The 72089-nt window shown below is 33.8% G+C and overlaps 1 protein-coding gene, 1 long non-coding RNA gene and 2 other non-coding genes across 5 annotated transcripts; 2 read left to right on the top strand and 2 right to left on the bottom strand.

Annotated features, from left to right (window-relative positions):
• Positions 1–8137: 8137 nt before the first annotated feature.
• Positions 8138–8244, bottom strand: LOC148574966 (small nucleolar RNA R71). The gene has a single exon (XR_015906470.1). It is a non-coding gene; the product is annotated as a small nucleolar RNA R71 (small nucleolar RNA).
• An 8283-nt stretch (positions 8245–16527) lies between these two features.
• LOC107625544 (putative ion channel POLLUX-like 2) lies at positions 16528–34327 on the top strand. Of its 2 annotated transcripts, XM_088503589.1 has the most exons (25): positions 16634–16774; positions 16924–16978; positions 17096–17172; positions 17244–17302; positions 17400–17662; positions 17748–17819; positions 17930–18005; positions 18131–18229; positions 18316–18470; positions 18556–18660; positions 18760–18846; positions 19368–19452; positions 19535–19682; positions 19773–19849; positions 20493–20573; positions 20733–20879; positions 20989–21102; positions 21400–21477; positions 21583–21706; positions 21798–21874; positions 31822–31869; positions 31984–32053; positions 32138–32211; positions 33809–33919; positions 33991–34327. In XM_088503589.1, exons 5-25 carry the CDS (start codon positions 17418–17420, stop codon positions 34114–34116), a joined length of 2199 nt encoding a protein of 732 aa, XP_088359715.1. In that variant the 5' UTR covers positions 16634–16774; positions 16924–16978; positions 17096–17172; positions 17244–17302; positions 17400–17417; the 3' UTR covers positions 34117–34327. The 2 variants fall into 2 exon arrangements, with proteins under 2 accessions (XP_016183692.2, XP_088359715.1); XM_016328206.3 differs by lacking the exon at positions 16924–16978 and having other exon boundaries at positions 16528–16774.
• A 502-nt stretch (positions 34328–34829) lies between these two features.
• Positions 34830–38111, bottom strand: LOC148574965 (uncharacterized). The gene is made up of 3 exons (XR_015905058.1): positions 37948–38111; positions 37796–37849; positions 34830–35021 (listed from the first exon to the last, which is right to left on the bottom strand). It is a non-coding gene; the product is annotated as an uncharacterized LOC148574965 (long non-coding RNA).
• Positions 38112–48362: 10251 nt separating this feature from the next.
• LOC148574964 (small nucleolar RNA R71) lies at positions 48363–48470 on the top strand. Its single transcript, XR_015906642.1, has one exon. It is a non-coding gene; the product is annotated as a small nucleolar RNA R71 (small nucleolar RNA).
• The last annotated feature ends 23619 nt before the right edge of the window (positions 48471–72089 follow it).

Here is a 72089-nt window from a genome sequence, read left to right as displayed (position 1 = left end):
TGATTGATTGAAAAATCTGTTAAGGAGGCGTGTGGACTAGACGTGCCATAAAAGGTGCGTTTTAAGGGTAAGTGAGTATATAGACTTGTAAAACTTGTATAACAAAAATGCTTATATGTGGAGATTAATTCTTAATTTTTTCATCCAGGTTTTAAATTTTAAAGTTTTTGCAATTTAAATTACATCTTATCTAAATTTTAAATTTTAAAATTATTGTAATTTAAAATTTGTAATTTATCAAGTTTTCCAAATCAAAATAAATTGATCCAATCCAAATAATAATTACTAGAATCAGAATGGATAAAAAAAATTTAATTAATATAACATAAATTCTTATAATTTGAATTTAATTTTATTAGATTTTTTAATTCAAATGATAAGAATTTATGTTATATTAATTGAATTTTTTTATCCATTCTATTCTAGTAAATACTATTTGGATTGGATCAATTTATTTTGGTTTGAAAAACTTGATAAATTAAAATTTTTAAATTACAATAATTTTAAAATTTGAGGATAAAAGAAATTAATTTGTCCTCTTATATTATTTGAACTGATTTATCTAATTAACTATTATGTTAATATTTATTTTTTAAGTACTAATTTATTTGAAACAAAATTATTAAAAATTAATTTGGAGTATTATTATTACTGTATGTTCATTCGTTAGTCAAAATAAAATAAATTCAGTTATTATTAAATTAATGTTTTTTTTTCAATTATTTTTTTAAGTTCAAACTAATTTAACAATGCTTTAATTATTTTTTAAAAAGATATATTAAATTTATGAGTGCAATTCCTTTATTCTAAAAATACAATAAATAATATTCTAATAATGAATCTTATTTTTTAAATACAATAAAAAAAGAATTTTAACATTAAAAGAGTTAAAAAAACATACGAAGGATAAAGTGTATTTAATATTTGGAGAGGGTGTCTCACACTTCCCCTTCTATATATCCATACTCATCTTTAAGAATGAATTTCATGTTGTTTCATATTTCTTTTTCTCTTTTCTTGATAAAAACAACATTTTGTAATTAAACTATTAGTGTATTAACTCTTCTAACTATAATTCTACTTTCTCTTTCTTAAGTCATCTTGCAGATTTGTAAACACTCAGATTACATGTGTGCTGTTTTGTTTGTGAATTAAAAAAAAATATCTGTACAAATAAATCTGTACCATAGTGTGACCCTAATTTTGGATATTATGATGTATTATTTTTTCTGCCGTTAGAATTGAGGTGTTTTAGATACCATAATTAATGAATTTTAGATGTTTTGATGTGGTAATGAACAATTTTGGAAGTTTGATGTAAGAATCGTAATTAATTAACTGTTTAATTAAAATAATTTAATTATTTAAAATAGATTTTAAAAATTTAGAATATTAATTAGAAAATTTAAATATGATATTTGGATTTAGTAGATTTTTTTGAGTTGAAAAATGTAATTTTCTATGAAAAAATGACGTAAAAATGCGTACCGGTAAATTAGCCGGTTGTACCGGCTTAAATCTGTCCGATACTGTGTGAGAGCAGTAAAAACGGTAGAAAAATATAGGAAAATAATTAAAGTTAAAAATCGAACACTAATTCTAAAAGTTTGGCCTAAAATTGGGTCAAATGTGCCAAAAATACTAACGGGTTGGACCGGACCAAGCCCAACATATAAATACTCTCATTAAAGGTCATTTCAGCCACTTCAGACTTCATAACTCAACCTACTCAGCAGGTGGTAGGATTAGAGAAGAGAAGAAGAATACTATTCACTTCCTCACTCTTTTGCTTGTAAGTTGAGCTATAGTGCTTCGATTTGCGAACGGTTTGCGCCTACGTGAAACTCTCACTCAGCCCATTAGTTTTATCTAACCAAAGTGGTAATATTTTTGAAAATCCTTGCCCAGATTTCAGCCCTAACAAATTCGAAATTTTACGTTTGAGTATTAAGTAGATTTTGTATTTTTGATTGATTAGGTGGTATCTAAGGTTGAACTATTGATGGTTTGTGTCCCAAATACCATAAAAAAAAGGTAAGAAAATTCTTTACCTTTGTGGATTTGTGAATTTGATAAACTCTAGGTTGATTTATGGTGATTTATATGATTTTAGCTTGAATGGAGTAATTTGTGGAGTTGTCTTAACTATTTGGGAGCATTTGGTCTTGAATTGGTGGCTTGGTTTTAGTTGAAAGCTTGATTGGAATCAAATTTGATATTTTGTGTATATTGAGAATCGGCCACGGGATGATTTCGATTTTCTCTATGTAATATGTAATATTTTTGGACACTTAGGCCAGTGAATCTTAGGATAGGATTGAAATTGGTTGTTGACAATTGTTAAATTGATGATGTGTGGTGATGTTAAATGATGGTGATGATCATTTTGATGACATGTGATGAAAATTGTTGATATTGAGGTTAGATTATTGTAATTTTGAGACTTTATGATAATAGTAGAATCTTGATGTAGAGTGTGTTAAAGTTGCTAATAGTAGAATCTTGATGTAGAAATCGTGGATTTTTGTTGAATTATGTTGGAGAAGTTGAATGAAATAGGTTTAAAATGATGGAAGAAGTCAATTGGTAAGTGAAGAGACATAGGGATGTGATTGTGGGCATGAATGGTAATATTTGGTGTACATTAGAATGTTTATGAAATGGTTTTGGTCGTGGAGTTTTGAAATTTAGAGAACCTTGTTGATTTTGTGAAACTTGATTTTTGATGAACTTTGACAGATCATAACTTGAGAATCAAATCTTAAAATTTGATTATCTTTGTTTTAAATTAAAGGTTATGTCAATAGCTTTAAAATGATATAAAATTTGAGGAAAATAGAATTTTACAGAGGAAGTTATGAACGTTTAAAGTTTGGTGTTTAAAATTGAAATTCTGCAGCTTAAGATTTTTCCAAGTCTGGTACAGCATGCGTACACAACACAGTGCATGCAACGTGAGCATTCTATTCGGGTTGGGCATGTCGCGTATGCGAGCACTGCTTGCATATGCAAACTATCAAAATTTTGACCCTTGCGTATGTGAGAACTTAACACGCCACATAAGCAGGGGGTTGCGTACGCGACCACCCAATTTTTTCTGCATGCGTATGCGGGACAGGGTCTTGTGTACGCGAGACCCTTGTTTTGCTGAATAATAATTTTTTTTTCGTTTTCAAGGGTTCTCTAACTTTCTAAACTTCTTTAAATTACTGTTTAAGAGTATTATCTAGTAATTAGGTCCTAAGATTAATAGAGAAAAATTAGTGACTTAAATAAGTGAATTTCTATATTAATTTAGAAGACGGAGACTTCGTTTTTTAGAGTACTGAGGATGGAATAGTTATGTGGATTGGGAGAGTACTATATTGATGTGAGTATGGCGAGCTGTGGGAATAAGAATTGAAAATGTTTGTGATGAGTCTGGGACTCGAAGATAAATGAGAAAATATTGAATACTGAAAGTGATCACTCATGGAATATGGAGGAATATTGTTTTGTATTGGTATTGTTGAGACGTTATGTGCCTGGCAAGGATGGTGGTTAATCCCGCTTGTCGAGGTTGCAACGGTGGCATAAGGACGGTGGTTTATCTTGCTTATGTTGAGATGTGAGGTCTGTGGCTGAGTATTCCGCTCGCATCCTTTCGGAATCACAAGAGTTTGCCGGGCACTATATCCCTAGACAGTGTGCCGGACACGATATCCCTGGGGGTTCCCATTTATATTCGTGACCGAAAGGCAAAATTCCCATGGGAATGTGTCGGGTTGGCAGTTGAACCGATAATGTGATATCACAGCCAGTAGGACATGCATTCATCATATGCATTACTATGTGTTTGCTTGCTTTGTTTACTTGCATAATATGCCTAATTGTATAACCTGCTTAAGTGTTTCTTGATTTACTTGCTATACTTGATAATTACTTGTACTTTACTTGTATGAATTACTTGTGTTTTCTACTGAGATTGAGGAGGTTTGGTAGGCGGTGACGATGAGATCGCATGGCGGTTAGTGTAACGATCCAATTTTCAGTATGTCATGATCACACTGAAAATCGAGCACTACTAACTTGCCTTCCTAAACTTAACTATTACTGATTATTAAGCCTGTAGTCGTGTTAGAACGAGATAGATTTTTCTTGTAAAACTTTTTCTCTTATACGTGAAAATCTTTGTACGAACGACGGATTTTGAAAAACTTAAACATTCACATATAGAATTACAAAAAACCAATGAATAAAGCAGCAAGTAAGATAAATATAATAATTTACATCACAAACATTATAAGCAAGAGTCTTACAGAAGTCAAGTCGGTGTACCAACTTATACCGCTTATTACTATATATATATATACATACATACATACAGATATATGACGCTCCGGGTCCTGGCCCATAAAGAAAGCCCCTAATCTGGAACCCGAACTAACCTAGTCAGTCTGTACACCCATAATAAATCTTCAAAACTTCTTTCTGGAAAATATAGTTGGCGTGTCACGCCCATAGTGAGACTTGAAAATCCTTTTCTGGGGAACATGCCTGGCGTGCCACGCCCAGCAGTGGCATGCCACGCCCATGATAAATCCTCAAAATTGCTGTATGGAAAATATAGTTGGCATGCCACATCCAGCAGTGGCGTGCCACGCCAATTGTGCAACTTGAAAAGCTTCTTCTGGAGATCATAGTTGGCGTGCCATGCCCAGCAGTGGCGTGCCACACCCATTTTAAGATCATGTTGTTTGCTTCAAGTGGCACACCCCACACAAATGCCCAGTCACCTTTTGCTTGTTTTCTTCCTCTTTTGTTGCTCTTTTCACCTGAAATCCAAGCAAGAACTCATTTCAAAGCAAAGTCTTATAATGTTATGATATAGCTCTTGTCAATGCATTAAATGAATGAGAATTCATCACTTCTATGGCCCCTTTTTTATGAGAGAAAGAGGTAGATGATGCAAGTCATTAAGCTTCCTCTTTATTCTGGAATGATTGCCCAATCTGAAATTCTGTAGGAGCGGTTCCATGATGCAATCCTTGACCCCCCAAAAGCAGCATCTACGTCTGACTATTGCCCTATAGCCTCCAAGTTTAGGGTTAAAAAGTGCAAAGGATATTGTTGTGTGTCGGAACTTGATGGGTCATGCTGTGTATGTGGATTGCTCCTTGTTTCGTCATCACTGTCTTCAACTATATCGACAGGCTCCTTGGCCAAATCATCATCTCGCATTGCATTCTCAACTCAATTAGGTTCACCCAACCCTACACAATTAGGAATCATGACAGGAGAACTAGCCATTTCAACTGTCAGATGTCGGAACAAACAGTTCTCCAATGCTCCAGAACCGTCATCATATGTATGGTTCAAATCAACTGCAAACGTTGGAGATGCAATGAATAGACGAGCTGGTGAAACCTCAAGCATCAAATTAAAAGCACTCCCAAGACAGTCTACAATTAAAAAAATTATATATTAATTTATTATATCTCAAACAACTAAATTTTTTAACTGGCCATTGATGCGTGAGCATCTTATCTATATTTTTCTTGTGAATTTGCACTTGAATTACTAAGTTTAATCAAAATTTAAATATCTTTTGGCCACTATGGATGCTGCTTTAAGTTGTGCACAATTCTATTTATTTCAGGTAGCATTCGGAGGGATTTGACGGAGTTCTGTAGCAGAAAAAGAAGAAAGCGAATGATGCTGTCAATCCTGAACTCCTTGCACTCAAACGGGAATAACTTGAGCTACAAAGCTCCAATTGACGTGATTCTAGCGGCATTGGAAATATAACTTCTAGGGCTTTCCAACGATATATAATAATACACATTTCGCCTCCAGAAACATCTGCATCCTCCACGTTGAACTTGGTTCCTGCCAAGTTCAGCGTGGATTTGAGAACTCCCAGGGAAGCACACGCTGCCTCCTCCACGCTGAACCTGGGAAAAGCCAAGTTCAGCGTGGATTCAAGGTAACACGCTAAAGACGCCACTACCTCCTCCACGCTGAACTTAGAAATTTCTAAGTTCATCGTGGATCTTGATAATACCAGTGGTCCCCAATCTTAATCGAAAGGCTACACGCATAGTTTAATTAATTTTGATTAAATTTGTATTTTATTTCAAAATAGAAAAAGATATTATTTTAGTTTTAGAAAATAGATTTTTAAATTAATTAGGATTAGATATAAAAGGGAAAAGAAACTTCTCTTCTCAGGGAGGATTCCACATTATTCCAAATTTACAGTTAAGAGAATCCTAGTTTCCATTCTGAACCATGAGCAACTAAACCTCCACTGTTAAGGTTAGGAGCTCTGTCTATTGTATGAATTGATTCTATTATTTTTCTATTTTAATTTATGTACTGATTTATAATTCAAGAATTGTTTTCGTTCTTTATCTTATGAATTTGGGTGGAACGGAAGTATGACCCTCTTTCTAATTGAGTTCTTGTATAACTTGGAAAAGCTCTTTACTTGAACAACAGCTTGAAAACATATTCTCCTAAATTTCTAATTATCTGCATTTAACGGGATACGTGACATATAATCCTCTTATATTTGGGTAATTAGGATTTCTGTGGCATATAACTAGAATTGAACTTCACCCTCTAATTGGAATTAATTGACCAAGAAATTGGCAGTTGATGAGAGTTAGAGGAGACTAAAAAGGTCTAAGGAATTATGGTTTAGTCACATATGGTTTGCTATGAATTAAATCTTACATGATTAAAATAGTTAGTAAGAAAAGTCAATCAGAAAAATAGATAACTTTGAAGCCTTAACTGTTTCTCCATATATTATTCTCAACTTATTTACTGACTGCCTTCTGATATTCTGAATCTACTGTTTAATGCATTTGAACTCTCAAACACCATTTTCTGTTTGTTTGACTAAGCCAATCACTCAATCATTATTGCTTGATCCATCAATTCTCGTGGGATCGACCCTCACTCACCTGAGGTATTACTTGGTACGATCCGGTGCACTTTCCGGTTAGTTTGTGGTTATAAATTTCGCACTAAGTTTTTGGCGCCGTTGCCGGAGATTGACTGTGATTGACAACCACTCGTTGTTTGATTGCTTAAATTAGATAATTTTTTTAATTAATTTTTTTAGTATTATTATCTTTTATTTTCTATTTTATTATTTTATTTTCTTCTTTAGTTTCGTCCACACCCACCTCCTGTCTTCGTTTGTTTTATTTTACTTCCCTTTTAATATTTTTTAATTAATTCATGAACGTCGTTAGCTTACCTTATTCATCTTATTTTCATTCGCTTCCGTTGCTCTTTTTTTTTTTTGTGTTATTTCATATTACTTCGTTCTTTTCCTTGCATAAATTTTATTTTCCTATTTTTTAGTTTATTTAATTCTTGATTTTAATTTTTGAATTTTTTGTTCAATTATTTTTTTTCAATTTCTGAAATTAAGTTTGGCATTTTCTAGTTATTTTTATTTTTATTTTTCTTATTTATTTAGCTCCATAATTAAAAAAAAATTTGTCCTAAATTTACTAGTAATTTTATTTTATTTCTTTACACAAGTTACCTCATTGGAAATTCTCTGCACTCCGTCGTAGAGAATCCCATCTTTTCTTGTTTTCTATCTATTTATGAGCAGGAACAGGAACAAGGAACTTCTTTTAGACTTTGATCCTGAATTTGAAAAGACTTTTAGGCGGCGTTTGCAACAAGCAAGACTGCAGAATCCACTATGGATCATAATAATGCTGTTGATGCCAATATGGCAAATCCGAATGGGAATGAGCAACCTAGGAGAGTGCTTGGCTCTTACTCTGCTCCTACTGCATATCTTTATGGAAAAAGCATTGTGGTGCCTCCTATAGCTGCGAACAACTTTGAGTTGAAGCCATAATTGGTCACCCTGGTGCAACAAAACTTCCAGTATCATGGTCTTTCCCAAGAAGACCCAAATCCATTTATTTCTAATTTTCTGCAGATTTGTGATACTGTGAAGATAAATAGAGTGAATCCTGAGGTGTACAAACTCATGCTCTTCCCGTTTGCTCTGAGGGATAGAGCAAAGCTATGGCTAGATTCCCAACCCAAGGAGAGTTTGGATACTTGGGACAAGGTTGTTACTGAGTTTCTTACTAACTTTTTCCCACCAAAGAAGCTGACTAAGCTTAGAGTGGAGGTTCAGACTTTCAGGCAGAAGGATGGTGAAACTCTTTATGAAGTTTGGGAGAGATACAAGCTACTGACTAGGCAATGCCCTCCGGACATGTTCTCCAAATGGACCCAACTAGATATCTTTTATGAAGGTTTAGGTGAAATGTCCAAGATGTGTTTAGATAATTCTGCAGGTGGTTCATTTCACAAGAAAAAGACACCAGAGGAGACTATTGAGCTTATTGAATTAGTTGCTAGCAACCAATATTTATACTCATCTAACAGGAATCTTGTGAACTCTGAGGCTCCTCAGAAGAAGGGTGTTATGGAAGTAGAAGCTCTTAATGCTATTCTTACTCAGAACAAGCTTATGTCTCAGCAAATAAATCTACTTACTCAGCAGATGGGTGGTATGTAAGTCTTAGCTATCAACACCCAAAATTCACCTCAAGAAGTCTCTTATGACATGACAGGTAATTTTGTACAAAATGATAATTATGATTATACTTAATCTTCTTCTGAACAAGTCAATTACATGGGGAGTGCTCCTAGAAATCCCAATAATGATCCCTATTCTAAGACCTACAATCAGGGGTGGAGAAATCACCCAAATTTTGGGTGGAGAGAGCAACCTCAGAGGCCACAGAATTTTTATAATAATTCTCAAGGTGGTTTTCAACAGAATAATTTTAATAACCACCAGTTTTAGTCATCTCAGCAAGCAACTTCTCAACCCCAGCAAAACAATGATTTGGAAGCAATATTGGCAAAATTTAGATAGGAAACCAGAGCATCAATCAAGAACTTGGAGATTCAGATGGGTCAATTAGCCACAAAAGTTAATGAAATTGATCAGAGGACCACTAATAGCCTTCCTGGTAACACAATTCCAAATCCAAGAGAGGAATGCAAAGCTATCACCTTGATAAGTGGACAATTGGCAAGTACGGAAGCACACGTTAATGAGGAGCCAGTTGAAAAGGAAGCTCCAGAGGAGAAGAAGGAAGAAGTAGAGCACGTCCCTCCAAAGCGTGCGGACAACCCATTCCCAGACTCTCTTGACACTTATCCTACACTGCCAAAGGCTCCTGAGTATAAGCCTAAAATGCCATATCCTCAGAGACTTCAAAAGGAGACCAAGGACAAGCAGTTTTCAAAGTTCTTGGAAGTCTTCAGAGAGTTGCAAATTAATATTCCTTTTGCTGAGGTTTTGGAGCAAATGCCTCTCTATGTCAAGTTCATGAAGGAGTTGTTGTCAAAGAAGAAGCCTTTAAAGGGAGATGAGATAGTGGTCCTGACTAAAGAATGCAGTACCATCATTCAGAATAACTTGCCAAGGAAGATGCCGGATCCAGGGAACTTTCAAATTTCATGCACCATTGGGAGCACAACCTTTGAGAAAGCATTATGTGATCTGGGAGCAAGCATCAATTTAATGCCCTTGTCTGTGATGAAAAAGTTACAAATCTAAGAGGCACAACCCACAAGGATAGCATTACAGATGGCAGACAAATCTATGAAGTCTGCATATAGATTAGTGGAGAATATCTTGGTCAAAGTGAGTAAGTTCTTCCTCCCAGCAGATTTTGTGATTCTTGAGACGGGGGAGGATGAGAATGCCTCTATAATTCTAGGAAGACCATTCCTAGCCACTGGGAGAGCTCTAATTGATGTAGAAGTGGGTGAATTAATACTTAGAGTGCATGATGAGCAACTAATCTTTCACGTCTTCAAAGATATACATTTAGCAGGTGAAGAAGAAAGGTGCATGCAGACTGAGCTTATTGATCAAAACCTTCAAGAACCCCCTGATGATGCACAGCAAAAATTGCAGCTCAAACCTCCTTTAGTGACAACCAATAAAATTTCTCCTGACATCAAACCTAAGTTTGGTGTCGGGAATGCATCATCCACCAAGGAAGAGGTCCCCAAAAAGAAGAAAGTACCCAGGGGATGGAGAAACAAAAAGATCCCCACTGAAGATTTCTCCCCAGGAATGAAGGTGGTGTTGACTAGCAATCCAGTGTGGATTTATACAGTAAACAGAATCCTCTCTCTAGAGCATATTGAGCTAATTTATGGAGACACGGGAAAGAAGTTCAAAGTAAGGGGTGAAGAGCTGAGCCCCTATGATCCTCCTCCTTAGAGGAGCTGACCGTCAAGCTAGTGACGGTAAAGAAGCATTGTCGGGAGGCAACCCGATAATTTTGTATCCTTAGTTAATTTTTCGTTGCATTGATTTTATTATTTATTTGATTTTTATTGAGTTTTACTATTTTTCCTTTGTTTTACGTATGCTTGATCATGCAAAATTTTTTAGAACAGGAATCGGACACTTAGAAAAATTTTTGAACACTCTGGAGAAGGTTGAGTCTGCCAGTTCCACGTTGAACTTGGAATTTTCCAAGTTCAGCGTGGCATGTGCGTGTAATTTGGAAGGGAGTCTCTGCCAAGTCCATGCTGAACTTGGAAAATTTCAAGTTCAGCATGGCATACGACGTAATTGGCGTGTTTTTGGTTTAAGACCCACGCTGAACTTGGGAAGCGTGGAGAACGACGTACTCAGCGTGAACAAGAGCCAGACTCCACGCTGAACTTGGAATTTTCCCAGTTCAGCGTGGATGCATGCATACAAAGGGAATTGCATTCGGGAACATTGGCGGTTGGCGCTGAACTTGGTGTTTACCACGTTCAACGTGAAGGCTGCTCAACCCTCCCTGATCCCCTCTCTTTCTCGTGACCTTCCCTGATTCCCTCTCCCTTTCCCCCATCTATTCCATGCCCTCCAACACTCCCTCCCTAATTCCCGTGACCACCCCACCTACCCCCTCATTAATTCCCCATTCAAGCCAACACCTCTTCCCCAAACCCCCTCCTATATAACCACTACCCCTTTTCATTCTATATAAACCCCAACTCCTTCCTAACACACCCACGAACTCCACTACACACCTGCCCTTCCATTCCCCACCGCGGCCTTCTACATTGTCCCGTTCAACAAACAAAGCCAACCACCCTCACGCATATCACCCTCTTTTCAACCGAGCATTCACGTTCTCTTTCTTCTTTTCTTGAGGACAAGCAAACTTTTAAGTTTGGTGTTGTCGCTTTGCTTGTGGATTTTCTGTTTATTGACACCAAAGGGAGGCGAAACATCTTCATGAAGGAGCACAGCCTGAAGAATGAAACGGCCACTAGGATAACTGAGGTGGTTGAGTTCTTTTCATTCTATATTCCTTCCCGTTCTTACTATATTAGGTTCCTGTTTTTTGTTTATTTTGTTAGTGCATGATCAATTACTATTTCAATTCTTAGGGTCTAGTTTTATTTAATGTTCCTCTTGTTATTTGAGTTTTATGCAAAAAAAAAAAAGGTGTCTCATGTATTACTCACTGAGCTTGAAAATCAAAAGAAAAGAAAAAAAAAGTGATGTAATGCATGAAAAGAGTGAGTTTATATCTAAGATTAGTCATATTTACTTAATTGTAATGGTGTTATTTGTAACTCTGAATGAATGACATAAATAGAGCATATTTGAAGTTGAATTAAGGGATGTTGATGTATGAGGAACAGGGATTTAGAGAATTATTATGACTTCTCTGAAATAAACAAAAATTTAATCCTTAAAGCAAAAGAGATAGCAAAATAAGCATAAAAGCAAGGTCCAAGGCTCTGAGCATCAATGACTAGAGAGTCTGAAATAATCAAAAGCTCAAAGAGTTGTTTTCCTAGTTATATGCTTGTGGTATTCTTGTTTCAAGTAACCTTTGAGACAGAATATTTATAGTCCTGACCAAATGCATTCAGCAGAGTACGCCAAAGGCTTTGAGCACCACTGTCTGGGAGTAACTTAAAAAAAAAATCAGAATTTAGAAAGAGTTCCCCAGTCAAGTGCTTGTGGTGTTTCTGTGTCAAGTAAAGCTTGAGACAAAACATTTAAAGTCATGGCTAGGCTCAAGGTGCAAAGCACGAAAGAAAAGAGAATTAAAGTAAATTTTGCTGTGTTCAAGGATTAAATTGGAGTATAAAGATTAGAGAATTCATAATATAATCCGAATTCTAATTCCGAATGACACTGACATCCCTCTGATTCAAGGGAGAGTAAGATGCCAAAACTGTTTAGAGTTACAATGAATAAACCCCATTTTAAGAATAGACTTGAGCATGACTAAACTCTCACTTCTCATGTAAATTCACATTTTAATCATGCACTTATTTCGGTTGCTTGAGGACAAGCAACAATTCAAGTTTGGTGTTGTGATGCGTGAGCATCTTATCTATCTTTTCCTTGTGAATTTGCACTTGAATTACTAAGTTTAATCAAAATTTAAATATCTTTTGGCCACTATGGATGCTACTTTAAGTTGTGCACAATTTTTTTTATTTTAGGTAGCATTCGGAGGGATTTGACGGAGTTCTGTATCAGAAAAGGAAGAAAGCGAATGATGCTGTCAATCCTGAACTCCTTGCACTCAAACGAGAATAATTTGAGTTACAGAGGTCCAATTGACGTTATTCTAGTGGCATTGGAAAGCTAACTTCCAGGACTTTCCAACGATATATAATAGTGCACATTTTACCTCCCGCAACCTCTGCATCCTCCACGTTGAACTTGGTTCCTGCCAAGTTCAGCGTGAATTTGAGAACTCCCAGGGAAGCACATGCTGCCTTCTCCATGCTGAACCTGGGAAAAGCCATGTTCAGCGTGGATTCAAAGTAACACGCTAAAGACGCCACTGCCTCCTCCATGCTGAACTTGAAAATTTCCAAGTTCAGCGTGGATCCTGATAATACCAGTGGTCCCCAATCTTAATCCAAAGGCTGCACGTATAGTTTAATTAATTTTGATTAAATTTGTATTTTATTTTAAAATAGAAAAAGATATTATTTTAGTTTTAGAAAATAGATTTTTAAATTAATTAGGATTAGATATAAAAGGAAAAAGAAACTTCTCTTCTCAGGGAGGATTCCACATTATTCCAAATTTACAGTTAAGAGAATCCTAGTTTCCATTCTGAACCATAAGCAACTAAACCTCCACTGTTAAGGTTAGGAGCTCTGTCTATTGTATGTATTGATTCTATTATTTTTTTATTTTAATTCATGTACTGATTTATAATTCAAAAATTGTTTTCGTTCTTTATCTTATGAATTTGGGTGGAACGGAAGTATGACCCTCTTTCTAATTGAGTTCTTGTATAACTTGGAAAAGCTCTTTACTTGAACAACAGCTTGAAAACATATTCTCCTAAATTTCTAATTATATGCATTTAACGGGATACGTGACATATAATCCTCTTATATTTGGGTAATTAGGATTTCTGTGGCATATAACTAGAATTGAACTTCACCCTCTAATTGAAATTAATTGACCAAGGAATTGGCAGTTGATGAGAGTTAGAGGAGACTAAAAAGGTCTAAGGAATTAGGGTTTAGTCACATATGGTTTGCCATGAATTAAATCTTGCATGATTAAAATAGTTAGTAAGAAAAGTCAAACAGGAAAATAGATAACTCTGAAGCCTTAACTGTTTCTTCATATATTATTCTCAACTTATTTACTGCCCGCCTTCTGATATTCTGAATCTACTGTTTAATGCTTTTGAACTCTCAAACACCATTTTCTGTTTGTCTGACTAAGCCAATCACTCAATCATTATTGCTTGATCCATCAATTCTCGTGGGATCGACCCTCACTCACCTGAGGTATTACTTGGTACGACCCGATACACTTGCCGATTAGTTTGTGGTTATAAATTCCGCATCAGCCATCTACCCACAAACTACAAAAAGAAGATTAAGTATTTGTCGTTCAATTAAATTTTATATATAGTATGATAAATATAAATTTCTGCAAGTATGTATTTGAAACAACCTTTTTATCCAATTTTTTTAGTGGAAATGTGTCTTGAAAAATTGGTACTAAAATAGTTTTTTGCCTTTTTAGCCTTTCCTATATCTATTAATAATAGACTAAATTTTTAAATTGGTCCTTAAGATTGACGGCGTATACCAAAATCGTCCCTAAGATTCTAATTGTATCAATTATGTTTCTGAGATTGAAAAAATTGTACCATATTAGTCCCGGATTCGTTTTCCATTAACGACGCGCTGACATAGCATTATGACATAGACATTTGGTGACACGTGTCACCTCATATAATTTGGCCACGTGTAACGATATGATGATGTGTTGGTTAGCGACATGTGGCATGCTGACGTGGATGGTTATGTCATGTGTCACAATGTTATTTTGCCACGTGTCGGATTATGCTATGTGTCACAATGTTATTTGTTCACATGTCATCCACTATGTCATCATTACATATGGCACCAAATTGGTCCCTTACTTTGCATCAATTTACTCATTTTAATCTCTGAAATTGAATGTCGTGCACTAAATTATTCCCTTCGTAAGTTTTTTCTCAGTTTTTTTTTAAATTTAAAATTCTCAATATTTTTTATACACTAATTTTAATTATATTTTTTATTATATAATTTTTTATAATAAATTTTTTAATTAATGATTTTAACTTTTATCATTAGAGCACGTGTTAGTTAAATCCAAAATTTATTATTACCTTTTGTGTTTATTTGTATCTGTTTTAATACTGTTCAAGCCATGATTACAATAAATGCTTATATTAATTAATAGTGTAATATATGAAAAGGTCGCTTAGCTAAGTTATAGATAAAATGAATTATTATAATCGACAGTATAAATCTGTCTTATTAATTTAGTGAGAAGTCAATTATATGAGGAATCAGACATTCTTAAAACGGATGGGAATAATAAATTTATATTAGTTAACAAGTAACTTATCAAATATTCTTAAAATATTTATTAAGGTATTAAATATTAAAAAGTTTGTATTAAAAAATATTATTATATTCTTAACTTACACTCTTTACTAAATCAATATCAATATCTCATATAATTCTTTTAATAAAATATTTTTAAAAAAATTTGTATAACTAAAACTAAAATTTTAAAAATATTTTATAAAAGTACTTGTATTTAAATAACTTGTGAAAAGATAAAATTAAAATTAGTTTATTCAAAGATATTAAAAATTTTGAATTTATAAAAAAAGGAAAAACAACTAATGAAGAGACTAATTTAGTGCACTGACATTTAATTTTAGGGATTAAAATGAGTCATTTAATGTAAAGTAAGAGACTAATTTAGTGCATATGTAACGATAACATAATAGATGATATGTGGACAAATAATATTGTAACACGTGACAGAATTCGACATGTGACAAAATAGCATTGTGACACATAGCATAATCATCCACGTCAGCATTTTATGTCACTGACCAACACATCGTCATATCATTACACGTAGTCAAACTATAAAATAACACGTGTCACTAAAGGTCACATCATCAAGTCATGTCAGCGTGTCGTTAACAAAAAACGAATCCGAGATTAATATGGTGCAATTTTTTTAATCTCAAAGACATAACTGATACGATTGGAATCTCAAAAACAATTTTAGTACAAAGGATGAATCTCAAAAATTACTTTGAGAATTTAGTCTCTGTCAATATTATTGTATATTTTTTTCATGTTTTGAATTTTTATCATAATACGGATTATATATATTTGCACTAATATTTCGATGATGCTCGTTAATATAAAAAGCTCAATACACATATCTTGACTCAGGTATGGAAATAGGGTCTCTATGCATGGAGACAATAGATAGGATATTTTAGTATTTTAATAATTAATTTAAAGGATATATTCATATTAAAATAAAAAAGTATTTTAGAATTATTATAATTTATTATTTTTGGCCACTACTTTTAACTATTAATTTAATTTTTTTAATTCATAATTTTAAATATTAATAATTAATTTATAACCAAAAATAATAAATTCGGATAGTCTTTTAGTATTTTTATATTAAAAAATATATAATACATTTTACAAAATAAAAATTATTTGTTGATGTAGATTATATAATTCATCTGTCAGTTTCTTATTAATCCATGTATTTATTATAGCAGTATGCATCTATTTTTCAACCTACCAGAACAAACACATTTCTTAATATATATATATGATCTCATCATGTAAGGACTATTTTTCAAGAAAGATAAAAAATGAAATTGTCTTGAAGGAAGAATACACAAAATTATAAAATAAAAATAAAGGCAAATATGTATTCTTAATTTCTTATTGTATGTTAACACAATTATAATTTTTCTTTTAAAAAAATAAATAGTTTAATTAAAAATATCAACAATGGTAAACTCTTACTAAAAAGAATAATACTGTAAACACTTATTCCATATTAGCTTGTATGAATTGTTAGAAAATAAATACAGATGAATAGATATGAAAATGGATATATAGACTATCATTATTGTTCAACATAGGACCTTATCTAAATAACCTGTAGCTTGGCCACATAAGCTCATGTTACATTCAACTGACTCATCTTACTCTTTTCTCACGCTTCTACATTGATTGACATACCCATGTATTCTGCTGTGTGTTGTGCTTTTTGAGAAAAAAAAAAAAAACAAACAAGGCAAGAAGCTATGGTTTTGTGTCAGGCACAACCATACCCATGTATTCCGCTACTTCCTCATCCTTCAACTCCAACCCTCATGCACTTCTCTGTTACTAACAGGTTACTACTTTCTTGTTCAACTTCATCCTCTTTTGTCATTTTTGTTACTACTAGTATTTCTATACTTGCAAAGCACCTTGCATTAATCCACAGGTTGTAATGTAGGCGGCCTAACTTGATGACTTATATGGTGTGTGTTTGGATTACAGTTTATAAACGGGAGTTTGCATAAAATTGATTTTGCAAATTTGATTTTGATGAAAAGTAAGTTTGTATTAAGGTGTTAAGCATCAGTAGTTGGTTTTACGGCTTGAACTTGTGACATCGAGTTCACAACATTATTTTACAAGACTGATCATTGTGAAAACTTCTACTTCACAGGAGGCTTCTGCCCTGCTACTTTAACAGAACCAAATGTTCATCATTTCATGTGCATTCACGTAAAATACTCAGTGAAGGTGAGCTTTAAAATAATATATATGGAGCAATTATCAGATAACCAAATCACTCTTTAATGGAATCCTTGTAGGGAGAAGGCACAATTCAGAAGATAAATTAAAATCCCACAAAGATAATGGAACTTCTCAGGTAACTAATCTTTGGGAAAACCTTTCAATTTGTTGAGGATAAGTTTATTCTACACTGCACTCACATTTTATAGTTGGATTCCAATTATGTGGTGTAGGCTTTAAAGACTAAAAGGATGATCCAATCTATGACATTGTATTTCATACTAAGAGTGGCAAAAATGAAACTTTTGGATCAGATCATCAACGTTATCCAAGCAACTATACCAACTGTGTTTCAGACGACGAATCGATTGCCTCTTGCTTGCGTTTCTAATTCCCTGAATAAACCTAGTCCTCTTCCTTCTTTCAGTTATATTAGATGGAGTTTATCAAGGCTCTTGTACTTATTTAACATCCGACTTGAAAAAAATGTTGCAATGTAAGTTGCAGAGTCCATTCATTCGAGTTCATCTACAGAATAGTTTAAACTTTTGTTTTCCAATGCCTGATATGGATTGTTTCAGATTCTTTGTGGTGCTGCTTGTAGCATGTGTCTTATTTACTGCCATTGGTGGTTTCCTGTTCTTCAAGTTCAGGTAATGCAAAGAGAGTTAATTTGTATTTTCTAGATTTTGTTGAGAATGAGAATACTTTAATGGCTTTCTTCGAAGCTTTGGAAGTACCTAAATTGTTTTGAATCATCCAGGAATGGTAAACAATCTCTAGAGGACTGTCTCTGGGATGCTTGGGCATGCCTTTGTGATTCATCTACTCATTTAGTAGTATGTACAATGTTGATTTCATAATCATTTCTTTATATGTATATATACACTGCATCTCATGTTATTTAAAGGGTAAATTATAAGCATATTCAGTTGCTAAAGAGTGTTTTTTTTTTTCTTCGCAGCAACAAACAAGCAAAGAGCGGTTTATTGGCTTTGTTCTTGCAATGTGGGGAATATTATTGTACTCTCGCCTCCTAAGTATTATGACTGAAGAATTCAGGGTAAGGTTTCTTGAGGAATCAAGAATGTTAGTTTTTTGTGCTCGTCTATCAATAATTTAATCACTATTTGCTGGCTCTTAGGACAGAACAATATGGAAAAACTCAGAGAGGGGGCTCAGATGCAAGTGCAGGAGACTGATCATATCATCATTTGTGGGATGAATAGTCATTTGCCTTTCATATTAAAGCAGTTAAATAAGTATCATGGATTCGCAGTTCGTTTAGGCACCGCCACAGCGAGGTAACTATAATAAGTGGTCCACAAGTCTAGAAATATAACCAAATTGTTGGCTCTGTAAGTAATATGTTTGTTCATTCTCATGCAGGAGGCAGAGAATTCTCCTTATGGCTGATCTTCCAAGAAAAAAGATCGACAAAATAGCCGTCAGTATTAGTAAAGATTTGCGCCACATTGATATCCTTTCAAAAAGGTATGGTTTATGGATTCTGTGAAATTGCATTATTCAACTTCCATTTTCTTAATTGTTAATAAAATTTTTGTGTTCCATGTAAAATGTCTGTCTTTGCAGTTGCAGCCTAAGATTAACGGAATCATTTAAGAGGGCAGCAGCAAACAAGGCACGCGCAATAATTATACTGCCATCAAAAGGGGACCGGTAATTAATCTTTGATTAGTTCATGTTTAAGGTGTTTCTGCTTCACTGAAAGCACTAAGTAGCTTTGGAAGAGAGGCAGAGATTGGGAGATAGAGACTGAAATAAGTCTCAGTATTGTGTTTAGTGTAAAGTGGGAGATAGAGATTGAAATAAGAATGAAGTTCTAATTTAATTTGCACAAAAAGTAAAATTGGAATTAATTAATTGAAATGGGAGTATTTTAGGTATAAAATGTTATTAAAGTTTTAGTTTCCGTCTCTAAAAAATTCAATCTCCTGTGTCTCCATTTTTTGGAGGTATTAAAATACTGAAATTTTAGGAACAGAGACTGAAATTTTAGTACCAGTTTCTGAACTAACAAATATGATCCCAGTCTCTTAGTCTCCGTTCCAATGCCTCAAAACAAAGGCTACCTAAAGGACTTGAGGGTATATAATAAAGAATATATAGTTTTTACCTTTAGTTTCTGTTTTGTTATTTGGTGATGAAGTGAATTGATTTTAGATTCTTAATATTTTTAGGTATGAAGTTGACACAGATACATTTCTGTCGGTTTTAGCCTTACAACCAATTCCAAACATGGATTCTGTCCCCACCATAGTTGAGGTATATATATGAACTCTATTTAACGAGTGACTTAGAAGAAGAAAGCTTGGTTGACTTGACTTATTCTTATTCGTAAGTGCAGGTTTCGAGCTCCATTAACAGCGAGCTTTTAAAGTCAATCTCTGGACTGAAAGTGGCGCCGGTGGAAAATGTTGCATCCAAATTATTTGTTCAGTGCTCGCGACAGAAGGACCTCATAAAGATCTACAGACACTTGCTAAACTATCAAAGTACTGCATTTGCACTCTCATCAAGCATTTTGGGCCCTTTGATTGTGCTCATCTATGAAGTCTAACATTCAGTATTTTAACTTGTTACAGAGAATGTGTTTAACCTTTGCAGCTTGCCTAATCTCGAAGGAATGACTTACTCGCAGCTTAGACATGGATTTCAGGAGGTAAAAAGATAATTATTAGTGGAGTAAATTGACAGCTAGGTCTCTGAAGATTTTGACCTCGGAATAATTAGTCTCCGAAGAAAAAACAAGTACCAATATGATTCTTCAAGATAGCAAATAATCGACAAGTTATGTCCTTCTATCATTTCATTAGGTAAAACTTAAAAATGGTGTTTATATGTGCTGTTAATTATTATGACCTGTCTATCTATGAAAGATCATCAAGTAGATCATAATTTTTGCAGTGAAACTTCACATGTTTTAGTATGATTTATGATAAATAAAGAGCGGTTGATAAATGTTACATGAAAATTCAAAAGATAATGAATGTTTCATTATTCAAAATTACATTGTTTCCATGTTCGTGTTATAACAATAGGACATGTACTTTTGTAGATAACGAAATACATAAGCCAACTCCATTTCGTTTTGCACTATCTATTAACAGAAAGATATATATGTCTATTATTTACTATCGTTAAGGACCTAATTGATACTTTTTTTTTTTTTTTCAAAGACTAACTAGTCCGAAGTGTCAAAATACTTGAAGACGTAATTGTCACTTTACTCTTATTACGCTTATTACTCTTATTAGTGACATTCAAATGTGAATTCCATTTGTAACTATGTTTATATTTTTCAGGCTGTTGTGTGTGGTCTATGCCGGAACGGAAGAATATACTTCCACCCTAATGACGACGAGATTATGCAAAAAGATGATAAAGTATGTCAAACACAAACTAAATCTATTTCATGTACATATCTTTCTTGGCATTCATTAAATTATGCAGAATATTTTCCTAAATTAGGTTCTGTTTTCATCAAACTTGTCTTTCTTCATGATCAAGGCATAAAAGTTTTAAAAGCCATTGTCGTCGTTTAGGTACTACTCATCGGATCACTTCAGAATACTAAAGATAGGATGGAAGGCACTGATAAAATTCAAAGTCCTCAAGTTCCTGAAATGATGGAATTGAGTGAAACAAGATTTGCTAATGTTGTGAAGCGTCCGAAAAAATCAGGTTCCAAGGTACATACTACAACTTCTACCTTGGATAGTTGGATATGTTTTGATATATATACCATTGGAATTGTGTTTAAAGCTTTAATTATCGATGGTTGTTGTGATCGTCTTGTAGGCGTCAGACACGAATCAAGGACCAAGAGAGTGCATTCTTTTACTTGGGTGGCGACCAAATGTCATAGATATGATTCAAGAATATGATAATTATCTTGGTCCTGGAAGTGTTTTGGTATGTTCTTATAGTATACATATATTTAAACTACAATATGCTTAAAATAGACATAAATTCAATATATGAATGAATTTAATTTTGATGAGTAAAATAATTTTGCACATGCCTTCAATCACGTAATGTCATGTCACTAAAAGATAATTACTTTTTACCTTGATCGCATGAATGGTCATCCAAAAAAATTCGATAAAATTGGACCACTCAAAAATATTTTACAATATCGATAGATCAAAATTAAACTCTATATGAATTTCATTAATAACCCTTAATTCATTAGAGAATTCTTCCTTGCAGGAAATACTATCAGATACGTCATTAGAAGAGAGGGTTAGTCACAACAAACTACTCAAGAATGTCCGTGTTTCTCATAGGGTATTGTTTCATTCAGAAAACTATGTGATCAAATTTGAATAGATTGATACTCTTTTTTGCTGCAATCTTTCACTTACTTTAAACTTTTTTTTTTTTTTATACTAGATTGGAAATCCTATGGACTATGAGACTTTAAAGGAAACCATATTGAATATCCAGAGTTCTATGAAAGATGAAGATATTACTCTGTCAATTGCTGTAATATTTGACAGAGAATGGCTTCTTGGAGGTAGCTTTTTTTAGCATAGAAATCAGTTTTTTTTAAGGTCATATTAAAGTAACTTCTTCCAATATTATATTTACTGTTATTCTCTTTGCAGATGCATCCATGACAGAACAAAAATCTGTTTATTCTATCCTACTTGCTGAAAATATCTGCAATAAATTTGGGGTTAAGGTAATGTTTCTTTTAATTGAAATAACTAATTTAAAAAGAGTAAATGACAAATTGATCAATTCCAGATCAAACTTGTTTCCGACAAATTTTTATTAGCTAGAAATACTTGATAATTACTCTTGTCCCATTAGACAAATTGGTTCCTCTGGTACTTTCAATCAAATTTTTTTACTATAAATGTTGGACATATAAGTTTTTAATTTTATTATAAGATAACTATATCTAAAACATATTACTGTAAGATAAATTATTCTCTCTTCAATGCAACAGAAAAAAATAATGTGTCTGATATAATTAATTTTTCTCTTAACATATTTTATTATAAGACGATTTGTCAAAAAAAAAAAAATGCACTACAAATTTGATTCCTCTCTTTCAAAACAGACAATTTGTCAAACATAATTAATTTTAATTTTTAGGATTTTTAGAGAATAAAATTTATTAAGGAACATAATATCCAATCGGGTAATTTATGTATTTAAATTATGATGAATTCTACTAAATTCTCTCTAAATTAAGAAGTTAACTTTTGTGACATGTTTTTAAATTATTAAATGAAATGAAATGAATTCACTTATTATGATTAACTTTAATTTTAATCTAACTTAAGTTTTGTCTAATCAATTAGTTATGATATAATTTTTTTGCAAATTATAAAAAATTATTAAAAGGTTAATTTTTTTTATTTTTTTTAAATTATATATTTATTAATCAATTTGAATCACAAAATAAAAAAATCTCAAAAGACAAAAAGGATAAATAAAATAAAAATTCAAAAGGCACAAAAAATTTTAAATTGTCAAATTTTTTTCTCCTTGCTTTCTTTTTGAAAAAAAAAATAAAAAATTATAAAATAAAACTTCTCTAGTAATTTTTATAATTTGTAAAAAAAACTATACCATAATTAGTTGATTAGGTTAACAAAATTTAGGTTAGATTAAGAATTTAACCATGATAAACCAATCTATTTCATCAAATAATAATAAGATATGTTATAAAGGGATAACTTATCCTTTATTTTATTTTAGATCAGAGAATATTAAGTAAAATTTATCTTAAATTATATGATACCAAAATTATCATATTGTTCTAAAAATAAAATAGTCATAATTTTGTCCTCTTACTTTTAATATGATAAAATTGTGAAAGAATAGGAAAAGCAAAGAAAAGAATTTTTATTGATTGTTGATTGATTGAATTGTACTGAAGTGTGTTGTAAACTATGAAGGTAAAACTAAATATATATAGAGCATTGTCCTATGAAAGATAAAAGCAAATAAAGATAAGATAAGAACAATTAAAGATAAGATAATAAAGACTAAAATTAAAATTGAATTTTTGTATCCTGTTGGGCTGAATTTGTGGGCCACGATACTTCTTTATTGTTGTCATGGGCTAAAGTAGAAGAGTAGTTTAATACGCCCCCGCAAGCTGGTGGATGGAAGATGTCAATAATCCACAGCTTGGATAAGTTCCGATGAAATTGTTGAGAAAAGCGCGTCTGACGTGGTGACGCGGAGGAAGATGCATGCGGCAGAGCTTGAGCTGCCTACTGCAAAAATATAAAAGGAGATGCTGTGCTTGAGCAGCGATCTTCAAAAACTGCGTGCGGCGGAGCTTGAGCTGCCGGCGGCAAAAATATAAAAGGAGATGCTGTGCTTGAGCAGCGATCTTTAAATAATTGCGTGCGGCGGAGCTTGAGATGCCGACGACAAAAATACATAAAAGGAGATGCTGTGCTTGAGCAGCGATCTTTAAACAATTGCGTGCGGCGGAGCTTGAGCTGCTGACGGCAAAAATACATAAAAGGAGATGCTGTGCTTGAGGGAGAGAGAGCAAGCAGTGATCTTCATAAAAAAAAGAATAAAAAAATAAAAAAAATAAAAGAATAAGCGCGTAGAGCGCAATAAAATTGATCTTTAGAGGGCGCGTATGGCGCAATAAGAAAGAGGGCGCATAGAGCGCGATAAGAGTGCAGATGGAACTGCTAATACAGAATGCAGATTAAACCGCTGAAACAGAATGCAGACGGAACTACCAGAAGAATGGAGGCGCAGACGAAATTGTTGGTAAAGTATCGGGATAACCAAAACTGTGGTAAGATTTTCACTTGGATGCATGTAACTAAATCTTATGATTATTTATTGTGGGAGGAAGTTGAAAAAGAAGCATGGTGATTTCTCACCGAAAAGATCATAACTTATATATCCTCCTCAAGGAGGATACCATGGCTCTGATACCATGATAAAATTGTGAAAGAATAGGAAAAGCAAAGAAAAGAATTTTTATTGATTGTTGATTGATTGAATTGTACTGAAGTGTGTTGTAAACTATGAGGGTAAAACTAAATATATATAGAGCATTGTCCTATGAAAGATAAAAGCAAATAAAGATAAGATAAGAACAATTAAAGATAAGATAATAAAGACTAAAATTAAAATTGAATTTTTGTATTCTGTTTGGCTGAATTTGTGGGCCACGATACTTCTTTATTGTTGTCATGGGCTAAAGTAGAAGAGTAGTTTAATATAATATAAATCAATCGTGGACATAGGACAAGTTTTTAAATAAAAATATGATACCTACTGAAAAGTAACTATTTAAGTAAAAAACATGCGAGAATAAATCATGGCAAAATCATGATTTACGTGGATAAGAAAACCATGGACGTAGCAAAAATTATCATGACACAGACTGCATAAATCATGATAGAGTTATTGTTTTTAGACTGAAAAATATGACACTAAGAGAAAATCCACGATTTTAAGGATAATATTAAATAGAATATTTATAGGGATTAAGCTTTAAGATATACAATAAAATAAAGTACTTACTTAAAGTACTTACCGTAAAATATTTTGTACATAGAATAGTGAACTTTTATTTTTGTATATTGGATTATGAGTGGTGAAGTCTTTAAAAGTGATCTAAATTAGGTGTTAAACGTTATTGTGGGTGTTTACAAAACGTCAGTGACGTTTTCACTTTATATAATTAAAATAATATTTTTTTTACAAAACGTCAATGACGTTTTCTCATTTTATAATTAAAAAATATTTTTTTACAAAACGTTGGTGACGTTTTGTTTTTTTATATTTAAAAAAATATTTGTTTTACAAAATGTTAGTGACGTTTTGTACTACCATCATAGCATTGTAAAATACCAAAATGAACAAATATTGTCGTATTTCACATTAAAATTATCCATATCTAAAAATTTTAGCCTAGAATAGTTACTAATCTAATTTTTTCCACTATATTGGAAACATATTATTTTACTAATAAATTCATATTATTTACCAAAATTTTAAATAGGGTTTTTTACTTAAATAAAATAAACCAATACCAAAATACTGGATTCTCCTAAATCAAATTTTGAAACGTAAATATCCTCTTTCTATTATTATATAAATCGTTCCAGGGGCATGAGAATTATATAATATGTTAACCATGCCATCCAAGAACGATTTATGCATGAATGACCTAGGAGAATAAGGAGTAAATCGTTGCAGGGCACACAGGGTTATAGATAACGCATAAATCGTCCCACCCAACAAAGATTCAAGTGATTTTGAGCTAAAACACAAAGGCTTGGCACGATTAACGTGTTAAAGCAAATCCTCTCAAGCCTGTCACGATTTATGTATAATAGAGTACTTTTATTTATAATATTTTAATTTAAATTATATCTGTTTAAATTTTAACTTAAAAAATAAAAATATACTTTTTATAATTTCAATTATTAATTTTATTAATAAGATTAAATTAAATTAAAAAAAAGAATACTAACAAATAATAATAAAAAGAGTACTAATAAAATTGTGAAAGAGTAGGAAAAGTAAAGAAAAGAACTTTTATTGATTGTTGATTGATTGAATTGTACTGAAGTGACTAAATATATATAGAGCATTGTCCTATAAAAGATAAAAGCAAATAAAGATAAGATAAGAAGATAAGAACAACTAAAGATAAGATAAAGATAATAAAGACTAAAATTATAATTAAATTTATGTATTCTGTTGGGCTGAATTTGTGGGCTGTGAGACTTCTTTGTTGTTGTCGTGGGCTAAGGTAGAAGAATGGTTTAATATGCCCCCGCAAGCTGGAGGATGAAAGATATCGAGAACTCCAAGCTTATTGAGATTAAGATGGAAGGGTTGAGGAGACAAAGGCTTTGTGAAGATGTCAGCTAATTGCCCAGAAGAAGGAATGGGGAGAAGTTTCATCACTCCAGCTTGAGCTTTTTGTCGAACCAAGTGACAATCGACCTCTAAATGTTTGGTCCGTTCATGAAAAACTGGATTAGCAGCAATATGAAGAGCAATTTGATTATCACAATATAAAACTGGTGGGCGGATAGGAGAGATACGTAAAAATTGTAACAGATTTATTATCCATTGAAGTTCACAAGTTGTGTTGGCAAGTGCACGATATTCTGCTTCAGTGGATGAGCGGGCAACGGTGGTTTGTTTCTTGGTCTTCCAAGAGACTAAAGAGTTGCCTAAGAAGAAACAATAGCCTGTTAAAGATCGCCGAGTGTCAGGACATCCGGCCCAATCAGAGTCACTGAAGCCGAGAAGCTGAATTTCTGATTCTCTTGAAAAAAAAATTCCTTTGCCGGGGCTAGTTTTTAGATATCGTAACACATGCTTGGCAGCTTGAAGATGAGATTCAGTAGGAGTTGCCATAAATTGACTTAATTGTTGAGTGGCATACATGATGTCTGGTCGAGTAGTGGTAAGGTAGATAAGACGCCCAACCAAACGGCGATACACAGAAGGGTCAGATAGCAAGGGACTTTTGTCTTGATATAATCTTGTGGAACTATCCATTGGAACAGAGGCAGGTTTAGCACCTAATAAACCAGAATCCTCCAAAAGATCAAGACAATATTTTCTCTGAGATAAGCAAATTCCCTTTGCTGATTGGGCTACTTCAATACCCAAAAAATATTTTAAAGGGCCCAAATCTTTAATTCGGAAGTGCTGGTGCAAAATAGACTTAATAGAAGCAAGTTCAGAAATAGAATCGCCGGTGAGAACGATGTCGTCAACATAGACTAGAAGTATACAAATTTGAGCACCAGTAAATTTAACAAATAGACTATAATCAGATAAAGTCTGCTGATATCCATGGGATAGCAAAAGATGAGAAAGTTTGTCATACCACATACGACTAGATTGTCGTAGACCATATAATGACTTTAGTAACTTGCAGCATTGATTTGGGCGAGGAGATGTGAACCCAGGTGGCAAAGTCATGTAAACATCTTCAGAAAGATCCCCATGTAAGAAAGCATTATTGACATCTAACTGATGTATGGGCCAATGCTTCATAGAGGCCAATGCCAAAACTAATCTAATGGTGGCAGGCTTGACAACAGGAGAGAAGGTTTCCAAGAAATCAACACCTTCAGTCTGGGTGAATCCTTTGGCCACAAGGCGAGCCTTATATCGATCAATTGAACCATCAGGCTTGCGTTTGATGCGATAGACCCATTTACAGCCAACCGGCTTAACACTTGCAGGACAATCAACAAGACGCCAAGTTTTGTTCAACTCAAGAGCATCCAACTCATCTTTCATAGCACTATGCCAATTGGGATGTTGATTGGCATCTTTAAAGAACTTTGGCTCAACGTCAGAATGTAGAGATAATAGAAACCTTTTATGTGAAGATGAAAGAGAAGAAAAAGACATGACTGAAGATAAAGGATACCTGCACTTTGAGGGAGATTGATTGGTAGAGGTGAGAGACGAATTGCACAAGTAATCAGAGAGATATGCTGGAGGTCGGTGAGGTCGATCAGAATGACGAGGATGTGGTTGCTCAGGTGGTGAGGAAGGTGACAGGGGATGAGGAGGTGATGGTGGACTAGTGTCTAGTGCAGAAGAAGAGGAGGGTGTGGGCCTCAAAAGAGATTCGGTTGTTATGGATTCAAGTTGGTTAGGACACGATAGTGAGGAAGAAGGAGAGGTTGTTGGAGAGAATAAAGGATTAGATGGAGTTGGGTCAATGGGTATGGGTGAGGGTTCAACTGGAAGGGTTGGTATTTTTGGGTTATGTGTGTTGATAGAAAAGTTGTTTGGTTCAGAATTTGGGTTGAAGAGAGAAATTGGGTCATTTGTGTGAACCAAAGGAAAAACTAATTCATCAAATACAACATTTCGAGAAATTTCAATTCTTTTGTCATCCAAAAGATAAATGATATATCCTTTAAAACCATTTTGAAAACCAATGAAAACACCCTTTGAGTGCCCTGCTTAAGTGCATAGATTTCTTCTTGCAACTCAGCAATTCGGAGAAGATCACTCTGAGCAAATCGTTCTTTCAAATCGGTCCAAACAGAGGAGGCAGTGGCAAAATAGAGGACACTTTGAGTTATAGAAGAGGACAAAGAATGGAATAACCAAGATAAGACCAAATTGTTGCAACGTTCCCAAGCCGAGAAAAGAGGATCCCCAGGTAGAGGAGAGGAGATAGAACCAGTAAGAAATCCATATTTATTTTTGGAAATAATAGCCATAGTGAAGGATCTATTCCATGAATGGTAATTGTTTCCTGTGAGAACAGGGGTAACCAAGACTGAGGTAGGATTTTCGCTTGGATGAATATAATAGGGATTGGTTGTATCTTGAGTTAAATTGGAAGGTTGATTATTCATGGTAGGCGGGGGAGTTGAAGGAGTTTTAGGATCTGAATCGGTTGGTTTATCCATGGATATCAACAGAGCTCAAGAAGAGCTCTGATACCATAATAAAATTGTGAAAGAGTAGGAAAAGTAAAGAAAAGAACTTTTATTGATTGTTGATTGATTGAATTGTACTGAAGTGACTAAATATATATAGAGCATTGTCCTATAAAAGATAAAAGCAAATAAAGATAAGATAAGAAGATAAGAACAACTAAAGATAAGATAAAGATAATAAAGACTAAAATTATAATTAAATTTATGTATTCTGTTGGGCTGAATTTGTGGGCTGTGAGACTTCTTTGTTGTTGTCGTGGGCTAAGGTAGAAGAATGGTTTAATAAGTACTAAATTTTAATATATAAATTTAATTTTTTTCTTTAAAAAAATATCAAAAAGTGTTAAAAAATATAATTTTGAATAATATAAATTCATGTTGTTTTGAGTAACATAAATTTAAGTTTTTATAAAATTTTTAGTATTCGTTGTTGATTTTTTTTAATCATTTTTATTGATGCATAATTTTTATAGAATTGTTTTTGTCATATTTTTTATTTGACTTTGTATAAATTTTAATTATTTTTTTATAATTTTAATTATTAATTCTATTAAAAAATTAAATTAAATAAAAAAAATACTGACAAATTATAATGAAAAAAATACTAAATTTTAATAAATAAATTTAAGTTTTTTTTAAAAAAAAAGTCTAAAAGTGTTAAAAAATATAATTTTGCATAATATAAATTTATGTGTTTTTGAGTATCATAAATTTAAGTTTTTATAAAATTTTTAGTATTTGTTATTCATATAATTTTTTAAATAATTTTTATTGATGTATATTTTTTATAGATTGCTCATGTAATTTTTTTAATAATTTTTTTAATAATTTTTATCGATGCATATTTTTTATAATTTATATGTTAAAAAATGATGGAAAAATTCTATAAAAAATATACATCGATAAAAATTATTAAAAAAAATTACATGAATAATAAATACTAAAAATTTTATAAAACTTAAATTTATGTTACTCAAAAACACATAAATTTATATTATGCAAAATTATATTTTTTAACACCCTTTGATATTTAAAAAAGAATTTAAATTTATGTATTAAAATTTAGTACTCTTTTTATTATAATTTGCTAGTATTCTTTTTTTTAATTTTGTTTTTTTAATAGAATTAATAATTAAAATTATAAATAAATAATTAAACTTTATACAAAAGTCACATAAAAAATGACAAAAAAATTCTATAAAAAATATGCATTAATAAAAATGATTAAAAAAATTATATAAACAACGAATACTAAAAATTTTATAAAAACTTAAATTTATGTTACTTAAAGCAATATAAATTTATATTATGCAAAATTAATATTTTTTAACACCTTTTGACAATTTTTTTTTAAAGAAAAAACTTAAATTTATGTATTAAAATTTAGTATTCTTTTTATTAAAATTTGTTAGTATTTTTTTTATTTAATTTAATCTTCTCAATGAAATTAATAATTGAAATTATAAAAGTATATATTTTTTTTAAGTTAAAATTTAAATAGATATAATTTAAATTAAATTATTATAAATAAAAGTATCCTATTATACATAAATCGTGCCAGGCTTGAGAGGGTTTATTTTAACACATTAATCGTGCTAAGCCTTTGTGTTTTAGCTCAAAATCACGTGAATCTTTGTAGGGTGGGACGATTTATGCGTTACCTATAACCCTGTGTGCCCTGTAACGATTTACTCTCTATTCCCCTTGATCATTCATGCATAAATCGTTCTTGGGTGGCATGGTTAACATATTATATAATCCTCATACCCCTGGAACGATTTATATAATAGTAAAAAGAGGATATTTACGTTTCAAAATTTGATTTAGGGAAATTCAGTAATTTTGGTATTGGTTTATTTTATTTAAGTAAAAAACCCTTTTAAATATTAATTGTTTTTAATATTAAATCTATTTTCATTAAATTATTTTAAAAAATTATATTTAGTCAGAATTACTTACATATATTAACTAATTGCTTATATTTATAAGTTAAATACTAATTTCTTATATTTATCCTCTTATTCTAAAAATAAACATCTCTTGTAAAAGAACATTATAATTAATTAGATGAATATTATCAATACTTATTATTTATATTAAAATATATTAATAATAATATCAATATGAATGCATTTAGGAAAAGAAAGAATTATATTTGTATTTGTAACTATAGATCCAAAAATTTAAAAGGAAAGTATATGAATTATTGCATGAAACAATTAATTTGTTAATTTAAATATGGTTTCCACCAAATATAATATTATCTTATTATAAATGTTTCTGAGTTGATATTCTCTTATTAAAAATTATATATTTCTATAAATATTTTTAAATGATTGATTTTCTCTTATTAAGGTTTTATTAAAAATTATTGATATTTTAAATTGTTTACATTTTTGTTTTAAGATGGTGGGTTATCAAGGCTTAGAAACTCTTTGAATACCTCTGCCAAGTTACAGTAGTATTATCATTATGGGTGACCATCATATCTAATAACTAAAACTAGTATTTCTCACGTAAATTGTGGGTTTCACATTGGTTTTAGGCTGAACCAAATTTTTTTACATAAATTGTAGTTTTTTTGTGTATTAGATAAAGTTTTAGAGATCTATACAAACTATTAAAAAGCATAATGCTTTTTTTTTGTGTGGTTTTATCAGCTGAAATAAGTTAGTTTTTTATAATCTCATAATCTCAATATATATAGGACACAATATATAGGTTAGCTTTTGTAAATTTTATATATTTTTTTAAAACTTCTACTATGGCCACGATTTATATTAAAAACGGGAGGACAAAGTTATAACTATTTTACTTTGAGGACAATCTGATAATTTTAGTATTTATATAGTTTAAATAAGTAAATTACTAATATTCAGTATGATCCACTTTTGTGGTTTTTTTGTGTGTATTAGATAAAATTTTAGAAATTTTTAAAACTTACTTATCATAAAATCGTGGTTTTATCAGCTAAAATAGGTTAGTTTTTTATAATCCCATAATCCACAATATATATAGGTTTTATATTTTTTTTTAAACTTATTCTATGCCCAAAATTATAGTTATTTTACTTTTAGGATAATCAAGTAGTTTTAAATAAGTAAATTAATGATATCCAATCTGACCCATTTGAATATTTATTCTAACTTACATGATATATTTTTATGTTTAGCTGATATCTTTTAATTGGTGATTGCAGGTCCAAAATCTAGTTGCAGAGATTGTGGATTCAAAATTGGGAAAACAAGTAAATCATAAACCTTAATTTAGCCTTTAAAATAGTTCGTATTAGATTATATTGCAACAGCAATATGCATGTGGTCGGTATTGATGAAGGAGTTACGTAAAATGGTGGACGCAGATGAGTAGAATCAAGCCATCAGTGACGTACATAGCAGGGGAGGAACTAATGAGCCTTGTAACAGCTCAAGGTCTCACAACTAACTTCTTGCAGTCCCTTTAATTACTGTACAGCGGTAGCTTCTATTAATGGCTTGAATGTTTGTATGTTTCAGTGGCTGAGAACAGTGAATTGAACGAGGTTTGGAAAGATATTCTCGATGCAGAGGGGGACGAAATATATGTAAAGGTAAAACGTAAAAAATAATATTATATATCTAAATGTTTTTGTAAATAAAAAATCAGTTATGAATAGCATTACTTAAGTTTTATTATTTAATTTAGTTGGACTTTAATTAATAAAAAAACTTAGATATATAATATTATTTAAAAGTAAATACAAAAATATTTTTATTAAATCTAAAATATTAGTAATTAGGTACTACTAAATACGTTTTTTAATTTTAATATTAGAAAAGTGTTCACAAAATTATAAATGATAATTAGAAGAAATTTGAGAGTCAAATTTAAATATCAAATTAAAGGGTTAAATTTATATTTATGATTTTTTTATTTTTTTAAATTCAAACATCTGAAAATCAAATTTGTGTTTGTAATTTTTAAATAAGAAAAATCTAAGAGTCAAATTTTTTTTATTATTTTAAAATCACAAGTCTAACCTTTCAATTTATTTACTCCTAAACTTTCATCATAAAATTAATCTTCAAATTTTGTTATGTTTACATTAAAAAAAGTACTCAACTTATTTTTAACAGTAGATTATACTATGCTTGTCCATTTCTAAAATAATTAACCACTAAAATAATCAAATTTTTTATATATAGTGAATAATTGAACTTTTTGTAAGATAATAATCAAAGATTTTTTTAATAAAATGATCAAATTATTTTATTAATATAAAAAAATCAACCACCAATATTAGATATAAAATTTGATTGTAAATGTGAATCAAATTTGGTAAGTTATAAAATTAATTAAATTATATTATTTATGAAATTTGATTATAAATATGTGATTATAATATGAATATAATAGATCATGGTATATTATTCTATACAAATAGTTAATTGGTTACTAACTTTTAGTATTGGTGTAATATATTCCAACACAATTGATGATTACATAAGAATCAGTATCAATATTATTAGGAAGAGTGGTATTTGTTACTAATTATTACATGACTAATTTTTTAGCGTCTATCATTTGTGTGCCAAACTTGCCAAACTTATTTTTTTATAATAAATATCAAATATTTAAAATTTATGAATTTTATACTTTTAATAAATTAAACGCCAAACTTTTAGGTAAAATAATAAATATTTTATTACATTATATTACTACAATGTTATTTAAAAGTGTTAATAAATTGAATCATATCCACAAATTTAAAGTATTTATTCGTATTTGATTCATAATTTACAAATATGATCCGATAAGATCGAATCACGAATATCATATTTATATCTATATATTTGATATGTATATCCGCATAAAATACTAAATAAATAAATAAAATATGTATTATATTTAAGTTTTATTTCAATTAATAATTATTATTTATATACATCTTATTATTTTATTTTGATAAAAAATTAGTTTAATAATATTTTAAAAGTTTAAAGAACTAAAAAAGGAAAATTTTATTAAATTTTTTATAAAAATAAATTTTTATAATATATTTTATTTTTACGTCGATCTGATTTGTAAAGATCCTAACATAAAAAATATGGATATTAGATCCGATGAATTTAATTTAATACGAATTGCATCAAGATTTTATCCCTCGAATTCAGGAATATCCTTAATTGTATTTTTGGTTTGTGCAGGACATTGGGCTTTACATGAGGGAAGGAGAGAACCCAACATTTTGGGAGTTGTCTGAGAGAGCATATTTACGGAGAGAAGTAGCCATAGGTTATGTGAAAAACAACAAGAAGGTATAGGTGCCTATGCCAATGGTAATAATTCAGGTTAAACCATTAATTAATATTAATTGTTTGATTTGCAGGTAATGAACCCAATTCCAAAGTCAGAACCCCTCTCTCTTGAATTGATGGACTCCTTAATAGTCATATCTGAACTTGAAGGAGAACATGTCCAGCACCCTACGCCTAAACCTCCTGCTATTTTGTAATGCTTAGCCTTATTAACCCTCAGTCTTTAATCACAGTTTTTTTAAGAATTTATTATTATCTTTTATTTTGTTGCCCTTCCATTATCAGATAATTAAAAGAATAGAATTAGAAGATGTAACCATTTTTAAATTTTATTAAATTTAAACTTTTAATATTTGTATAAATGAATTAGTGAGTTAACCACTGAATTAACTCAAATTGGTTGAGACTCCTCATCATCTATATATTATTATGTTTACAATATATTGTATATGTTCTTACACAATTAAACGACATTATTATCCAATGAATAGTTATCAAATATGATGGTTCAAGAGGCCTGTTTGAGGCCAATGAGTAATAGCTCAAATGGCATAGTCTCTCCATACTCAATTAAAAGGTTGCGGGTTCGAGTCTCCTATTTTTGGTAAAAAAAAAAAGCCTGTTCAAGCTTATATAATTAACTATGCAAAATCATCATTAGCTTAAATTAGAGGTTTTTTTTTATTAGTATTTTTCTAATTCATGGTAAAAGAAAGAGATATGAACTAAAGGAATATATTAGGTTTAGTTATGTAATAGCTTATCACACAAAATCTTACGCTAGAATAATAAATTAGAAGTGGTGAGATATTAGAATCTCTGATCTAAAAACAAAATAATATATACATACATAGGATTCCAAAAGAAATACATAACAAGTACTAGTCTCAACCTGCGAAGTAAGGCCGACTAGAAAATATAGTACAATTAGAAGTATACAAAATACAACCTGTTTTTTCATAAATCAACATCTAAGAGGGATATACAATTACATATGTTAAAAGTGAAAAAAAGTACTACATAGATCAAAATAAACCCAAAAGTAAAGTCTTCGCTTCATTAAGAGTCCAATACACTTAGCGAGGTGCGTCACGTTCTGTATCTAAAAATTAACAAAATCCGACAACGGGTGAGAACCCGAAAGTTTCAGTAGGGTAATAATTCCAAATAGAGACTATATAAAAAAGATAAGAACCCGCTAGGTAATCCTAAACTGCAATCATTCAATGTTCAAGTCTAGGGTACTTTCTAATTCCAACAAGGTAAACATACTAAGTCTCAGTCATACTAGTGATCTCAAATCTCAACCCAGAGCAAGTGGGATAAACCACAACCCTTGCATCTACCCATGTGGTTCCAATCTCAACCCATAGCAAGTGGGACAAACCACAACCCTTGCATCTATCCAAGGAGCTCAAATATCAATCAAACTCATCTCCATCATCCAACCATATCAACTCATCCCTTCAAGAACAACTCTCAGCGTCACTATCTCCAGCATAAGGGATCTCCCAGTTGTTCAAACACATACAAAATAATACAATAAAAACACAAATAGAGAGAACAGATAATGCAATTAGTTCAAATAGCATATAGATACAATTAATCAAATAAGGCAAGCCAAATACAAGATGCACACACAATCAATACTCACAAATACAAATGATGTATGCCTGTCCTACAGGTTATGAGCTCATGCGTCGGTTTTATTGCCAGAACTCAACACGAGTAAGTAGGATTAACCAACTGTCCTTACTCGTAGGTTCCACAAGCAAGCAGAATTCACCAACCGTTGTTGTCTGGAACATGCAAGTGGGATTAACCACCATCCTTGCTTATTACATTAGCCCACAAGTAAGCGGAATTCACCGCCGTCCTTACTCGGTACCTAGAAGAAGCGGGATTAACCAACCTTCTTTATCCGGAACAAATATCAGTCAATGTGCAAGCGGGATTAACCACCGTCCTTGCCATTGCAAAAAAAAAAATCTCGAGCATGTAGGATTAACCACCATCCTTACCTAAAAATCACTAACAAGCAAGATTAACTACCGTCCTTGTCCTAACATAATTCAGCTTAGTGTGCAAGAGGGATTAACACCGTCCTTGCCACGAGTAAACATCAGTTCACAGTAAAGTCTTTAAGTAGTTTTGAAATCATTAAGTTCATTACAACATTCTCATTCCATTTACTAGTTCCTTCGTCTCGTGAGCAGGATAAAACCTCCATCCTCACAGCGGATGAGATAAAACCTTTGTCCCCACAACTACACCGCAACCACAGAACAAGCGGGATGAGACCTCCGTCCTTGCCGGGTGCAAGTGCCATAGCAATAACAAATTAGTACGCAAGCGGGATAACACCTAAACCTTGCCAATCCAGCCTTTTAGGTCATAATCAATCATTATCAGTATTTTTAAGTAATTTTATAAGTTATTTAACTCATTAACCCCAATTAGTTATCCATTTCATCAATTTGAATCCAAAAACCCCTATTCATGTATCAATTTCCCAATTTCTTTAATACATGAGTGGGATGGAACCCCCATCCTCACCGCAGGTGGGATACCCGCAACATGTCATCCGATTTAACCAAGTATTTCTCCGGGAATAATTCAATTTAATGCCATCAACATACTCTCACTCCTTTCGGAACCTAAAAACTAGTTATCAAACCTTAACTGGGGGTTTCAAAAGTTTGCAAGCTTGCTGAGAAAGTCAAGCAGTCAAAAAGAAAGTTTAATTGAGAAAACAAGACTTGTGCGTACACGTCACCTTGTGCATACGCACAAATCAAAAGTATTTTCCAGCTTGTGCGTACGCACAAATCCCTCTCTTGCGTGTGCACACCCCTCGTATGTATTTATGAGTCTCTTCACCCATTTTGACTTGTGCGTGCGCATAACTATGTGCGTGCGCACACATACCAAAATTTCTAGTTTTTCTGCAAACTCTCAACTTTCAGATTTTTATACCCAATTTCAAACTCTCATAATTTTCCCTACAAAATTCTGTTTTCCTTCATATTTGAATGGATTTAAAGATAATTTCACTAGCTTTAATTTAGAAAAAATTTCATTCAAATCCGAACTCCGAGCGCCAACTTATGGCCCGTCAAAGTTAGCTAAAAATCTATTTTTACCTAATTCACATAATTCTTCAATTTCATCAATTCTCAATTCAATTCAATCTTAAACCTTTCTAAAACCATGTCTATATATTCTAAACACTCATTTATCAATCATCAACCATTTCAAACCTAAATCATCCCACTTCTAACTTATTTAACACATTTCATCAACAATTAAATCACAATACGTTAATCACTCAACCAAACCACATCATTCCATAACCAAATCAAAATATGGCAATTATGCAACTTATCATAGCTTACCTCATAGAGGATACCTCACCTTATCACAACCGCCCAATTTTCACACCAATTAATAAAATGACAACTATACTACAATATTCAATTCCAATTCCACTCATATAATCATACATAGCTCATCAAACACACAATCATGCTAAAATCACAGCATATCATCAACACACCACGTTCAACGCTATCCTATGGAAATTAACCTAGGTTTTCACATAGTGTTACACAAAGTCTATCCGAAATTAAGACCCATACCTTATCAACGGCGGTTTTCCCCCAACTCTCGAATTTTCTTTTCAGACGAATCCAAACTATAACCAAGCCACCAAACTCTCGCTAAGTGCTTTGCAACTAACCCAACCATCCAAATTCACACCAATATCAACCAAGCATCCATGCTCTCCACAATTAAGCTATTCACAACAAAATTTACAATTTCCTCAACCTAGAGTTCATAAATTAGAAAATCCAAAAAGAAAAAAACCTTCCTTACCTTAACCCACCGAATTTTGGATGGAACTCCCTTGAAATCCATACTAGAGTACCCCTAAAGAACCAAAATCACAAGATTTTAACTCATATATATCCAAAACACAAATTCAATGGGGAATTCAAAAATAGAGTAGGGATTTCGGATTTACTCACCATGATAGTTATATAGAATCAAAGAGGATGAGGAGAGCGACGTGTGACTACAAATGACTTGTCAATCGGTGCTACGGATTGAAAGTTATGTGGATTTGAATGTGGTGGGTCAATAGTATTTAGGACTCATGTTTTTCCCTCTCTTCTCTTTGTTCGTGGCTCTCTCAAATGGGAGGAAAAAGTGTGCTGAACTTTTGTTAAGTGAAGGAGATATATAACATGGCCTTGGGCCCAATGTGAGCCCGTTTGCAATTTTGAGTCCGTTGGCCCTACCTTGGACCAAAATTTTTAAAATAAGTATCCGGACTTCTATTTTAAATATTTTTTGTCATTTTTACAATTCTAATATCCTCACTCACAGTACCTGACAGATTTAAGTCGGTACCGTTAATTTTAATGTCAGTACGCATTTTTTCGTAATTGACTATATTTTTGCACTCAAATTTTATTTTCTTGATTAAATTCTCATAAGCATTTTTTCTGAATTACAAATATTAAATTCATAATTTTTTCATTTAATTTATTTATTAATTATTAATTAATTATTTATCATTTACCTGAGTTTTACATCTTACCCATCTTAATAAAATTTTGTCCCTCAAATTTCAGTCACTAAAAGAAAATAGGTGAGAGCAATGTTTCTTTACCTCAACTCCTAATTTCGCAATCCTCTACTGACCTTTGGATGTAACAAACTACAAATTCAAACCAATTACATTTACCTATACTAATAACACATCCTAAACCATATTTCTTTCACATCATAATAGCCTTAAAGCCATCAAGTCACCACGTATTTGTCATCATCAGGTCTCGACCATCGAGGACTACACCTCCTTCAACTTCCGAATATTCAACGTGCTCAGATACAAATGCAATGCTTTTAAATTCATATTCAAGCATCATAAATCCCCTTGTTAAAAGAGTAACTTTTCCAAATCACATTCGGCAGGGTTCAAGGGTTATACTAAAGGTTTCAGACTCAACTTTAGGTTCAATAAAAGGTTCCTTCTAGTTTCATCTCAATATCTATATTCAAATCTTAGAACTTAAATGCTATATACTTTTTGCTATATTAATGCTCCAACCCGCTTCCGATGTGTCACTTTGATTGTTAGTCATTAAGAATTTAATTAGTCATCCACGTTATGATCTATTATCAGATCACAAAAATATATTGTTTACTTCAAAGCTCTCTTAATCTGACCAAAGTAATACTTAGGTTCATCCTAAGACTCAAATCACAATTTAAAGCCTGAGTGCATCTCTAGGTTTAAATCAAAATCTCATTTCTCGAAATTAATTCAAATATCAGAAATCGTAAACCTCAAGGGCCTTAACGCCTTAATCAACCTGAGGAAAATTCACAGTTATTATCCACATTAATCAATCGCACATAATCAATCATGACTTTGCATTTCAATTTTCAACGTCAACGAAAACCTATAGTTATCAATTCTCTTCAAAATCCTCAATCTCAATAATCACATTATAATAAGGACCTCAATCAAAACACAATCCTCAACAACAATCAGGGTATCTACTCTGGTTCTTCATCCTCAAGCACAAAACTATAACTTGACATAATAGACAACCAATAAATTCCATTTATCATAATCAAAATTAAATTTCAATCAATATCAAACCCAACCAAATTCAAGCCTAAGCCATGCTCACTTATTTTTTTCCATTTCTACCTATCTCTTCACTCAACAATTTACCAAATATCAAATGTTATCTCAATCACCATATAATCTACAATTAAATCCAAAATCAAATGTCGATATCATCATCAAACTTCCACTCTTAACCAGATGAGGCAACAATCACCATCAATCTCATTCTTGACTGCACTCACGTCCACGAGAAGTCATTTGGATCTTGTCCACACCGAATAATTGATATTAAGGTGATAATCTCAATATCTCAAGTTAAGTGATTCAATTTTCTAAAAGTATAATAATGAATAATTATACCATATTCGTCAAGCAGATATCCTAAATAGCATGCACACACAATCCAGAGTATGCTCAGAAGCATAATCAGTCCATTCCTTAAACTCTACAGAAACGAACTACTCTGATACCATAATGTAACAACCTACCATACAAAGCCTTACACTATAGTCATAAATTAGAGGTGGTGAGGCATTATGGCCTCTAAAAGTAGAAAAGTGCATTTATAGTATTCGGAAGAATATAATTTAACTAGGAGCCTGTGAAGAATGATAACAGAATAATAATCACATTGCACTCGAAACTATTAATGGTAAAGGCGTCGATATAAAAAAACAGAAGATATGTATATATATATACACACACAGAGAGACACACACATAGGATTCTAAAAGAAATACATAACAAGTACTAGTCTCGACTTGCGGTGCAAGGCCGGCTAGAAAATATAGTACAACTAGAAGTATACAAAATACAACCTGTTTCTCATAAGTCAACCTCTAAGGGATATACAATTATATATGTCAAAAGTGGAAAAAAGTACTACATAGATAAAAATAAACCCAAAAGTAAAGTCTTTGCTTCATCAAGAGTCTAACACACTCAACGAGGTGCGTCACGTCCTGTATCTGAAAATTAACAAAATCTGATAACGGGTGAAAACCCAAAGGTTTCCAATAGGGTAAGAATTCCAAATAGAGACTATGTAAAATTGTATGAACCCGCTAGGCAATCCTAAACTTCAGTAATTCAAGGTTTAAGCCTAGGTCCTTTCTAATCCAAACAAGATAAACAGACTAAGTCTCAGTCATACTAGTGATCTCAAATCTCAATTTGGAGCAAGTGGGACAATCCACAACCCTTGCATCTACCCAGGTGATTCCAATCTCAACCCGGAGCAAGTGGGACGAACCACAACCCTTGCATCTATGCAGAAAACTCAAATATCAATCAAACTCATCTCCATCATCCAACCATATCAATTCATCCCTTGAAGAACAACCTTCAGAAGTCACCATCGCTAGTATAAGAGATCTCTTAGTTTTTCAAACACATACAAAACAATACAAGGAATACACAAATAGAGAGAACATATAAAGCAATTAGCTCAAATAGCATATAGAAATAATTATTTAAATAAGGCAAGCCAAATACAAGATGCACACTCAATCAATACACACAAATACAAATGATGCATGCCTGTCCTACTGACTATGAGCTCACGAGTCAATTTTATTGCCAAAACTTGCACGAGTAAGCGGGATAAACCAACCGTCATTATCCATAGTTTCCACAAGCAAGCGAGATTCGCCAACCGTCCTTGTGCAGAATACGCAAACAGGATTAACCATCATCCTTGCCTATCACATTATCCCACAAGTAAGTGAAATTCACCACCGTCCTTACCGTGTACTTTAAACAAGCAGGATTAACTAACCGTCCTTGTTCAGAACAAATGTCAGTCCATGTGCAAGCGGGATTAACCACCATTCTTGCCATTGCAGTAAAATCTCGAGCAAGTGGGATTAACTACCATCCTTACCCGGACAACCAAGAACAAGCGACATTAACCATTGTCCTTGCCCTAGCATAACTCAACTCAGTGTGGAAGTGGGATTTATCACCATCTTTGCCATGAGCATACATCAATTCACAGTAAAGTCCTTAATTAGTTTTGAAACCATTAAGTTCATTAACCACATTCTCATTCAGTTTACCAATTTCTTCGTCTTGTGAGTGGGATAACACCCCCGTCCTCACAGCAGGCAGGATAAAATATCTGTACCACAATGGTGCACGAAATTGTGATTACACTTTGATTATGTAAAATTCATCGCTCTTTCTTTCCCTGGTAATGGCGCCAAAAACATGATGCCAATACCATGGTTCACAACTTCGCACAACTAACCAGCAAGTGCACTGGGTCATCCAAGTAATACCTTACGTGAGTAAGGGTCGAATCCCACGGAGATTGTTGGTATGAAGCAAGCTATGGTCACCTTGTAAATCTCAGTCAGGCAGATATAAAATAGTAATGGGGTTTTCAAAAATAATACTAAAATAAGGATAGAAATACTTATGTAATTTATTGGTTAGAATTTCAGATAAGCGTGTAGAGATGCTTTCGTTCCTCTGAACCTCTGCTTTCCTGCTATCTTCATCCAATCAATCTTACTCCTTTCTATGGCTAGCTTTATGTAAGGATGTCACCAGTGCCAATGGCTACTTTCGATCTCTCTCGGGAAAATGATCCAAATGCTTTGTCACAGCACGGCTAATCGTCTGGAGGCATCACCTTTGTCGTTGGTTGCATCCTATTCCTCCCTGTGAAAATGGTCCGATGCGCTGTCACTGCATGGCTAATCATCTGGAGGTTCTCGATCATACTGGAATAGGATTTACTATCCTTTTGCGTCTGTCACTACGCCCAACACTCGCGAGTTTGAAGCTCGTCACAGTCATTCAATCCCAGAATCCTACTCGGAATACCACGGACAAGGTTTAGACTTTCCGGATTCTCATGAATGCCGCCATCAATCTAGCTTATACCACGAAGATCCCAATATCTCGGACTCGGTCCCCTGTATTAGTAATCTAAGAGATACTCGTTCAATCGAAGGTAGAACGGGAGTGGTTGTCAGGCATGCGTTCATAGGGAATGATGATGATTGTCACATTCATCACATTCAGGTTGAAGTGCGAATGAATATCTTAGAAGTGGAATAAGTTGAATTGAATAGAAAACAGTAGTACTTTGCATTAATCTTTGAGGAACAGCAGATCTTCACACCTTAATCTATGGAGTGCAGAAACTCTACCGTTGAAAATACATAAGTGATAATGGAGTTCATTGGTCTCGGCCCCAGAGGGGAACCGGAGTAACCAAGACTATGAATACAATGATAAAAAGTTCTATTTATAATAAACTAGCTACTAGGGTTTACAGAAGTAAGTAATTGATGCGTAAATCCACTTCCGGGGCCCACTTGATGTGTGCTTGGGCTGAGTTTGAGTGTTACACGTGTAGAGGTCATTCCTGGAGTTGAACGCCAGTTTTGGTGCCATTTTGGGCGTTGAACTCCACTTTGCAACTTGTTTCTGGCGCTGGACGCCAGAATTGGGCAGAAAACTGGCGTTAAATGCCAGTTTGCGTCGTCTAAACTTGGGAAAAGTATGGACTATTATACATTGCTGGAAAGCCCTGGATGTCTACTTTCTAACGCAATTGGAAGCGCGCCATTTCAAGTTTTGTATCTCCAGAAAATCCATTTTGAGTGCAGGGAGGTCAGAATCCAACAGCATCAGCAGTCCTTCTTTAACCTCTGAATCTGATTTTTGCTCAAGTCCCTCAATTTCAGCCAGAAAATATCTGAAATCACAGAAAAGCACACAAACTCATAGTAAAGTCCAGAAATGTGAATTTAACATAAAAACTAATGAAAACATCCCTAAAAGTAACTAGATCCTACTAAAAACATACTAAAAACAATGCCAAAAAGCGTATAAATTATCCGCTCATCACAACACCAAACTTAAATTGTTGCTTGTCCCCAAGCAACTGAAAATCAAGTAGGATAAAAAGAAGAGAATATACTATAAATTCCAAACTATCAATGAAACATAGCTCCAATCAGATGAGCGGGACTTATAGCTTTTTGCCTCTTGAATAGTTTTGGCATCTCACTTTATCCATTGAAGTTCAGAATGATTGGCTTCTATAGGAACTCAGAGTTTAGATAGTGTTATTGACTCTCCTAGTTCAGTATGATGATTCTTGAACACAGCTATTTTATGAGTCTTGGCCGTGGCCCTAAGCACTTTGTTTTCCAGTATTACCACCGGATACATAAATGCCACAGACACATAATTGGGTGAACCTTTTCAGATTGTGACTCAGCTTTGCTAATGTCCCTAATTAGAGGTGTCCAGGGTTCTTAAGCACACTCTTTTTTTTTGCTTTGGACCTTGACTTTAACCACTCAGTCTCAAGTTTTCACTTGACACCTACACGCCACAAGCACATGGTTAGGGACAGCTTGATTTAGCCGCTTAGACCAGGATTTTATTCCTTTAGGCCCTCCTATCCACTGATGCTCAAAGCCTTGGGATCCTTTTTATTTGCCCTTGCCTTTTGGTTTTAAGGGTTATTGGCTTTTTGCTCTTGCCTCTTGGTTTTAAGAGCTTTGGCTTTTTCTGCTTGCTTTTTCTTTTTCTTTCTATTTTTTTGCCTATTTTTTTTTCTGCAAGCTTTGTTCTTTGCTGCTTTTTCTTGCTTCAAGAATCATTTTTATGATTTTTCAGATTATCAAATAACATGTCTCCTAGTCATCATTCTTTCAAGAGCCAACATATTTAACATTCTTAAACAACAACTTCAAAAGACATATGCACTGTTCAAGCATTCATTCAGAAAACAAGAAGCATTGTCACCACATCAATATAATTAAACTAAGTTCAAGGATAAATTCGAAACTCATGTACTTCTTGTTCTTTTGAATTAAAAAATTTTTCATTTAAGAGAGGTGATGGATTCATAGGACATTCATAACTTTAAGACAAAGTTACTAACTACTAATGATCATGTAATGAAGACACAAACATAGATAAGCACTTAACATAGAGAAAATGAAAAATAGAAGAAATAAGAACAAGGAATGAATCCACCTTAGTGATGGTGGCGTTTCCTTCTTGAGGAACCAATGATGTCCTTGAGCTCTTCTATGTCTCTTCCTTGTCTTTGTTGCTCCTCCCTCATTGCTTTTTGATCTTTTCTTATTTCATGAAGGATGAGGGAGTGCTCTTGATGTTCCACCCTTAGTTGTCCCATGTTGGAACTCAATTCTCCTAGGGAGGTGTTGATTTGCTCCCAATAGTTTTGTGGAGGAAAATGCATTTGAGGCATCTCCGGGATCTCATGGTGATGAGCTTCATACGCCTCTCGAGCTCCATGAATGGGCTCTCTTGCTTGCTCCATCTTTTTCTTAGTGATGGGCTTGTCCTCTTTAATGAGGATATCTCCCTCTATGTCAACCCCATCCGAATTGCATAGGTGGCAAATGAGGTGAGGAAAGGCTAACCTTGCCATAGTGGAGGACTTGTCAGCCACCTTGTAGAATTCTTGAGGTATAATCTCATGAACTTCCACCTCTTCTCCAATCATGATGCTATGGATCATGATGGCCCGGTCTATAGTAACTTCAGACCGGTTGCTAGTGGGAATGATTGAGCATTGAATGAACTCCAACATCCTCTAGCTACAGGCTTAAGGTCCAGTCTTCTTAGTTAAACCGGTTTGCCTTTTGAGTCAATTTTCCATTGAGCTCCTTCTACACATATGTCCATAAGGACTTGGTCCAACCTTTGATCAAAGTTGACTCTCCTTGTGTAGGGGCGTGCGTTCTCTTCCATGTTTGGCAAGTTGAACACCAACCTCACATTTTCCGGACTAAAATCTAAGTATTTCCCCCGAACCAGTGTAACATAGTTCTTTGGATCTGGGTTCTTACTTTGATCATGGTTCTTGGTGATCCATGCATTAGCATAGAACTCTTGAACCATTAGGATGCCGACTTGTTGGATGGGATTTGTTAGAACTTCCTAACCTCTTCTTTGAATTTAATGTCGGATCTCCGGATACTCATTTCTTTTGAGTTTGAAAGGGACCTCAGGGATCACCTTCTTCTTGGCCACAACATCATAGAAGTGGTCTTGATGGGCTTTGGAGATGAACCTTTCCATCTCCCATGACTCGGAGGTGGAAGCTTTTGTCTTCCCTTTTCCTTTTCTAGAGGATTTTCCGGTCTTAGGTGCCATCAATGGTAATGGAAAAATAAAAAGCTTATGCTTTTACCACACCAAACTTAGAATATTGCTCGCCCTCGAGCAATAAAAGAAAGAATAGAGGAAGAAGAAGAAGATATGGAGGAGAGGGAGAAGGGGTTGTGTTTCGGCCAAGAAGAGAAGAGAGGGTTGTGTTGTGTGAATTTGAAGAAGAATGGAGGGCTTTATATAGGGAAGGGAGGGGGGGGTTAAGGTTCGGCCATTTAGGGTGGGAAATTGATTTTGAATTTTGAAGGTAGGTGGAGTTTATGAGGTAGGTTTATGGGGAAGAGTGGATGGATGTGAGTGGTGAAGAGGTAATGGGGAAGAGAGATTGAGGTGATTGGTGAAGGGTTTTGGGGAAGAGTGTTTATGGGATTGTGTGAAAGAGGGGTGAGAAGAAGTGAGTGGAGGTAGGTGGGGATCCTGTGGGGTCCACAGATCCTGAGGTGTTCAAGGATTTACAACCTTGCACCAAATTAGGCATGTAAAATGCCCTTGCACACAACTCTGGGTGTTCAGCGCCAGGTTGGTGCCCATTTTGGGCGTTCAATGCCCATTTGTTGCCCATTTCTGGCGTTGAACACCAGAACCATGCTTGTTCTGGGCGTTCAGCGCCAGCTCCTCTCCAGGGTGCAATTCTGGCGTTCAGCGCCTAGATGATGCCCATTTTGGGCGTTCAGCGCCCAGATACTGCCCATTTTGGGCGTTCAGCGCCAGAACCATGCTCTGTTCTGGCGTTGAACGCCAGGCAGATGCTTCCTCCAGAGTGTGATTTTTCTTCTGCTGTTTTTGATTCCGTTTTCAATTTTTATATTTATTTTGTGACTCCACATGATTATGAACCTATAAAGACATATAACCAAGAAAAATATAGTTAGATAAAAAATTGGGTTGCCTCCCAACAAGCGCTTCTTTAATGTCAATAGCTTGACAGTGGGCTCTCAAGGAGCCTCACAGATGTGCAGAGCTTTGTTGAGACCTCCCAACACCAAACTTAGAGTTTGGATATGGGGGTTTGACTCCAAACTTAGAGTTTGGTTGTGGCCTCCCAACACCAAACTTAGAGTTTGACTGTGGGGGCTTTGGTTGACTCTGCTTTGAGAGAAGCTTTTTCTGCTTCCTCTCCATGGATGCAGAGAGAGATCCTTGAGTTGTAAACACAAGGTTGTCCTTATTTAATTGAAGGATCAATTCTCCTCTGTCCACATCAATCACAGCTCTTGCTGTGGCTAGGAAAGGTCTTCCTAGGATGATGAATTCATCCTCTTCCTTTCCAGTATCCAGGACTATGAAATCAGCAGGGATGTAAAGGCCTTCAACCTTTACTAACACGTCCTCTACTTGTCCATAAGCCTGTTTTCTGGAATTATCTGCCATCTCTAATGAGATTTTAGAAGCTTGAACCCCATAGATTCCCAGTTTCTCTATTACAGAGAGGGGCATGAGGTTTATCCCTGAACCAAGGTCACACAGAGCCTTAAAGATCATGATGCCTATGGTACAAGGTATTATGAACTTTTCAGGATCCTGTTTCTTCTGAGGTAATGTCAGTTGATCCAGATCACTTAGTTCATTGGTGAACAAGGGAGGTTCATCTTCCCAAGTCTCAATGCCAAATAATTTGGCATTCAGCTTCATGATTGCACCAAGAAACTTGGTAGTTTGCTCTTCAGTAACATCCTCATTCTCTTCAGAAGAGGAATACTCATCAGAGCTCATGAATGGCATAAGGAGGTTCAATGGAATCTCTATGGTCTCTAGATAAGCCTCAGAGTCCTTTGGTTCCTCAGAGGGAAGCTCCTTATTGATCACTGGACGTCCCAGGAGGTCTTCCTCCTTGGGATTCACGTCCTCTCCTTTCCTCACAGGTTCGGCCATGGTGCTTATGTCAATGGCCTTGCACTCTCCTTTTGGATTCTCTTCTGTATTGCTTGGGAGAGTACTAGAAGGGATTTCAGTGATCCTTTTACTCAGCTGGCCCACTTGTGCTTCCAAATTTCTAATGGAAGACCTTGTTTCATTCATGAAACTTACAGTGGCCTTAGATAGATCAGAGACTAAGTTTGCTAAATTAGAAGTATTTTGTTCAGAGTTCTCTGTCTGTTGCTGAGTGGATGATGGAAAAGGTTTATTATTGCTAAACCTGTTTCTTCCACCATTATTAAAGCCTTATTGAGGCTTTTGATCCTTCCATGAGAAATTTGGATGATTTCTCCATGATGAGTTATAGGTGTTTCCATAAGGTTCACCTAAGTAATTCACCTCTGCTATTGCAGGGTTCTCAGGATCATAAGCTTCTTCTTCATAAGAAGCCTCTTGAGTACTGTTGGATGCAGCTTGCATTCCATTCAGACTCTGAGAGATCATATTGACTTGCTGAGTTAATATTTTATTCTGAGCCAATATGGCATTCAAAATATCAATCTCAATAATTCCCTTCTTCATAGGCGTCCCACTATTCACAGGATTCCTTTCAGAAGTGTACATGAACTGGTTATTTGCAACCATGTCAATGAGTTCTTGAGCTTTTGCAGGCGTTTTCTTTAGGTGAATGGATCCACCTGCAGAAGTGTCCAATGACATCTTTGATAGCTCAGACAGACCATCATAGAATATATCCAGGATGGTCCATTCTGAAAGCATGTCAGAAGGACACTTTTTGGTCAGTCCTTTGTATCTCTCCCAAGCTTCATAGAGGGATTCACCTTCTTTCTGTCTGAAGGTTTGAACATCCACTCTAAGCTTGCTCAGCTTTTGAGGAGGAAAGAACTTGGCTAGGAAAGCCTTGACCAGCTTATCCTAAGAGTTCAGGCTATCCTTAGGTTGAGAGTCCAACCATACTCTAGCTTTGTCTCTTACAGCAAAAGGGAAAAGCATGAGGCTGTAGACTTCAGGATCTACTCCATTAGTCTTAACAGTATCACATATCTGCAAGAATTCAGTTAAGAACTGAAAAGGATCTTCAGATGGAAGTCCATAAAACTTGCAGTTCTGCTGCATCAGAGAAACTAATTGAGGTTTCAGCTCAAAGTTGTTTGCTCCAATGGCAGGAATGGAGATGCTTCTTCCATGTAAATTGGAATTAGGTGCAGTAAAGTCACCAAGCATTCTCCTTGCATTATTGTTGTTGGGTTCGGCTGCCATCTCCTTTACTTGTTCGAAATTTTCAATAAGGTTTTTTCTGGATTGTTGTAATTTAGCTTCTCTTAGTTTTCTCTTCAGAGTCCTTTCAGGTTCTGGATCAGCTTCAACAAGAATGCCTTTTTCTTTGTCCCTGCTCATAAGAAAGAGAAGAGAAAAAGAAAAGAAGAGGAATCCTCTATGTCACAGTAAAGAGGTTCCTTATTGTTAGTAGAAGAAGAGAAGAAGAAGAAAAAATTCGAACACAGATAGAAGAGGGGGGTTCGAATTTGGTGAGTGATGTGAGGAAGAGATGTTGGTAGATGAATAAATAAATAGAATAAGATGAGAGAGGGAGAATTTTCGAAAATTATTTTTGAAAAAGAGTTAGTGATTTTCGAAAATAGTTTTTGAAAAATGTTAGTAGTTTTCGAAAATTAAGATTTAAAAATTGAAATAATTAGTTAATTAAAAAGAAATTTTGAAAAAAAAAGGGAAGATATTTTCGAAAATTAGAGAGAGAGAGTTAGTTAGGTGGTTTTGAAAAAGATAAGAAACAAACAAAAAAGTTAGTTAGTTAGTTGAAACAAATTTTGAAAAGATAAGAAGTTAGGAAGTTAGAAAAGATATTTTGAAATCAAATTTTTTGAAAAAGATAAGATGAGAAGATATTTTTGAAAAGATATGATAGAAATTAGTTTTTGAAAAAGATTTGAATTTTTTTAAAATCACAATTAATGACTTGATTCACAAGAAATCACAAGATATGATTCTAGAACTTAAAGTTTGAATCTTTCTTAACAAGTAAGTAAGAAACTTGAAATTTTTGAATCAAAACATTAATTGATTATGTTATTTTCGAAAATTTGATATAAAAATAAGAAAAATATTTTTGAAAAATATTTTTGGAATTTTCGAAAATAACTAAGAAATTTGAAAAAGATTTGATTTTTGAAAAAGATTTTGAAAAAGATAAGATTTTCAAATTGAAAATTTGATTTGACTCATAAGAAACAACTTGATTTTAAAATTTTTTGAAAAAGTCAACTCAAATTTTCGAATTTGATGAGAAGAAAAAGGGAAAGATATTTTTTTTTATTTTTGAATTTTTATAAGGAGAGAGAAAAACAAGAAAAATGATGCAATGCATGAAAGTTATGGATCAAAACAATGAATGCATGCAAGAATGCTATGAATGTCAAGATGAACACCAAGAAGACTACGAAGATCATGATGAACATCAAGAACACATTTTTGAAAAATTTTTAATGCAAAGAAAACATGCAAGACACCAAACTTAGAATTCTTTAATGCTTAGACATAAAGAATTCAGCAATGCATATGAAAAACAAGAAAAGACACAAAACATGCAAATGCAAAGATCAAACAAGAAGACTTACCAAGAACAACTTGAAGATCATGAAGAACACTATGAATGCATGAGAATTTTCGAAAAATGTAAGATGAGTATGCAATTGACACCAAACTTATAACATGACTCAAGACTCAAAACAAGAACACAAAAATATTTTTGATTTTTATGATTTCATGATTTTTTTGTATTTTCTTTTAATTTTTTTTCGAAAATCATTTTAAAAAAAAGAAAAATAAGGATTCCAAAATTTTTAATATGAATTCCAGGAATCTTTTACTCTTTAGTCTAAAGCTCCAATCAAAGGGTCAGGCATGGCTTAATAGCCAGCCAAGCTTTAGTATGTATCCAGACATGACACGCCTAACATGCCCTACAGTCATGGCTTTACAGCCAGCCAGGCTTCAACATGCTTCATGAAACACTAGAATTCATTCTTAAAAATTCTGAAGAAAAATATATTTTTGAAAACATTCTTATTTTTATTTTTTTTCGAAAACAAAGGAGAAATTTTTGAAAGATTTTTGAAATTTTTTTTTGAAAAATAAAACAAAAAGAAAATTACCTAATCTGAGCAACAAGATGAACCGTCAGTTGTCCAAACTCGAACAATCCCCGTCAATGGCGCCAAAAACTTGGTGCACGAAATTGTGATTACACTTTGATTATGTAAAATTCATCGCTCTTTCTTTCCCTAGTAATGGCGCCAAAAATATGATGCCAATACCATGGTTCACAACTTCGCACAACTAACCAGCAAGTGCACTGGGTCGTCCAAGTAATACCTTACGTGAGTAAGGGTCGAATCCCACGGAGATTGTTGGTATGAAGCAAGCTATGGTCACCTTGTAAATCTCAGTCAGGCAGATATAAATGTCAGTCCTTGTTCAGAACAAATGTCAGTCCATGTGCAAGCGGGATTAACCACCATTCTTGCCATTGCAGTAAAATCTCGAGCAAGTGGGATTAACTACCATCCTTACCCGGACAACCAAGAACAAGCGACATTAACCATTGTCCTTGCCCTAGCATAACTCAACTCAGTGTGGAAGTGGGATTTATCACCATCTTTGCCATGAGCATACATCAATTCACAGTAAAGTCCTTAATTAGTTTTGAAACCATTAAGTTCATTAACCACATTCTCATTCAGTTTACCAATTTCTTCGTCTTGTGAGTGGGATAACACCCCCGTCCTCACAGCAGGCAGGATAAAATATCTGTACCACAATGGTGCACGAAATTGTGATTACACTTTGATTATGTAAAATTCATCGCTCTTTCTTTCCATGGTAATGGCGCCAAAAACATGATGCCAATACCATGGTTCACAACTTCGCACAACTAACCAGCAAGTGCACTGGGTCGTCCAAGTAATACCTTACGTGAGTAAGGGTCGAATCCCACGGAGATTGTTGGTATGAAGCAAGCTATGGTCACCTTGTAAATCTCAGTCAGGCAGATATAAAATAGTAATGGGGTTTTCGAAAATAATACTAAAATAAGGATAGAAATACTTATGTAATTTATTGGTTAGAATTTCAGATAAGCGTGTAGAGATGCTTTCGTTCCTCTAAACCTCTGCTTTCCTGCTATCTTCATCCAATCAATCTTACTCCTTTCTATGGCTAGCTTTATGTAAGGATGTCACCGGTGCCAATGGCTACTTTCAATCTCTCTCGGGAAAATGATCCAAATGCTCTGTCACAGCACGGCTAATCGTCTGGAGGCATCACCTTTGTCATTGGTTGCATCCTATTCCTCCCTGTGAAAATGGTCCGATGCGCTGTCACTGCATGGCTAATCATCTGGAGGTTCTCGATCATACTGGAATAGGATTTACTATCCTTTTGCGTCTGTCACTACGCCCAGCACTCGCGAGTTTGAAGCTCGTCACAGTCATTCAATCCCAGAATCCTACTCGGAATACCACGGACAAGGTTTAGACTTTCCGAATTCTCATGAATGCCGCCATCAATCTAGCTTATACCACGAAGATCCCAATATCTCGGACTCGGTCCCCTGTATTAGTAATCTAAGAGATACTCGTTCAATCGAAGGTAGAACGGGAGTGGTTGTCAGGCATGCGTTCATAGGGAATGATGATGATTGTCACGTTCATCACATTCAGGTTTAAGTGCGAATGAATATCTTAGAAGTGGAATAAGTTGAATTGAATAGAAAACAGTAGTACTTTGCATTAATCTTTGAGGAACAGCAGAGCTCCACACCTTAATCTATGGAGTGCAAAAACTCTACCGTTGAAAATACATAAGTGATAATGGAGTTCATTGGTCTCGGCCCCAGAGGGGAACCGGAGTAACCAAGACTATGAATACAATGATAAAAAATTCTATTTATAATAAACTAGCTACTAGGGTTTACAGAAGTAAGTAATTGATGCGTAAATCCACTTTCGGGGCCCACTTGATGTGTGCTTGGGCTGAGCTTGAGTGTTACACATGTAGAGGTCCTGGAGTTGAACGCCAGTTTTGGTGCCATTTTGGGTGTTGAACTCCACTTTGCAACTTGTTTCTGGCGCTGGACGCCAGAATTGGGCAGAAAACTGGCGTTGAACGCCAGTTTGCGTCATCTAAACTTGGGCAAAGTATAGACTATTATACATTGCTGGAAAGCCATGGATGTCTACTTTTCAACACAATTAGAAGCACGCCATTTCAAGTTCTGTAGCTCCAGAAAATCTACTTTGAGTGCAGGGAGGTCAGAATCCAACAGCATCAGCAGTCCTTCTTCAACCTCTGAATCTGATTTTTGCTCAAGTCCCTCAATTTCAGCCAAAAAATACTTGAAATCACAGAAAAGCACATAAACTCATAGTAAAGTCCAGAAATGTGAATTTAACATAAAAACTAATGAAAACATCCCTAAAAGTAACTAGATCCTACTAAAAACATACTAAAATCAATGCCAAAAAGCGTATAAATTATCCGCTCATCACACATCTACACTGCAAACACGTAACAAGGGGCATAAGACCTCCATCCTTGTCCAGTGTAGGTGCCATAGCAATAACAAATCAGTACGCAAGCGGAATAACACCCAGAACTTCCCAATCCAGTTATTCAGACCATTGTCAATCATTATCAATGTTCTTAAGTAATTTCATAAGTGATTTAACTTATTAACCCCGATTATCTATTTCATCAATTTGAATCTATAAACCCCATTCATGTATTAGTTTTCCAAATTCTTTAATATGTGAGTGGGATGGAACCTCCGTCCTCTCCGCGGGTGGGATAAAATCACCATCTCCGCAACATGTCATCCGGTTTAACCAAACGTTTCACCAGGAATAATTCAATTTAATGCCTTAAAAATACTCTCACTCCTTCCAAAGCCTAAAAACTAGTTATCAGACCTTAATTGGGGGTTATAGAAGTTTACAAGCTTCCTGGAAAAGCCAACCAGTTAAAAACAAAGTTTAATTGAGAAAATAGGATTTGTGCGTACGCATCACCTTGTGTGTATGCACAAATCAGAAGCGTTTCCCAACTTGTGCATACGCATGTACGCACAACTTGTAAAATCCCTCTCGTGCGTGCTTACACCCCTCGTGCGTACGCAAAAGTCCCTTCACCCATTCTGACTTTTGTGTGCACACAACCATATGCGTGTGCACACATACTAGAATTTCGGATTTTTCTGCAAACTCTTAGCTTTTAGATTTTTATACCCAAATTTAAACACTCATAACTTTCTCTACAAAATTCTATCTTCCTTCATTCTCAGATAGATTTAAAGATCACTCCACTAGATTTAATTCAAGATAAATTTTGTTCAAATTTGAACTCCGAGCGCCAAGTTATGGCCTATCGAAGTTATCTAAAAATCTATTTTTACCAAAGTCACAGAATTCTTCAATTTCATCCATTCTAAATTCAATTCATTTATAAACTATTTCAAAACTATTTCTACACATTCCAATTACTCATTTATCAATCCTCAACCATTCCAAGCCTAAATTATCTCACTTCAGACTTATTTAACACATTCCATCAACAATGCAATCACACTACATTAATCACCCAAACAAACCACATCGTTCCATAACCAAATCAAAATATGGCAATTATGCAACTTACCATAGCTTACCTCGTAGGAGATACCTCACCCTATTACGGCCTTCGGCCTAATTTTCACACTAATCAATAAAATGATAACTATACCACAACATTTAATTCCGATTCCACTCATATATTCATACATAACTCACCAAACATACAATCATGCTAAAATCACAACATATCATCAACACACCACGTTCAACGATATCCTAGAAAAATTAACCTAGGTTTTCACATAGTGTTACACAATGTCTGTCTGAAATTAAGACCCATACCTTATCGACGGTGGTTTTCCCCAACTCTCAATTTCCTCTTCGGACGAATCCAAGCTATAACCAATCTACCAAGATCCTGCCAAGTACTCTGCAACCATCCCAAGCATCCAAATTCACACCAATATCAATCAAGCATCCACGCTCTCCACAATTAAGCTATTCACAACAAAATTTACAATTTTTCTCAATCTAGATTTCATAAAATTAGAAAATCCAAAAAGAGAAAAGCTTTTTTTACCTTAACCCACTCAAATTTGGGATAGAACTCCCTTGAAATTCATATTAGAGTATCTCTAAAGAACCAAAATCACAAGATTTCAACTCATACATATACCAAAAATGCAAATCCAATGGGAAATTCAAAAATAGAGCACGGATTTTAGATTTACTCACCACAATAGTTATATAGAATCGAAGAGGATGAGAAGAGCGACGTGTGGCCGCAAACGGTTTGTCAATCGAAGCTACGGATTGAAAGTTATGTGGATTTGAATGTGGTGGATCAATAGTATATAGGACTCATGTTCTTCTCTCTCTTCTCTTTGTTCGTGGCTCTCTCAATGGGGGAGTGTGCTGAACTTTTGTCAAGTGAGAGAGATATATAGCATGGGCTTGGACCCAATGTGAACTCGTTTGTAATTTTGAGCCCGTTGGCCTTATCTTAGTCCAAAATTTTTAAAATAAGTATCCAGATTTCTATTTTAAATATTTTTCTTGTCATTTTTACTGTTCTAATTTTTTCACTCGTGATATCAGACAGATTTAAACTGATACAATTAATTTTAATGCCCATATGTATTTTTTTGCAATTGATTATATTTTTGCACTCAAATTTTATTTAAATTAAATTCTCATTGGCATTTTTCTTGAATTATAAATATTAAATTCATAATTATTTTTGCTCCCATCTAATTCATTTATTAAGTATTAATTAATTATTTATCATTTACCTGAATTTTACATCAATGGGCTCAAAATTTTTAAAATAAATATCCAAATTTCTATTCTAAATATTTTTCTTGTCATTTTTTACAATTCTAATTTTCTCACTCGCAGTATAGGACAGATTTAAGTCGGTACAGATAATTTTAACACCAATACATATTTTTCTGCAATTAATTATATTTTTGTGCTCAAATTTTATTTTCTAAATTAAATTCTTACCAGCATTTTTTCTGTATTATAAATATTAAATTTATAATTCTTTTTACTCTCATTTAACACATTTATTAATTATGAACTAATTATTTATTATTTACTTGGGTTTTACAAGCTAGTCAGGGACAGACCTAGACAAGAAGGAGGGGGCACTTGCCCCATTAAAAATTTAAAGACAAAGTACTAAGTACATATAGATCAATATCTTTTTTTTATTATTATATTATCTTTTTTTCATTAAAATTTAGGTTAAAAGAAACTTTATATTATTAAATTTAATATAAAACAATATTTATCTTGTTATAAGTATCAAAATTAAAATAAATAAATAAATAATTCAACATTAATAAATATTGATAATATATTTTTTAAGACTAGCCAAGTAATGAATTACTAAGCTGAAACTTAATTTTCGAACCATAAGTAAAATTATTAGTTTTTTTTTTCAAAAATTAATTAAAAAAAGAAATAATATTATCTATCTATTAATTAATAAATTGATAATACTTTAAATTAAATTTAAAAATATATATAAAATATAATATTTCATTATTTTAAAATAAAGAAAGAAAACTATTTCAATTAATTAATTTTTTTGGGTCTTTATACATATGATTTTAGTTTTAAAATATAAATATATCAATGTTTAGAAAAATTTATTTTAGTATATTTTATCTCCATAACTAAAATTTTTTGGGTCTGTCACTGTAGTTTGTCATATAGAATAAATATTTAGGAAATACTTTAAGCCTATATAAAACATTAAGTATCATAAACTACTGTTTTTATGACAAAAAAGAAGAGTGATCAATGACAAAAAATGGTGCAACACTTGCAAGCAGCAACAGATATAAAGAGCCTCCTCTAAATTTTTTTAAAATAATAATAAAGGATAAGTACTTTTTTCGTCCTCAAGGTCTGGGGTCAAAATCGATTTCGTCCCCAACCCTTTTTTTTTAAAAAAACATCCTCATCGTTACAAAACGCTTTAAAATCATCCTTCCCCCCAATTACAAAATTTTTTGGACACATTTGCCCCTGATGGTCTATATCCCTTTGTTTTTCATTCCCGCAAAACTAATTTACTTTCTCATTTGTTACACACATTCGAAGGTGATGTTTCATGTTCAATGATGCCCTAGGTGTGGTGTGTCTTCATCGGAGGAGTATCTGAACTGCATTTGGAGGTCACTAACTACGGTGAGGAAGGTGGTCGGTCTGGCATTGTCATCGACATTGAGGTATGTATGCAGCATTTTTTACGGTGTTGTTTCGAGTTAGCTGTGTGAGGGTTTGAATTGGTTTTTTTTTTGTGTCTTTAAGAAATGGGAAGCTTTACCCTTACTGTCTACCATGGGGGTAATTTGGTTATGAAGAAGGGACGTTGCAGTATTTAGAGAGAGAAAAGACAGTGATTGAAGATGTTGATAGTGATTGCTGGTCTATATTTGAGGCATATGCAGAGCTAGGGCAGTTCGGATACACCAGAGAGAACATTGCCACTCTGTGGTATAAGGATTCAGCTAGTCAATGGTTAGAGAATGCCCTGAAATTATTTACTACGGATAGAGATGCACTGAAGATGTGCAAAATAGCAAACTTGAGGGGTCATGTTGAGGTGTTTATGGTGCATGTAGTTGAGGATGCTGAAGAATTTTCTGAAGCTGGGTTTATCGATGTTGGAGGCCAAACAGAGCAGAATCCAGGTAATGAGTTGGTGGCTTATGAGGGTGAAAAAGTTCAAGAGATGAAAAATGATGATGTGCAACAAGGCAATGAAGGAGATCAGGTAGATACAGATATGGCCGTTGAAAATGAACGGGGTGAGTCAAACAGCGATGATGACAGTGATGATGAGGAGTTTATTCCGTCTGATCCTGAGGGTGATAGTGTAGATGACATTCGTTTTACAGATAGTGACGAAGAATACGATGATGAGAGTGGATTTGAGGAAGACACAACTGCCAAGAGTAGCAAGAGGGTTGATAAAGGCAAAGGGGTTATGAATGGGGATTTTAGTGATGAGGAAGGCTTCAATAGCGATGAGGTGGACTTGGAGTATGAGGTTGGTGTTGGTTCCGGTGATGAGGAAGGAGAAGGGGAAGATAAGAATGAGGCAAGGAATTATCCAATTCATAAGAATTGTAAAGACATGAATAGTTACAAGTGGGAGGTGGGAACAGTTTTTGCTTCAAGAGAGGAATTTAAGGACACTGTCACGTCGTATGCAGTACAAACGAGAAGGGGACTGAGGTATGCGAAGCTTGATTTGGTTAGAGTGCGGGCTGTTTGTCAGCCTGGTTGTCCTTTTTGGTTGTATGCTGCTAAGATGAAAAATGAAGCAACTTGGCAACTACGGTCCATGAACCTTAAGAATAGTTATGGCCAGTCTCATAGGGTTGGAATAATGCATACAAAGTGGCTGAGTAGGGCTTTTAAGAAGAAGGTGGAACATAATCTGAGGGTTATGATCAAGGAATTGGTGAACAAGGCACAAAGGAAGTGGAACCTGACAGTTACAACCTCAATGGCAGCTAAGTCTAGGCAAGCGGCATTGGATGAGATACAGGGAGAGTATAGGAAGCAGTACAAGAGGATTGGTGATTACTGCTATGAGTTGCTCCATTCTAATCCAGGATCCTCAGTGACTCTGAAGGTACAGAGGTCCCTTGACTTTGAGCAGGAGCAGTAACACTCATCTTTGAACAACTATTGCATATTTCAAAGACTTTATGTATGCCTAGATGCTTGCAAAAAAGCTTTCTGCACTGTAGAAAGTTCATAGGGTTGGATGGCTACTTTCTGAAAACCCCTCAAGGGGGCAGCTGTTGACGGCTATAGGGTGGGACCCGAATGATCAAATGCTCCCTATCACCTATGCCGTTGTGGAGTCAGAGACGAAGGATAGCTGGACTTGGTTCCTGAGGCTGTTAATTCATGATTTCGGGTCTGAAACAATTGGCAGGGCAACCTTCATGTCTGATCAGCAGAAGGTAAATATGAACTTAATATTAGCTTCCTCATTTAACTTAATATGCACTTAATATTATGAATACTTACCTCGTTTTGCTAGGGGTTACTGCCTGCATTTGATGAGGTGATCCCAGGTGTAGATCACAGGTTTTGCATTTGACATCTCTACAGCAACTTCAGAAAGAAGTTCCCTGGACTGCAATTGAAGCAACTGATGTGGAGATGTGCAAAAGCTACACACTGGAAGGATTGGGAGAGAGAAATGGCAGTGATCTGAGGGGTTAATGTCGAGGCTCACAGGCATCTGAACTCTATTCCTCCAAGATTCTGGAGCAAGTCCAGGTTTAACTTCCATTCCAAATGTGATACTCTTGTAAACAATATGTGTGAAAGCTTTAATGGGACAATAGTAGATTCTAGGGAGAATCCCATAATTACTATGCTAGAAAAAATTAGGGTGTACCTAATGAGTAGATGGGCTGTTAATAGAGAAAGAATTCAAAAGTTTAATGGAACAATTTTACCTAGAATTAGGAAAAAGATAGAGAGAAGAGGAAGGGCAGCCGATGAGTGGAGGCCTTACTGGTCTGCTGCACAAACTTATGAGGTTGTCATGGGTTGAGCAAATATGCTGTTGATTTATCTCTTCGTGAGTGTTCATGTAGGAAATGGCAGCTAAGTGGAATTCCTTGCACACATGCAATCAGCTGTATAAACTTCAAGGGTCTTGACTTGGATGCGTATGTGGATGACTGCTACAAGAGAGATGCCTATGTCAAGTGTTATGAAACGACAATCAACCCTCTCAATGGCCCAGATCTGTGGGAGCACACAAACTTCGATGATGTCATGCCACCACCATACCGGAGGCCTAGTCACAGACCAGTGAAGAAGAGAAAAAGAGGACCTGATGAAACAGAGGATAGATGCCAGACACACTTGTCTAGGAGGGGGCAGACACAGAGGTGTTCAAGGTGTGGTGCAGCAGGTCACAAGAGAGGAAGGTGCAGCAATCCACCCCTCCCTGTAAGTTCAGTTCTTTCAATGTTCTGCTAGGGTTTATTGCATTGTTTTCTATCTGTATGTTGGCGTTTATGTGTCTCCTTCTTGGTATATTGCAGGCCCAACACTCTAAACAAACTGCTGTCAAGATTGCTACTATAGAGGAAGGAAGAACTCAATTTCAAAACCTGCTATGCAATCTGCTACCAGAGGGAGGAAGAGGTCCAGAGGTCAAGGAAATTCATCATCACAGCCCCAACCAGCCACCAGCTCAACTCCCATAACCAGGTCCAAGTCATCCCATTTCCAGCCCATCCCCAAGCCCAGAACACATGCAACTAGGCCCAATACAACAGCAACAACAACTCCCCAACGAAGGCCCAACAAGAAGCCCATCAAAAGCTCAACCCAACCACCACCAGTCAAGAAGGACAAGGGTGCATCCAGCTCAAATCAACCAATGATGCACAAGGTCTCCTTCTCTCACAAGATTGCACTGCATGTTTCTCCAAGGAAGTTGAGGCTGTTGGCAAAACTGCCTCCAAGGGAATGGGAAAAGCTTTGACAATGTTTACTAACTATTTAAGTTGTTAGCTGGTTAATGTAGATCTAGTTTGATGATACTGCTATGGTTGTGATATTTCATTTTGGTTGGAACTTATTACAAACTACTTATACCTTATGTTGTGTAAAAGTGTCCAGAATTACTGCTGTTTTGATATATACTCCAACTGTCATCTGGTTTCATGGATGATATAAGACTATTACCCTTGGTTTGTTAATGAATGAAGTCACATGCTTATGTTTTGGTTTATCTATTTCTGCTTTCATTGTAATGTTCTGCAAGTACTCTATGCTACAGATTATGCATTAGTAAAACAGACACAAATATTCAGTCAAATTTCATCTCAACCATTTCCACTTTCATTGCCAAATTTTTCTGAAATTACAGACACACACAATCACTTACATACATATATACTCAACTACAATAACCACTTTCAATACCAAATTACTATCTAGTCACAGCAGTAATTTCTAAATTACATAAAGTAGTCTTCAACGGCTAACTACAAACTAACTAAAATTGACCTATTTTCTACCAAACTTTCATCAACCCAGTTTCAGAGGCACCAAACATGGTAAACCCTGGTTGTGATTCAACAAAACCTGCAACCAGCAACATACACAACCAACCCAGCCAACCATACTGAACACTGCAGCAACATTCAACTTCCACTCAGATGCCTTCACGTCTGCCTTCAGGGCTACAACTTTCCTCTTCAACCTTGCAACATGCGGGTCTTCGCTTCCAGATTCTGGATCTGCCCAACGAAAAAACTGACATTCATCATTAACCTACATCAGCCCACCATACTCAGTGCCCAGAAACAAAACTTTGGGATCAGCTGAGAATAACAAAATATGAACTCACCTCATAGTAGACGCAGCCCCAAAATCGGCGACCTGGGATTTTTTTTGGTTCCGGAAACTCGCAACACTAGTCTCTCTCCATGCCTACAAAGAATCCTCCTCTTCTGCGCAGACCCCCTGCTCTGAGCCGACCTCGAGCTCTCCGATGCCATGGCCGTACTCGAACCCTAGCCCTAGCAGACGCATTTTGCTTCTCGTTTGGGGGTGACATTTTTAGTTAACAATAAATCTTTATTTTCTAATTCATTATGTAGGTCAACTACCGGTAACAACTTCAGGGGCAAATGTATCCAAAAAATTTTGTAATTGGGGGGAAGGATGATTTTAAAGCGTTTTGTAATGTTCAGGATATTTTTAATAAAAAAAAGGTTGGGGACGAAATCTATTTTGACCCCAGACCTTGGGGACGAAAAAAGTACATATCCCTAATAATAATAAGTTATTAAGTATATAAAATTATTATATATATTATATAATTTTATTTTTTGTTTAAAACATATATTTAATATTTAGTCAAATATAAATAAAAGACCAGTCCAAATATTAATAATCTTTAATATCTAAAAAGTAAGTAAAATAGTAGAATAGTTTTATCTAAATGAATTCAACGACCAAGAGAAATTTCACATTAGAATGCAAGTTTAATATTATAAACTTGATATTTTTAATAATGTTGAATTAAGTAACTTGTGTACAATTTCTAAGTTATATTAAGAGTTAACAAAAACAGGAAAGTCTTGAACATATCATTTGATTGATTATTTGATTCGTTTAGTATTAACTTTTTCTGTTCAATTGCTACAATTGAGAGATCTTTTTAAGTTATGAATATTATGAAGAATACACTTGAAAACAAAATAAAAGATGAATTTCTAGCTAATTATCTTTTGATTTGCATTAAGAAAAAGATTGTTGAAATATTTGACACAAATTCTATTATTGATGAGTTTTATAATAGACTTTTTTACTTAAATAAAATAAAGAGACCTCAAAATTATTTGATTTTCCTAAATCAATTTTCAAAATGCGTCCCCTATTCCTATTAATATATAAATTGTCCCAAGATTGTGTGTTTTAGATTATATATTACACGTTACACCGATCCTCGAACGATTTATGCTTGGAAGTTTTCTCAAAAATGCACATAAATCGTTCTAGGGTAATGTGGTTGCCAAAAATGAACATAAATTGTTCCACCCTGTGATGATTTACGCTTTTCTCTCTTAAAGCACAGTATCCTGGGATGATTTATGTTCAAACTTAAATCTTAGGAGTTTGTGATGATTTACGTGTTGGAGACTAACCTTTAAGACCCTGTAATGATTTACGTTTGGATTGACAAAGCTCAAGATCCCAGGACGATTTATGAAGATAATGAATCTATAAATAAACGAGTATGGTGTATAACGAGACAAATATGAAGTAAAAATTTTGGGAGAGATGGATAAGAGTGTTTTTGCTAGTTCATCACCGAGAGAAAATTGATAAAAACATTAGTGAGGGTGTTACGTTCTCTAGTAAAAAGTAGATTGGTTTGTTTGTAAATTCGTCAATGAGTTTGATGGATTTACAAAATAGTATATTACAGAAGTTAGAAAAGTGTGGCAAAAAAATGTGTAAAGCAAGTATTTTTTTCGGACTCCTATCTCACTCAAACAAGGTAATGTTAAGTTTGGAAAATATGAGATTTCAAGCGATGACGACATGTGAATTATATTTCACAATCAAGCTAGATTTTCAAATTTGGGCACTATGGAGTTATTTGCGAGAATTGTTGATGTAGAGGGTAGCTCTGGTGGATCTGCTCTGAATCCACCAACCAACGTGATAGAAGAGAATTCTAGCGCCATTCTAGTAGGTCAACAGGTTACTACCTATGTTTTGCCTCCATCATTTGTAGAAGATTTATCCGTTCAGGCAGATAATGCAGATGACTTGGTTGATGTGCATACCTGGGGAGAGTTTGCAGCTGCAGTGAGAGCAACACTTGTATTGGACGGTGCACCCGCATTCATGGAGGTCAAAGATAGAGATCCACTTACGGAGGCTATAGGAGATGATGATCAGATTTGGAACCACCCATTATTTGAAGATAGCGATGGCGAGGAAGACACAACACCTGTCGGGAGATCACAAGCCCAGTCAATCTCTCAGACACAACAACACCCTCCACACTTCTATCACGTAGTAGTGTCGACTTCCATAACAACATGTGCTCAGGTAAGAGCGTTATACGGCATCCAAATGAACTGCAAGATGACAATTAATCAATATTAACGCACATTTAAGCTTCAATAATAATAGAAAGCAAGTAATGGAAGTTCATACTTACATCATCTATAGTCAACATATCTAATCTATGCCGAGTAATGATGACCTAAGGACCCTTTTCGTCTGACGATGACTGGTACCTACCCCACCTGAAAGACACATAATGATAAGCGTTACACTAAGGAAAAAAAGGGTAACAACTAATGCATTATACAACTAATTTATAACAACTAATCACCTCAATGCAACCGGCCAAAAAATGGTGTCAAACTCTCTGGGCCTAAACATGGGAAACGCCGAAAATCTAAGACTACACCAATGCTAGTGGCCCATCAGCTAGGTTTTTAACATTTCGGTTATCAACTCTACAAAGATACCTATATAATTCAAGACAAGGTGGTTGAACCTCAACTATACTTGCCGAGTCCGTCGAGGTCTGCAACATATGACAGCCACCGTAAATAAACTCTAGTACTAGACTTGTCCCCGAAAAGAGTCGTAGACAACAATATTATAATATAGCCACGCGCATAAACCTGTATAGTAGCCTCTAATGCATTAGCGGGCATGACTTTGAACTTGTTTTAGAACCAGGAAAAAAACTGTGAACTTATCGATACAATTGTCTAGTGGAAGTTCACCAAATAACTCTTCAAACCACACCCATGCAGGCTTTTCCCCCTACATCAACTGCTCGAAATCACTGAGACATCTACTAACTGCAAATCCATCAATAAGGAGGCCAAACTAGTATACCACATCCTAATGGCATGTAAAATGTATGGATCTTTGGACGCTATTTCTCCACAAATGTACTGATTAGCGGCTCATCAAGCTTAAACCAATAATCATTCAGCCTTACATCATGTAGTAAATTGGCACGATCTAAGTAGGGCACTATACGGTCATGCATTATCATCTTCTGTTGTCTACGAATACTCCTAATACATCAAGTTGGTTGATAAAATAGAAATATTAAAGGTACAATTTATCCGGGCATTATACCTAACAAAAATATATAGTTAAAAGTAAAAAAAAAAATTTATGAAATAAAGTTCTGACGTAAAATAGGCCCAATTATAGGTAATCATTATAATATCACAAGTCTAACATCATAAGCATAAATTCATTATAAACGAAATTTTCTACTTTAAATCTCTAGATTCACCTAAGTCTAACATCCTTCATAATCACCCAAAAATCTAAAAATTCACTAAACAATAAGACCCTAAACTTTATAATCACAAAATTCTAACAGTCAATTACACTTATTGTCATTTACCAACCACAATCTCATTAGATATTCATATTGAAATTAGATTAAATTCATCAGTAGATAAATGTCATTAACAGAACAATGGCATCAACTAAATCAACTAAATACGAATTCTAATCATGATTACTAACTTCTTCATTGATAAATCTGGCAACATGGGCAATACCGTCCAGGCGGTACATATCTCCCTCATTGGCGGCCATCCTTGCCTCAACGCTGATTCTTCCCACTCTATTGCACAATTGCCGTTTTGTGCCGCACTCCGCCGCAAATTGGCCACTCTATGCCGCACTTTGCCACAACTTGGCCGCTATATGCCGCACTCCACCGCTCACTGCCCCTTCCTCCACCACTGTAGATAGCCTTATTCTTCCTCAACCTTCTCTCTGAAAGCTTTGGTACAGTGACAATGGTGGCTCTTCGGCTAAGGTTAATCGTGACGGGGTATTGGACTTCCTATCCACAAGTAAATCGTGGAAGGGTCTTGAGAGTTAGCCAAATAGAAGGTAAATCACGCCAGGCTCGTGTAGTTTAGGGTTTGAATGTAAATCATTCTAGGGTATTGTGTTTTAAGAGAAAAAAGCACAAATCATCACAAGGTGGAACGATTTATGTTCATTTTGGCAACCTCATTATCCTGTGATGATTTATATGCATTTTTTGAGAAGACTTTCAAGCATATATTATCTAGGTATAACATTTAATATATAATCTAAAGCACATAGCCCTGAGATGATTTATATATTAATAAGAATAGGAGATTCGCGTTTTAAAAATTAATTTAGGAAAATCAAGTAATTTTGGGATCTCTTTATTTTATTTAATTAAAAAAACTTTTATAATATGAAGAATCCATCCACATATATAATTTCATTAATAAAAAATATACACATATTTTTTATACTTCAAAATATATTCTCTACCATAGAAATATATAATAATTCGTCTCTATTTGCAAGTATAGTTATTGCTGTAATATATTATTATTTTTATTATAGTTAAGGACTATACTCATGTATGTCTATGGATTGAAAGTTGTGAATTCTCTTTGCATTCCCAAGTTATAGAATAATGTAATCTTTTCAATATATATCTTGAAGAATTAAGTTACGATAGTTTTGCACCACGCGTAAAAACCAAAATGGTTTTTCCTTTTTTTCTTTTTGCTTTAAACTATAATTTATGCCACCATTATTGTACAGACATCACATTATTTTTATAATTAATTATTTATTATTATTTAATCTTTTTTTCCTCACTTTTGTTACACAAACAACTCCTAATTAATTTTATATTTTCAATGTTTTTATGAGGCATGAAACTTTAATTTCCACCTTTTTATGGTCTATATTTTATATTTAGCACCGTTTAATGTACATTATATTATCATATAAGTTCGTTCTTATTACACAACAATTAATAAGATATCCTCTGGTTGAGCTGGAATATGTCTCTCCAACTAGAATGATTAATTGAAAAGTGAAAACAACACTACTTCGCTAAAATTAGAGGTTTCTGTTTTGCTTATATTAGTATTTTACAGCTCTTGATATATCTTAGTTCTGGAATGATATCTTATAGAATAAGTATTTATGAAAAATGATCGTCTATCATAAACTTACGATTGCAAGAAAATAAAAGGAGAGTGATTGAGTGGCCAATGATTAGCTATAATCCCCTTTATCATCACTACTATTGCACAAGAAACTCCTCATCAATATTATGTTTACAATTATTTTATGAGGCATATAAAGCTTTTCAAATTTTATATTACGTACGCATCATCTAATGTTCAATAATATTATATATGTTCTTACGAATAATTAAATGAAATTATTATCTAATGAATAATTATCAAAGATGGTTCAAGAGACAAATTCAAGCTTAACTATGCAAAAACATCATTCACTAAAATTAGAGGATTTTTTTATTAGTATTTTCTAACTCTTGCTACAATGAGGGGACATGACTTAATTAAGAAAGGAATATACTAGTTCTAGCTAGAATAATCATATAGAAAAAATATTTGGGGAATATTTTAAACCTATATAAAACATATGAACTACATACCATATACTAATGTTTTCAAGATAAAAAAGAAGGGTGACCAATATGGCTAAGAATGGTGCAACACTTGTAATTGCAACGCTAATGATTTTAGTAATTATTTGTTCTGGTGCGATAGATGAATTTCATGAAACTATTCCTGAAGAGGATTGGACTACATCCTATTATATTGCAAATCACTCTCTAGAAATTTGTGCCAAGAACTGCTTAATACGCCACAAGAACAAATTGAAAGAGCAGAAAGAATGTGTTAAGAAATGCATTTTCCACAAATGCAGTCAACTTTATCCGACAAATGAAAAAAAACAGGTCGAGTGCACTTTCAGCCTTATTGCTCAGTACAACAAGAAATACTTGTAAGCATCTAAGTTTTGGTTTCTGTTAACTATATATTTGATATGATCAATTCGTTAATTTTTTATAATTGTGTCTATTAGAATATATTTAACATGTTATATATTAATTTATACGAGATATATCTAAATATATACTTTTTCTAATACATAACATCCTAATGTATTCTAATATGGTCAAGAGATCAATCATTTATCGAAGAAAGTATTTGTGGCATTTACAATATCATATAAAAGAAAAAATTCACGAAGATAATTTAAAATTAAGGATAAAGTATATTTTTTGTTCCTGAAGTTTGATAGAAATTTTAAAAATATCTTTAAATTTTATTTTGTTTCAATTTTATCCCAAAAGTTTTTTATTTGCATTAAATATATCTTCGATGACTAAATTTTCAAAAAATTTAAGACCAATCTAACATAATGCATGAAAATTATGCTTAATTTGCTTGTGTTGAGGACTGTTCTTATAAAATTGTTGTTGAATTGGTTTTAAACTTTTTAAAAAATTAGCCATTTGGATTATATTTGATACAAATTAAAAATTTTCGGAACAAAATTAAAATAAAATAAAATTTAAAAATATTTTTAAAATTTTTATCAAATTTTAGGGACAAAAAATATATTTTACCGATCATGGTTTATTTCAATTTTGTTTTCATTTTAAATTCTTTTTGTTGGACTAAACGTTAAAGTTTGGTTTGAATAGTCATAGGTACCCGATGACTTTTTAAAACAATTAGCCAAGAGAGCATAAGGCCTGCAAAAAGCATGCATATAGTTAAAGATTATGAAGATTTCTAAATCCAAACACAATCTTGACGCATCCAAATATTTGAAACCCACCAATCCCCGTCATAAAATAGTCCACCTTTAACTATATCTACATCCAAAGTAATTTTTTTCATTTCTACCGTCAACAAAAAACCAAACCAAACCCAAAAACAACAACAAAAATCAAATAAAACTCCTTAAACATTACATTCAAAGCAGAACCTACATCCTACGGAACATTCTGGAACAACGCATAACCCTAATGAGGAAGCAAATGATGAGACGTTTTCGGCAAGAGAATGCCTAGTGCTGCAAGGGAACCAAGGTGAGGCAGGACTTTTGGCGGGAAGCAAATAGTTTGCACGAGGAATTGTGCAACTTTACCATTTTCCATATCTACTCTTCTTCCTTAATGTTACATTGTTATGTGTTTTTTTATTATTAATGTTATGCTTGTTATAGGCTAACAAATTTGATAGTTAAAAATGGGTGTTTTCATTTTATGTTTTTATTTTTGTCGAGGTCAAATTTGATAACTTTTGTTGTTAAAAGGAGTGTTTTCATTTCTTTGGGACATACTAGAGATTTTCGTTAGAATCATTCCAAAATCCAAAAGGCAGTATATTTGGATTTGGATGATTTGATTTATTGACGTACTACTTTTTGAATTGATGATGGTTTTTGTAATTGTTAATTTTGTGCACTAGTTTGTGAGAATTCATCAAGAACATTAATTAAAGCAATATATATATATATATATATATATATATATATTGCTTAGTTCTTCATACTACTATTAAAGATGGATACAAACAAATAGCACATCGAAATAAAAGAATATTTACCTTTGGAAGCTAGTCCCCGTTGGCAAGAGAGTATTCAAATGTACACTACATAATTTTTGTTTGTTTATGGAAGTTTTTAAGCGAAAATTATTAAAACTTTTATAATATATTTTATTTGTTACAATTTTAAATAATTAACAAAAACTTTCGTTATTATAATATTTTTAATCTAATTAATTATGACAAATCGAACCCAAACAAATATTCACTGAGTTCATATAAAAAAAATTAAGAAAATCCTTCGAGAAAAAAAAGAGAGAGAATCTGAACTCCTAAAATCTCGATTCTATTGTCACCGTTATTCATCTCCTTGTCACCGTTACCGTCAAGTCTCCTTTGTCAATGCATTGCTGGTATGACGATGCATGGACATTGACACTGACATGGGACACGACACGACACGGCACACACCGACACGCGAATTTTAAAATCTTATAAGACACGGGGACACGTATATACATAAAATATAAAGTATTTTTTAGATAAATCGTAATAACATTTTGATATTTTATTGATATTAAAATATAAATTAATTTTTTAAATTATTTTTAATATCTTATTTTAATTATATCAAGTATTTAAAATATTTTTTATTTTAATAAATAACGGTATATACTATATCTAAATTTATTTCAAGAATATATGTTAAGAATAAGACTAGATACGCTGACACGTGATGGTATTTAGGTGTGTCCAAGCGTGTCCGGAAAATAATTTTTTACTTTTTATTAAGACACGGTTGGACACAACAAACAAGCGTGTCGGACGAGTGTCGGTAAGTGTCATGTTCAAAATGTGTCCGACACGCGGACACGATAACTCAACGAAGTGTCCGTGCTTCATAGGCTGGTAGAATTATAAATGGAGGACGAGGTGATCGTGGAGCCTCTCAATTTGTGGAGCTCTCACCTCTCGGAATAGTATTTCAGTGACGATTCCATTCAGATTATTGATGTAATGCTTTAGATCTTCCACTTCTGCGTTGTCTTCCACGACAAGTTCTACCTCTAGTTCTGCTTTTGCTCCAGCGGTTTGAAGCACTCAGAGCCTGGTTTAGGCGTGGACTCGGTGGTGCTGGCTGAGTATATTTGGGAGGCAAGCGAGCGGGAGTCTTTAGAAGTTTCGATTGAAACTACAATCAAAACTATCAAATCTTGTGGAACTGATTCTCATGTCGTTTCGAGTCATTGTGGTGAGGATTTATTCCTACTCTGTTCTTGTTTGGGTCGGGACTTAAATTTCATAATTTCAATAATATGAATTGTATATGAGACCTTCTGTATTTGAATTTATTCAATAATTATATATGTTGTAATTTTTGTAACCAAACTCAGGCTAATAGAGAAAGCTTAACCAAAATAATAATGTTAAAGCAACTGTATGTTCTCTTCACCATAGTCCTCTTAATTTTACTTTTGTTATTTGAGTTGAATTTCTTAATCTAACGCCCACTTTTTCTTCAATCAATCTGTAGATGGTTGAAAGCAATGAAATGAAATTAACATATCTTTGTTGGCATTTCTCAATTAAAACATAGTCGGTGAATAAAGGAGTGACCAAGTAAAAGAGACAACCGAAGAAAGCAGAACAAGTAAATATGGAAGGGTCTAGGGTTTGATCTGATCTCAAATTGGATTCTAAGGTACAAGTAAGATTTGCTTAACCATATTGATGACACGTCATCTTAAGCAAGTAAGAATTCTTAAGTTTAAATCAAATCTCTTATATTTTCTAATAGAATTTCATAAATAATAAAATATTTGAAGATGAGAGAGTGTTGTTGTATTTTCATGTGTTTTTAGGGTCAAAACAAGTAAGAATTAAAGCGTTTTTACAAGAAAAACACAAGTACAGCAAAAGCGTGGCTAAAGGAACAAAAGCGTGCCGTAAGAAATGAAGCCAAAGCACCCAAGAAGGCATGTCAGGCGGCCAAGCCACACGCCTAGCGGCCTGTCCACATGCTCAACGAACTCCTCAAGGCCTCCTACATGCCCAACAGACACTCTTGCACGCCCGGCAGACCTCTTTTTTTTCTCCTTCCGTCGGGCGTCCTCCAAGCCCTCCATACACACGCTCAGCGTATGCGTGACCCTGGAAGGTGATTTTGGGGCTTTTTGCTCAATTTTCTCTAAAGCAAGACTGGCTTAAAAACAATTACAACTCTCCCAAGCTTAATTATCCATATCATTAGAAGCTTTAATCACATCCAAAAACACTCAAAACTCTAGAAGATTAGTTATTAATTCTTTCTAAAAACATAAAAAATTCGTTTGTTAGGATTTAATTTGAATTATTATTTTGATTTGAATTTGAAAACAGTAATTAGTTATCTTATCTTTCTCTCTGAAAGATGGGATTAGTTTAGCTTGAATTTGAATTTGAATTCTAGAATTAGGATATAAATAAGTGAACCTGGTTTACAGAGAAGGACATTCCATTCATCAGCACAATTTTCTTCTTGTTTTTTTTCATTCCAGGGGTAACTAATCCTCTGTCAGAGGGTTAGGAGCCTTGTTTATATTTTCTATGAATTATTAATCTAAGTTTATTTTATTTTGAAGACATGCATTGATCTATTTTATGATTGAGTTATTCGTTCTTCATTCAGATTAGCAATATCGAAAAAGAAATGCTAATTCCTTTTGAATTCTTTTATTATAACTGAAAATTTTAATATTTGAATTAAATCTTGAAAACTCTTTCACATGACCTTTTTAATTCAGTTAGGAATAGTGGTTCAATTATTGTGTGACACATGCATATTTTGAAAAGTGACATATAATTCGAATTAGAATAACTTTTGAAAATTATGTTTTTTCTAAGGTTTAACTGGATAGGACTAGCTTGAATACGTGACATATAATTTGACCTAAGGATTACTTTTAAATCTTATTAGAAACTAAATCAATTTTTGTGCTTAAACTCTTTAATTAATTAACTGACAACTATTTGATTAAAGAAAAACTGAGGAACCAAGGAATTAGAAATCAGTTACTAAAGATTTGTCGTAAAAGATCTTTGCATGCTTCAAAATAAGTGAACAAGGTTTGATTTTTCTAAGAGCATTAATATCTCTAAAACCTTTGACTCTCACAATTATTGTCTTTTCTCAATCAACATCCAAGCTTATTGTTTGTTAAGCACCCAAGCACTCAAAATTCCAAGCAAGATATAAATTTTGCCCTTATCAATCCAGTTTATTTTAATCTAATTTAGTATTTAATATGATATTTGCTTACTCAATCTTTTAATAATCATGAGAATGATATCCACTCACCATGGTATTACTTGAACGATCCGTTGCACTTACTGGTATCCATGATCTTTAATTTTTGCTCATCAAAATTTTGGCGCCGTTG

This window comes from Arachis ipaensis, chromosome B2, assembly GCF_059453495.1.
Source record: "Arachis ipaensis isolate K30076 ecotype BB chromosome B2, ASM5945349v1, whole genome shotgun sequence".
Taxonomy (NCBI): domain Eukaryota; kingdom Viridiplantae; phylum Streptophyta; class Magnoliopsida; order Fabales; family Fabaceae; genus Arachis; species Arachis ipaensis.
This window is presented reverse-complemented; position numbering and strand designations above follow the sequence as displayed.

Bases quoted from the DNA above. Each gene is read 5' to 3' on its own strand.
- LOC107625544 (XM_016328206.3), top strand. From the start codon at position 16,683: ATGGTTTTGTGTCAGGCACAACCATACCCATGTATTCCGCTACTTCCT. The intron at 21,875-31,821 runs GTAATGTTTCTT...TGGTGATTGCAG, and splicing joins GCAATAAATTTGGGGTTAAG to GTCCAAAATCTAGTTGCAGA. The intron at 32,212-33,808 runs GTAAAACGTAAA...TGGTTTGTGCAG, and splicing joins GGGACGAAATATATGTAAAG to GACATTGGGCTTTACATGAG.